This window comes from Hippopotamus amphibius, chromosome 11 (assembly GCF_030028045.1).
Source record: "Hippopotamus amphibius kiboko isolate mHipAmp2 chromosome 11, mHipAmp2.hap2, whole genome shotgun sequence".
Taxonomy (NCBI): Eukaryota; Metazoa; Chordata; class Mammalia; order Artiodactyla; family Hippopotamidae; genus Hippopotamus; species Hippopotamus amphibius.
In genome coordinates, this window is record NC_080196.1 from 43,551,629 (window position 1) to 43,610,138 (window position 58,510).

At 42.7% G+C, this 58,510-nt stretch overlaps 1 protein-coding gene and 1 long non-coding RNA gene across 2 annotated transcripts in view; one reads left to right on the plus strand and one right to left on the minus strand.

The window, feature by feature from the left end:
* LOC130831836 (uncharacterized) overlaps positions 1 to 1,235 on the plus strand; it is a 3,180-nt gene extending 1,945 nt beyond the window's left edge. The window contains exon 3 of the long non-coding RNA XR_009048125.1: positions 891 to 1,235. This is a non-coding gene — a long non-coding RNA (uncharacterized LOC130831836). The remainder of the gene's footprint in view (positions 1 to 890) is intronic.
* Positions 1,236 to 23,786: 22,551 nt separating this feature from the next.
* KLHL31 (kelch like family member 31) lies at positions 23,787 to 37,431 on the minus strand. The gene is made up of 3 exons (XM_057698030.1): positions 37,280 to 37,431; positions 26,428 to 27,632; positions 23,787 to 24,703 (listed from the first exon to the last, which is right to left on the minus strand). Exons 2-3 carry the CDS (start codon positions 27,597 to 27,599, stop codon positions 23,971 to 23,973), a joined length of 1,905 nt encoding a protein of 634 aa, XP_057554013.1. The 5' UTR covers positions 27,600 to 27,632; positions 37,280 to 37,431; the 3' UTR covers positions 23,787 to 23,970.
* Positions 37,432 to 58,510: the final 21,079 nt, after the last annotated feature.

Below are 58,510 nucleotides of genomic sequence, written 5' to 3' on the forward strand. Positions count from 1 at the left end.
CAGAGATATTTTCTTCTCTCCTAGAAAAGGGTGATGCAATAGATGAGAACAAGCATTTGGGTGAATCCCTCCATCTAGGCTTGGATGGTGTCCATGCTGCCTGGCAGGAGGGTGGGAAGAGTTTCGTTAGCCCCAAGTGTTTTTCCAGGGTCCCACATCCAGACAGAGCCTTTAAGACAAGCGTGGGACCAACATTCCCAGTCCATTTGTGAATGACCCAGAGAATGAGGTAGCGGAGAGGAAGATGCCACTTTTAATCCACCCTGGAGGAGTCCCTAAAGCCCCGTTAGTCTCCCAACTGCTTGGTCTAATTGAGGGGTATATGGTGCAGTGTTCTTTTTCAAGAAATTAATTGATTGGTTAGTGAGTTGGCTGATGGATGGGCACTGGGGAGCTAAACATGAAAATTATATGAACATACCCCTTAAGAAGCTCAGAGTGTAGCAGAGAATGTAGATAAATATTTCTGATATTGTGTGATGGGACAACAAAAAATCTTGTCCAAGATAGAAGGAATCTTCTGGGCTTTGTGTTAGACAGAACATCTCTGAGAGGCTCTCTTACCCACAGGCTAGTATGGGCTCAGCTCCAGCTCCAGCCTTTCTAAATGAGCCCTGAGTCTAAAGATCACAGATTATCTCATATCTGGAGCCATGCCCGCTGCCTGAAATTTCCCTGTGGTTACTAAGTTACTGGTCTGGTCCCTACAGGCCCATTAATTATTATCCATCCCCTGTTGTTACTTCTGGAGCAGACACTGGACAGGTAGTGCTGGGAACAGTGCAGCGTGCGTTTGTCCCAAATAATCTTTGAAACAGGCCCATGTCAGGTTTGGCTTCTGCTGGGGAACCAGCACCTCTGCTTCCTGATTTCTTCATCTCTTCCTGCAGCCCTGTCTGCCAGCGCTGGCTGCTCAAAGAGTTAAAAGGGCAAGACACCAACATGGGAGAGACCTGAAGCTCAAGAAATGAGCAGTAAATACTCAGCACATCATAACTGTGGACAATGTAGCAGCACGTGAAAATAGATGACCCTGGAGGGCTGCAATTATGTTGGATAAATATGCTATGTCTGACTCTGAGTAGTTCTTTCTGTGCTAGCATTTGGGGAAAAACAATCCTTGCTATATGGAAAAGTGTAAGAAGATGAAAAACATGCTTCTGTTTTAGACAAAGCTTGTGAAGTTTCAAGGATTGCTTATGTATTGGCCCAATTGAGCTTCAGTGGCTTAAAAATAAAGTAAGAAAAGTAAATACAGATATTCTTGCCTTTTCATTCTTCTTAAAGGCACATTTCCCAAGCTTTTCTACTCCATCTGGAAACAGGAGTTGAGAAGTAGTCAAAAGAGATACTAGATAAGACTAGAATTTCAGTAACCTCAAGACAAATCCTGTTCTTAGAAGTAAACGCTTGGTTCCAGGAGCTCTCTGAATACTGTCTAGCAACTGAAGAAACCACAGTCACCGCAGTCGCTGGTTCAGATAACATAATCACATAATAACTAACATGTATTTGGTGCTTATTATAGTCAGGCCTGCTTCTAAATGACATATATACATATAAATAAATTTGTTTATTCTCTTAGGACATAAAAGATTAGCAACCCCTTCAGGTTCTGGTATGTTCTAAATTGGGTTAACCCAGAAATTGTCATGGAAAGACAGATTCAGCAAAAAGGCAACAGCCAATATATTATATTGAAGTCCCTGTGGCTTAGTGGTAGAGATTGGACACTGTGCCCTTAGGGGAAAAATAATGAGGTCAGAGCAGACAGGGCTGGATCAGGTCTGGTACTTCTGCCGCAAAGCCTGGATTCAAAGATGATCTGATGGGAAGCCAGGCAGACAGTTCAACGGAGGCATTCATCCACAGGGCCTGGCCAGAAAGGCATAGTTTGAGTTGAGAATACGGGCACACCCGATCCAAGCCAGAGGCCAGGGAGAGGGGTGGGGAGCCAGGAGAGGAGTCTCAGCCCCTGGGACAAAATGGCGGGTGCTTTCTATAGAGCACTGGGTCTGGGGTGCTCTGGGGGGACTTCATGAAGGACTCAGGGGTCTCCAGCACGGTTTGGGGATAACCTCCTGTGGTTGGGTGACCCAAGCAAAGGAGGGAACAAAGTACACGAATGACAGTAGCAGGGAGAAGTTGTGCCAGATTTCATCCCAACAGCAAAAAGTGGTTACCAACAAGCGTAAGAGGATTTTATCCCCTTGTCGACTGAAAAAAAGTGCACAACCTAAAAGCTGAGCATCATGTTTTATTTGGTGGACTTGCTGAGGACTTAAGCCCGGGAGGCAGCCTCTCAGATTGCTCTGAGGGACTGCTCCAAAGAGTAAGGGAGGAGCCAGGATATATAGTGTTTGCAACAAAACCCAGGTTGTCAGGATCAAAAGGTTTCTGTTAGTGAAAGAAAAACAGACATCTCAAGTTGATGAATGTAGCGCTTTTCTATGTATGGGAAGATGCAAGAGTGTGGGCTCACTGAAATCATTCCTTTAATATGCATCTTAGCTATCTAGGGCCAGTATCCTGCTTTTCTCCATCCTGAATCCGTTGGGGGTGGCTGCAGTGGCTGGTGGCTCACTGGCTTGTTGGCTTGGTTTACTGATACAGCAGGCAACATTCTTCGTCCACACCCTGCTTCAAGCCTTAGAAGACTATCCTAGGCTGTGATTCAGTCTTCTTTTCTACCCGTTTGGGGATTCTGATTCTTAATCATACTTGCAGCCCTATTCTCATGATTGCTAGGGGTTTTCGGTTATTTAAACCTTACCTGGCTTGTACCAATAGGCACTATTGCCAAGCGTTTACCACTAAGCTCATAGGCTTGTTAAATGAATGGCAGTGCCAAGAAGTTGCAAGTTACTAGTGGTAATCCACGTATAGGAGGTTTGTTGCCTTGTGATCTCCTTTAGTTCCTAAGACCCCAAATCTAAATAAAGGGTTGGACAACTTCTTCTGTTAAGGGCCAGATGGTAAATATTTTCGGCTTTGCTGGCATTACCCAGTTCTGCCACGCAGTGGGAAGCAGTGGTAGACAATGAAACAAACAGGTGTGGCTGTGTTCCAATAAAACTTTATTCACAAAGCAGGCAGCCATCCGATTGGAACATGGGCCACCATTGCTGACCCGTGATATAAAGAAAAAAACAGGCAAAACAAACAATGTTCATACTTACCACAAGCAAGTTTTCATTTGTTATTGTCTTTTCCTAAAGGACGGGAAAGGAGGAACCATTTTGCCCGCATGGAAAGATGTCACTGTCATTTCCCTTCTATCTTACGTTTGTAACTTTGGAAGCTAAATAGGCTTAAACCAAACGTCATGCCTGCTTTTAAGATACAGAAGGGGGATGATTGAACTTGGTGTACCCCCCAAAAAATAAATAAATAAATAAATAAATAAAATTAAAAAAAAAAAGATACAGAAGGGGCTGGAATGTGTTAACCCAGGCTTTCATTAAAGAGAGGGACCCCGTTTGCTATTTTCCCTCCCATCTGGTGAAGGTCTTTGCACACAGATGGCCTCTGGCAAGAGTCGAGGATCTTCTCTGAGGTGGCCTCTATTTTCTTTCTCCCATGACATCATCAGTAATGACCAACTGAACACCCTTTGTAATTTTACCTTGTGGGGTGACTTATCCACAAAAAGAGTTAACAATAGATCTAAAGACTGATCTCAGAGAGGTGGCAGTGAGTGGTGGCATGAAGTGAGATCTTAGTTCCCTGCCCAGGAACTGAACCTGGGTAGCCTGGATGAAAACCAGGAATCCTAGCCACCAGACCAGCAAGGGCGAGAGGCTAGAGGCTGTTTTTCCCTGGCTCTTGCCCCCAGTGAAAACTGCATTTCCTGTGGAGGCAAAAACCTGTAAATGCAAGTACAAAGTTTATTATTAGAGACATAGCACAACAACAAGTGGGAGAGTACACAGAGAAGCATTTTGTTTAGTTAAGATAGAAGCGAGGCAGAGATGCACACCTGGAGAGAAAGGGTGTGGGCGTCCCCCCTAATGAGGAGGAGCACAGAAAAGAGGTGGTTAAGTCATTTATATAGAGCAGTTCTTCCGGGTCTTTGCTTACCTTTGGCCAATGATCTGGTTTCTTTCTCCACACCTGACCTGCCCCAGGACCCTCCCCATCATGCACGTGCAACTTTTTTCCAAGATGCATTTCAGCCCAGAGGCCTATGGGAAGGCCTTAGCATCACATATTGTGGGGTGGTGCCTCCTCCTCTTTGACCCCCAAGGAGCCTTTCTGCGCATGGGCAAAGTCTCCCTTGCCCCAAGGATGGGGAGGGTATGACCTTTTGATCTCTTCACAGGGTTTAGCCCCTCTCTGTCCCTGCCATAAAAGTGTCCAGTGTCCGGTTTTCTACTCTATTTCTGTTGCTCTTTCTTATATCAAAGAGCAGATATCGAAATATAGACAGGAGTCCGGTCATAAATATGCAGTCCTGGAGCTCATTTGTCTCTTGCCTCAGGAAATGTAAACAGGGAGCTGATAGTGAATGTCGGGCCTGAAGCTCATCTTCTTCTCACCCCAGGAGGTGTGAACAGGAGGCCAGTTGTAAATGCCTAGCCTGGAGCCCATCTATCTCCTGCCTCAAGACAAGACTAATACCATTTCTTCTAAAACTGAAAAAAATATCAAAACAGAACTCAAGTGAAAGACTAGAAGAGAGTTATCCCAACCCAAATCAGGTCTAAAGGTTAGATACGTTTGCCCTCCTCTCATATAAGGGATGAAGATACTGAGACCAATGGGCAGACCTTGACTGACTCTGAATTCTCTTCAGCAAGGAGCACATTCACCCCCCTGCTATTGTTTGCACTGTGTCCTCCCCAAAGAGGTTTTGAAATCCTAACCCCTGGTACTGGGAAATGTGACCTTATTTGGAAAAAAGGTCTTTGGCGATGTAATCAAGGTAAGTTGAAGTCATGAAGGTGTCTCCAATCCAACACCCTAAGGGGAGTGTGGACACAGACACCAGAGGAGAATGCCACGTGCAGCACAGGGACACTCAAGGAGGAAACGACCATGTGACAACAGAAGCAGAGCTTGGAGTCGTGTATCTATAAGCCAAGAAATGCCAAGGATGGCTGGTAACTTCCAGAAGCTGGGAGAGAAGCACGGAATAGACGCTCCCTCAGAGCCCTCCAGAAGGCACCGACCTTGGGGGCATCTTGATTTTGGACTTCTTGCCTCTACAACTGTGAAAGAATAAATTTCTATTGTTGTAAGCCACCCAGTTCATGGTCATGTGTTATGACAGCCCTAGAAAACTAGTCCACCCCCCATGGGCTGATGTAAAATAAGTCCGATCAGTTCTGTGCAGTGCCCCCCTCTGCTCGTGTTTGCTAAACGCCCTCCTTCTGCCTATTTAGATACCTCAGGGATGTAATAAACTGAATAATCCTGACATCAAATGCAAAGGGCTACATTCTGGTTTTGTTTTTGATTTCTCTTTCAGATAAGCTGGGACTTTTAAAGCCAAATGGAAGTGAGCATTTTAAAACTGGTCCTCTTTGTGCTATGTGAATTCAGGGCTGCGCCGAAGGCAGTTTGGCAAACAGTCAGCCACTGGTAGTACGACTCCAAAACCTGATATGTCAGCTATTGTCCTCTTGTATTAGCAGCGTCTTTGGGTGCTATGAACTCATGAAGTATAACAAAGCAGTGTATTGTCTAAACTCTTCTAAATATATGGCTAGTGTTCACATAACTCCTTTTGTCTTGGTCTGCGCCTGTCAAAGGGGAATTCTCTGGTGTCTTTGTTTTCCTGTAGAGCTTTCCCCTCTAATTTGATCTGTGTTTGGTGACATGGATACAAACAGCACCGTGCACCTGGCAGAGCAGGATTGCAGCAAGCGCTGCTGAGTTGCCCTGCAGTGCTCCCCGCTTCCGGGGGCCCGCCGGAGTCAAGGGAAGGAACTTTCCCAGGAAGAAGAATCCTAATAGCGAACACTTGCAGAGTGATTCCTATGTGCCAAACACTCCTCTAGGTGGAAAGAAAACTCTTTTCATCCTCGTAGGCACAGTTGGGAGGCAGGTGCCATTACAGCCCTCACTCGACAGCCCAGGAATCTGAATGACAGGGGTGATAAGTCAAAGTCACTGGGCACAAGGCTGGTGAGGGCCAGAGCTGAACTGAGGAACCCATGGCATCTGGCTGCAAAGTCTCAGCTTTCACCATTACTCTGTTGGCTTTCCACCTAGGAAATACTCCCATCCTGGATCTGAATGTTGTAATGTTTTCCTCACTGAAAATTAGTGTCTTTATGTCCTTTTCAGCTAATGCAAAAGGTGGGTCTGTGTCCTTGCCGAGGTTGCGGGACCATCTTTGCAGGAAGGGGACAGAACGAGACGGCCTCTGGAGTTCAGCTCGAGGGAGTTGTGACTGGGTGATGTTACAGAGGTCTCGCCATCTTGGAATGACGAAGGCCACGGGAACACCATTTTTAAGCACTTACATTTTCTCCACTCATCAGAAATACCACAACTTTCTAAAAATTAAATGTTTTATTTTTAAAAATCATGTTATTATACGATAAAACTAGTGACAGTGACTGTTTGCAGGCCTACTTACTTCCTTACAGAAACACATTGAGGGGCCGGGGGGTGGCGGGCGTCAGAGGTCCAGGAAAGAGAGAGCTAGGTCCAGTGCCTTTTGGGGGAGTTCCTGCAGGCCAGCAGCTCCTACTGAAGTGGGCAAGAGGGAAGAGAACTAAGGGAAAGCATGGTCAGAAATGACCATCTAGGGCAGAAACCCCTTCTAAGAGTTCAATCCCATCCTCCCCAGTACACCCCCGTCAATTAAAAAAAAACAAAACTCCTTTATCCTAGTATAACTTTCAGAGATAATATCATCTACTTATACAATCAGTATAATGCCTCACCTGAAAAAATAAAGAAAAAATAAAAAGAATGTAAGTGGAAATTAAATAGTTTGATATTTATCGCTCGGGACCAGCTGAAGACACAGTGATATAGCCAAATGCTTGCACCCACGTGTGGAGCCTCTGCAAAGCCACATGGGCAAGGATGTGCTGAATCCAGGGTGTGTGTGCGCGACTCGTGCACTGCTGTGGCCTTTACCACAGGAGCTGAGATCTTGCGGTGGCGAGGAAGCCAAGTCATTAGCAAAACAACCTATAATCGTTGTCTGCTTAAAAAAAAAGTTATCAACAAAGCAACATACAATTTTCTTTCTAATTTAGTGGCATTACTGGGATATTCAGCCTATATCAAAACCAAGCGAAAAATACTACGTATGAATATAGAAAATAAAGCCGAGCCCTGGATCTATTACCTTCCTGAGTTAGTTGCACAGTTAAGCAGGATGTGGCGGAAACAAGGTCTTACTGTAGAGCACAGAGAACTGTACTCAATATCCTATGATAAACGGGAATGAAAAAGAATATTTTAAAAAAGAATGTGTATATATATGTATAACTGAATCACTTTGCTATACACCAGTAATTGACACAACATTGTAAATCAATTATACTCAATAAAAAATATAAATAAATAAAATAGAATATATAAACCATCATTATTAAATGGCTTTTAAAACATAAATATTGATAAAATAAAAATTTAAAAAAAGCAGGATGTGGGACTCCTCTTTGAGCTGTGGGGCCAGCCCGCGTAGTCCACGGCATCGGCCGTATGCGACCTGCAAGTGTTAGGACAAACAACCATCCCCTTAGATTTTCCCAGCACCCTCCGGGGCTGTAATACTCTATCCGAGGACCGTCAGGTGAGCGCTTCTGTAGTCATAGAGCCGCTCTGGTTCCCTGGTCCCCTCTGCCTGTGTCCTTCTCTCCCCTGTTCCTCCTCTGCGTCTCCCTCCTCCTCTGTCCCTCTGCCGCCCTCTGCTTCATCTTACTCGTCTCTTATGTTCTCCCCGACTCACTCTCCCTTCCCCATCGCCTTACCCTTCATCAGGAGGAGGTGACGGCCCCCTCCCAGGAGTAGAGTTGAGGGTTGCTTGTCTCCTGTGGGCAATAGATCTCATAAAGCTGCCTCCTGTTCTCCCAGCCCTAAGCCTCCTGACACTGCTCTCTCTCTTTCTCTCTCTCTTGTTTCAATCCTCCAATTTTGATCTGAAATTTCAACTGTAAACGTCAAGAAATATTGTCTGAGGAACACTGTGATATCAGAGCCTTAACCCTTTAATACAGTTTTCATATAGACTCTTGAGCACCAAACAATGGCTAAAATAAATTTGCTTAATTACTTACTTACTGACACTGGGCCATGTGCTTTAAAATACATTATTGGCTTTGATTTCCATGTTAACCCCATTTTGTAGATAAGGACTGAGACTTTAGGAAATTAAATGAGGCCAAGCTCACAGATCTCATAAACAACAGAGCTGGAAAATATGCTTATGTTCTAGGCAAGGGGTGCCAGAGAACCAATTTCCCTCCTCAGGGAGCTGGCTACCTGCATAGGAATAGAAGGGAATTTGACCGCTAATATTTATTGTGTATTCCGTGTGTCATCAAGTGTGTGTCACGTGCCTTATCTTACTAATCCCTTTAATAACCCTGTAATGACCATGCCATTATTAGCATGGCCACCATAGCTTCCGTCTTTCAGATAAGAGACCAGAGGCAGAAAGTTTGCTAGTAAGTAGCAGGACGGAGATTCAGACTCAGGCCGACTTCCTGGGGGGCCTGGGTTCTTACCCACTAGTCTACGCTGAGGAACCTATTTCTGGCATCAGGGATAAGGGAGGAGTGGCATTTGAGCCGAGCTTAGGGAGGAGAGGAATTTCCACAGGTGGAGATGGGGAAGGGTATTCTGTGCCGGCATGGCTGGAGCAGAACAGAGCAGGGAGGTCCCCACAGCTGTGTGGGCCACTGGGAGGAAGGTGGGAGCCCGGGCAGTCAGTCAGGCAGTGCTTTCTCCTTTATATTTTAGAGGCATTTTTTTTTTTCCAGTTGAATATTGAAGAGAATGAACTTTACTGTTGAACATTTGTAATTGGAATAAATATATCCTTATCTGTTCTGAATGGCTGTTAAAATAATCTGTTAGGAAGCGTCACTGTCCTTCCTCCTTGGTGCTCTGGGCACCATGTGTATACAGGGGTGGTCTGAAGGCCAGAGCTGGAGTCCAGGTCTGGATTCCACCCTGTGAGTTCGTCTTCCTCATTCTTCTGCAAGTCTGGGGCAGTAACACGTGCCCCAGTTTATCCTGGAAAGACATTAGGAGGCCAAGGAGAGAACAGATGTGCAGAGCTTCAGGAGAAATGTTTGTGGAACTCTAAGGAGAATCAAATATTTTTATTATTCTCAATAACCTGTTCTTCTAATACACAGCAGTCATTCACACCTGCCACAGGCATCTCAGTATGGAAATGTCACGACCTGAAGTTATCTGTAGAGTGCTCTGGTGTCTTCACATAAGTGATCTAATTTAATCTTTACAATCATCTTACAAGGTAAGCAGGATGGTTATGATTAATTGCCATTTTTACAGAAACTCAGGCCCAAACCATTTGTTTAGTAGATGCTGGATTTAGGTATAAAATGCCAGTTTTCCAACTCTCAGTTTAGATTCCTTTCCAAAGACGATATAAGAGGCCATGAGGGGACAGCCCTTGCTAAATTTCTTGGCAGAATTCAAGAGAGGCGAGAGTATAGACTCTATAATGCTCTTTGAACGTAGTACATGATCCACAGAAACACTGAATTTCTAAATCTTTTTAAAAATTCAGCTGGACGTTTGCCTCTTTTGCTTTGACACCTGCAGATAGAATTTGCCTCTCCCGGCGATCCCACGAGGCTCCGCACACCCTCTGGGGTTACTCATATTGCATCATCCAGCAATCACATGTTTACACAGCTGTCTCCCAGCCTCCCCCCACTCCACTCCTCCACCCATGGGGACAACCAGCCAAGGTCTAGTCATCTCGGACCTCCAGCACCTAGCAGGTTGCTAGACATAACACAGCTCAAGAGGTATCTTTATTTTTCTCACAGAAGGAAAACTTATTTTGACTGCATAACGTTTAGAGACATTTAAACAGTAAAGAATATCCTAAACAAAATAAAGTTTAAAAAAAGAAATGGAAATATAAGAAACAAATGCAAATGTCAAACTCTCTAATCTGTGAATTAGTGATTATCAAAATATTATAGGACTAAATTTAGCTAGGGGTGGTGGTGTCATTCAGGTTTGTGTGTTTGTATGTGGCGTGCATACATGTGTGTGTTGTTTTTAAAAACAATCAAAAAATTTCGAGGTAAGTATTAACCCACTCTTACAGATTTCTAATAACAGCTCATAGGATGTAGAAATGATCTTTATTCTTTTGAATGTTTCCATCTGGTCATGTCGAAGTTCAATGATGGCTTAATTGATAATGGATCTTTTATTTTAAACAAAATACAATATTTATATGACTTATTCCCTTCAGGGTCCAGTGAAGTGGAAGTAATGTATGCATAAGAATTACATAACCACCACCTATGTTTGAAAAACCCTACCTTAGGAATTGTAATTTTATCAGCAGATGTAGCATCAATTAAAAAATAGTAGTAAATTAAAAACAGATACCTTTTATTTATTCATTTGTTTTATATTTATTGTATTTATTTACTTTATTTTTGGCTGTGTTGGCTTTTAGTTGTGGCATGTGGGATCTTCATTGCGGCTCATGGGATCTTTCACTGTGGCGTGCAAGTTTCTCTCCAGTTGTGTCGTGTGGGTTTTCTCTTCTCTAGTTGTGGTGTGTGGGCTCCATGAGCACGTGGGCTCTGTAGTTTGCAGCACAGGGGCTCTCTAGTTGAGGCATGTGGGCCCAGTAGTTGTGGTCCGAGGGCTTAGTTGCCCCTCGGCATGTGGAATCTTAGTTCCCCAACCGGGAATCGAACCTGTGTCCCCTGCATTGCAGGATGGATTGTTTACCACTGGACCACCAGGAAAGTCCCCAAATGACTTTTAAAGAGAGAGAATGAAGGCACATTTCCCATGGCCATGGAAATGCAGAGGTCAAATGCCTTGAAAGCTAAATCAAACCTGCAAGTGACCCTGGATTCCAGAGTCCTTAACCTTCCTCCTGCCCCGCCTCCCCCCTGCGGAACCTGATGGCCCAGGGGATGCACTGATCCTCTCGGACCTGTACCCAGGGCTTCTTGTTGAATAGAAGGACATTAGTTCTCAACTTAGTCCTCAAAACAACACATTGATTCTAGTTCTGCAGGTTAGAGGTGTTGCTTTACTCTGGTTTCTCTGCATCAAAGTGCTGATGGGCTGGGCTCTTATAGAGGGGCACATTCCAGGCTCATTCAGGTTGTTGGCAAAACTCAGTTCCTTGCAGCTGTAGGACTGAGGTCCTCATTTCCTCTCCAGCTGTCAGTCAGGGGGTGGCTGGCTGTAGCTTCTAGAGGCCTCTCTTCAACCTTTGCACATGGACACCAATGCCTCAGTAGTGCAGTGAATCCTTCTCCCACTTGGAAGTTCCCTGACTTCCCCTTCTGGCTATGTCTCTCTGGCTCCAGCTGGAGAAATTTCTCTGGTTTTAGTATCTGAAGTGACTATGTTAGGTCCATCTGGTGAGTCCAGGATAGTCCTCACCTCAAGATGCATAACCTTAATGACCTCTGTGAAGTCCCTTTTGCCACTTAACATATACACAGGATCCAGACAGGAGGGTGTGGCCATTAATCAGCCCACTGTAGGGCCGACTGAGAAAATTGGAAATTTAACTCTGCTTCAGCTGATTTTTGCCTAGTACGGCCATTTCCTTTTCTTAGCTCACTGAGCTTTCTTTCAGTTGAAAAAGCTGCCAACCAGCCCTCTTGAGCTTTTTTCTCATGGGAGATAATCCCTCTAGCTTTCGAAGAAGGAAGTTGTTCAGTGTAATTCTTTCTCCAGATCTTCAAGCCATCTTCCGGTTGGAATTGTGTCTCCAATTCATGCTGCTGGTGCTTTCCCACATTTTCGGAAGATTTTCCTCTAAGAGGTAAATTATTTCCTTGATTGGTTTTCTGCAAAGTTTCATTGCATGTTCTTGACAGTTCAGGCAGTATTTGAAGTTTCAGTTGAAGTACTTGACTCAACTTTAGGCTGTGAGTTTTTATACGTTATTTGCTTGGTTTGGAAACTTTTCATTTGATCTGTAAGCTCTTCATCCATTTGATTTTATTCAAATAATTTAAAATAATTTCTGGTTTTCTCTTTTAAACCCTTTTAAGGAAACATTTAAGTTAGCAGCATCAATGAGTTTCTTCAAAGTGACTTCTGACCGACAGTTTAGGCAGTAACATCCGGTTCCCTATTTTTGTCTCATTCAAAGTTGCCATTATCCACGTAATCTCTTCTAAACAGAGCAGACAAATGTATCATCTTCAGTGTAGTTTCAGTCAGAGATTTTAACTGGCTCCTTTATCATTCACAACCTGTTTCATTCATATGGTTTGAGTTTTCATGTATCTTTTTTCCTGTTCTTTAATTCCCACACTTTCTTCCATCTCGTAACTTCTCGATTAAGCAATTTTAGGCTTTCCTGAAGATGGGTGTCTTCATCCAAACCATCCATCTTTCTCTCTGAAGTTGTTCTACATTCTTCTGAGATGCCTTTAAGATGTTTTTGGTGTGAGTTACTAGGCATCAGAGGATTTTGATGCCTCTCCAAGAGACTGTGCTTCTGTCCTTGAAGGCGAGCAACATCACTCCATGAAATGAAAGGTTAGGAGTCTCGCTTTTCTATGCTTTTCTATCATTTTTCAGGAAGGTCTCCTTATCCTCAAATGAAGAGATGGACATGTTCAGATTTTTGTCGAGTGCTTGTAACTTCAGAGGACCGACCTCCACTAGAGGCAACCCAGGCTTTCTTAGTCTTGTAAGCAGTCTGATCTTCTCTCTGGCTTTACCATAGTCTTAATCCTGGACACAAAATCTTTTGGCTCACTCTTTTTCCCTCCTTGAAGTACATGGGCTCTTTAGTATAAAGAGCAGATACCAGAATCACTAGGAAACCCAAAGAGAATTGGGCATGGTCCCCAGCATCCTGACAACACAGGCAGAGCACCACACAGCTGTTCCAGGCTGCTGGAAAGACATTTTTGTGGCAGTCAGCAGGCCCTCTATGGCTCCAAAGAACACTGCAGCTCTGTCTCTGGTTGCCAGTGTCCTGTGAGTCACAATTGATGGCATGGAATCCTGCAGAGTTCTGACCCAAACAAGTGCCCGACATCCAGGGCAGACCATCACTGGGGCTGGGAGATGGGGAGGCCAGGTTCTGTAAAACAGGGCTCTCTAACTTTGTTCTGCATGAGCAAAGAGAAAATGCACAAAGAGAAAGTGGAATTAATTGTGTGGTACATTGGGGGAAAATGGGAAAGGCTGACTGCAGCCAGAGAATCACTGGCCTCTGTAGACTCTGCCTGGCAAACCTACAGCAAAATCCCTACCGCTCAATCCTACTGGCAAACCTGGAAGGCATCAAAGCAGGGCTGGTTTCTGCACAGCAAAGGAAACTATAAACAAGATGAAAAGACAACCCTCAGAATGGGAGAAAATATTTGCAAATGAATCAATAGACAAAGGATTAATCTCAATATCAAAAAACCAAACAACCCAATCAAAAAATGGGCAGAAGACCTAAATAGGCATTTCCCCAAAGAAGACATACAGATGGCCAAGAGGCACATGAAAAGCTGCTCAACATCACTAATCATTAGAGAAATGCAAATCAAAACTACAGTGAGGTATCACCTCACACCAGTTAGAATGGGCATCATCAGAAAATCTATAAACAGTAAATGCTGGAGAGGGTGTGGAGAAAGGTGACTCTCCTGCACTGTTGGTGGGAATGTAAGTTGATACAGCCACTATGGAGAACAGTATGGAGTTTCCTTAAACTAAAAATGAAATTACCATATGACCCAGCAATCCCACTACTGGGCATATACCCAGAGAAAACCATAATTCAAAAAGACACATGCACCCCAATGTTCATTGAAGCACTATTTACAATAGCCAGGACACAGAAGCAATCTAAGTGTCCATCAACAGATGAATGGATAAAGATGTGGTACATATATACAATGGAATATTAGTCAACTGTGAAAAGAACCAAACTGGGACATTTGTAGTGAGGTGGATGGACCTAGAGACTGTCATACAGAGTGAAGTACGTCAGAAAGAGAAAAACAAATATTGTATAGTAACGCATGTATGCGGAATCTAGAAAAATGGTACAGATCAACCGATTTGCAAGGCAGAAATAGAGACACAGATGTAAAAAATAAATATATGGGCACCAAGGAGGGAAAGCAGCATGGGGTGGGGTTGGGGGGATGAATTGGGAGATTGGGATTGCCATATATACATTACAAATAAGAAAAAAATATCAAATTGTACACTTTAAATATATGCAGTTTATTGTATGTCAATTATCTTTCAATAAAAGTTCTTTAAAAAACAAACAAAGCAGGGCTGGGTCATAACCCATTCTCTGCACAGGAGTGTGGCAGGGCCTGTGGTGGCACGTGCTGCAGCAAGGGACTCGTGCTCCATCCCTGGTGAGGCTCACGCTTCTGATTTAAAGTCTCCTCCTGCAGCTTGGAACCTTTGTCCGCCTCTGCACGTCACAGGGACTCCTGAGGACTCCCTCTCTCTCTGTGTTTGGTCAGTGCAGGCAGGGACAGGTGATTGAAGGGCTTCACCAAAGGCACTGACTTACAGAGCTGGATTTCAGCTGGAAGAATTCAGGAGAAATTGAGGTGTTTAATATTTCATGGATTTTCCATGGAGCCAGTTTTCCCTGTTTCACCCAGGCATTCCTGGCTGGTGAGGCTCTCCTTCAGTGGCCCTACCACCTTCAGCTCATGGCTCCCCCATTTGCCTGGGGGTGGTCTCCAGTCCACGGCACCCCCTTCAGAAGTGCGCCTCCGTGGGGAGCCTCTGAAGAGAGGCAGGTCCTTCTTCCAGCTGAATTTGCCACCTTCTATTTTTTTTTTATACATGTCATGTTCCTAGTATCTCTGGAAGATATCCTAGTATCTCAAGCCCAGAGCTTTACTGTCCATCACAGAGGATTGTGCCCTGAGTCTTGACTGGTCCTCAGTGTCTTCATCCACAAGGGAGACAAGACAACCATCCATGGAGGCCTGTCTGGGGGGATCTGAAGGGCCCCAGGATTCAGGCTGCAGGTGCCCTGCTCCCTGGAGTCCCTGTCTATGACTCATTCCTGAACCAGAAAAAGTCATCTGGGAGTCAGGGGGTGGGCTCCAACCTTCTCAGGCTTCTCCATGCGGCCAGGAACGTGGCTGCCTTCAAGACATATTTCAAGAAATGAACTTTACCTATTAACTTGTTCAGCTCTCATGCAAGTCGAGGGGATGGAATCAGAACGGCTCAATCTCAGAACGCAAGCACGTAGCAACATGATGAGACATATCTCTATAATCTTCATCTCCACCTCCATCTCTTAGTCTGCTCCGGCTGGGGCTGCTGTAGACCAGGTGGCTTAAATATTAACAAACATTTATTTCTCATGGTTCTGGAGGCTGGGAAGTCCGGGATCAGCATGCCAGTGTGGTTCTGGGTGCAGGCCCTCTTCCTGGTCTACAGATGGCATCTTCTCATTTGTGTCCTCACATGGCGGAGAGGGAAGTCTAACTCTTCCTCTTCCCACAAGGGTGCTAATCCCATCATGGGGCTCCACCCTGATGACCTAATGACCTCCCAAAGGCTCCACTTCCAAATACCATCACATTAGGGCTTCAACATATGAATTTTGAGGGGACACATTCAGTCTATAACAATATAATAATACTTAAATAAATAACTATATATAGGACTAGTTTGGTATTTATTTAGGGATGAACATATGTAGATCTAGCTATAAAATTTAATAGAATGTATATTTATATTTATATATGTACACATCATTTGATAGAATATATATAAATATATAAACATAAATATAGTCTATCAAATTATATATAATTATATATTATTATACTATATTATATTACATATAGTAAGCACTAAATAAACACTTACCAGCTAACTGCTGAAACTAGTCCTAACCTCTTTTAAAGATTTGGCAATTATAGAGAGAAAGTATGTGATTTTAAAAGAATTAATGGAGAAATAACTATAAACATGTTATAAATCTTCCGAGAAATTTAAAAATAAATAGGTACATGTGGAGTAAGGCTTGGTTGGATAATTCCTTTAACTTGTGATGTTTCTCAGCAATGGAAACCTTGGCTTCCAGCTAGTCTGGAGGAGTCCTCATGGTCATAGTTGTGTGCTTTATTGTGCTTGGGGCAAGGGCAAGTGCTTTGAATATAGTGGATGTGCAATAACTGTTGATTAAATAAATGAATGACATTAGCATAGGAATCTAGCAAGCAGTAAGTCATGATGGTTTTTTATTTCATTCATTCATGAAACAAAATGTTTCATTCATTTCATTTCATTCATTCACTCATTTATCTACGGAACAAGAAGTACTAATCCCTTGCTGCACACCAGGCATTGTTCTTGGCACTGGACATTCACAGCAGTGCATAAGACAGACAAGCTCCTCGCTCTGAAGGAACATGTTCTGAAAGGGGTGGCAGAACATCAACAAACCAGTGAGAAAATATCCAGAAGTGGTAGCTGGGGTGTGGTGGTGTGAGCCCAGTGAGGGCTGGAGTCCGGGGAGAGGCTGCCTGGCAGGAGCTGCAGGCACAGAACTACAGCCTCAGCCAGGACAGAACAGGAGAGAAATACCCCAGCCACCCCCTTCTGCCCTCTGACCTCTCGGAGGTCTCCTGTTGGATAAATACAACTTCTCAGCCGAAGAGTCTGCGTGGAGATGATGTGGTCCCTGGGGGTCAGTCTCCCGGAGCACAGAGCAGGGCAGAGAAAGACGGAGCGTGATCAGGAGCCAAATGTACTCAATTAGAAAGGTTTTACCACATCTGAGCCACCTTGAGGGCAAGCTCTAAGTTGGGTTTACTTTTCTGTTCCCTATTGGACCCAAGGAACACAAAACTTGGCAAGAAGCACATGCTTATTAACTTAATTGTGCTTTGCAGGGTTGCTCTGCCTGATCTAAATGTGTGCTCCAGCATCAGTCACCCCATGGGGGTTCTGGTTCTTAACTATCCCTGGGGAATCACAGCATCTTGTTCACGATGTATTACGGCCGTGTGCCTGGTGCGTGGTTATGCCAGCAAACGTTTGCTAAACGAGGATTCTTTCTGCAAACAGAATTTTCTCTGTTACCCATATGCAGAATTGCAATAAAACAAAACATTTCTCAACTTGAAGCCTGCAATAAATGGAAAAATTTCATAAAGGTTATGCAGGAAGACTTGGGGGACACACTATAATCATCTCAGTTTCCTTCTCTCTCTCTCCCTGAGGAATCCTCTTTTGCTGTGGTGATTAAGAATCGATGCATGGAAGGGAGAGAGATAAATTAGCAGTTTAGGATTAGCAGATACAAACTACTATATATAAAACAGGTAAACAGCAAGAACCTACTTATAGCACAGGGAACTACATTTGATATCTTATAATAACCTATGATGGAAAAGAATCTGAAAAAGAATATATATATGTTCTTTCATATATATGCATATATATATGTATAAGTGAATCACTTTGTTGTACACCTGAAACTAACACAAAAAGAAAGAAAAAAAGAATGGATGCATGTATTTCCTCTCTTAGACTCTACAAAATGTGTTCTGTTTTTCCAAAACCAGCATGCATTGGGAACATTTTTGTATCCCTGGAATGAGAGGAATTTAGTCACAGACGTGGATTTTATGGTCCATGTTGTCTTAGAAGAGGTAAAAATCTAGAGCATTCTAGAAGTAGAGGGACAGGGAGACCCAGGAAGGGAGAGGTGTATGGGGGAGGCAATTCTGATATTAGCTGGGTTTCCTTGAGTTCATTAGAACCAGATTTATGCAAATACCCAAGGCTTACAGGACCTGTTTAATGTATGCTGTAGACCTGTAAGGGCCCTGAATTGAGAAAAGGCTGTAAGAGTTGTCTGGGCTTGCCCTTCAGAAGGGAAAAGGCAAGATACAACAGGGGAGCTGAGTGCAAGACTTAAGACCCAGGAAAGGGGTTGAGGGCGGGGAGCAGAGAACTGCTGCCCTGTGAGCAGATCCAGAGGGGTGTGGTGGAGGGGAGGCAGTTTGCCTGGCAAGCTCCTTGCTCCAGGGACAGCCAGGGAAGGAGATGAGATCTACGGCTTCCAAAATGTAATCATTCATTGTGCAGAGACAATCCTCTAAGAAAAGTTTTTCTTTTTCCTCCTAGGCTAATGAAGACTTCTTTCCCCAGCTCCCCTGCCTCTAGGTAGGGCCATACGCCTACTTCTGGCCAAAGCGATTGTAGATGCAATTGATGTAAATCACTTTCATACCTGGCCCACCAAAAAATACATCCTGCTCAGTTTCCCCTTCTAATTGAGGGGGAAAGAAACCCCCAGAGGGAATGATAATTTCTGAATGTGGAGCCTGTGATGATAACCTAAACGTGAGCACAAAGCAAAGACAGGCAGATAAAGGGCCTAAGTCCTCCCTTCATCTCACTGGATGTTTCCCTCCTTTTGGGTACATATTGCAATGGTTGGGATGGGGGTGCGGTGGGAGAAATGTTTGTTACCATAATCAAGGTCTTGCTTCTTCCATTTTGGTATATCACCCCTTCTGGGCTAAATAATGGTAATTTACAAGGGTCTTCTTGTGGAAGATTGCAATCACTTCTATAGCCATAATTGAATATCAAGGCAAAGTCTGAATGGGAGGTCGGTATGAGTCAGCCTGACTTTATAAGGCGTTTCTCTGAAAGGGATAAGGAAAGAAGCCGCTTAGGATCCTTAGGCTAATCTGAGGCTACTGTGTCTGCTCAAAGGTTCAGGAAAAGTACCTTCTTTTCTGCACCACTCCCTAAAGAGCAGGTCTGGTCTGAAACTGGGTGGAAGGTTGGTGCTGGCACAAGGAGTAATGCGTCTTATATCCAGGTGCATAGACCAGCCTGGGAACGTGGTTAGAAAGGAAAGCAAAGAGGCTGAGCAGGGTGTTTCCAGGGGCCATGGGTTGGATCTCTCTCTCTCTCTCTCTCTCTCAAGGCCTGTTCCCTTCCCTGAAATGGACCTGCACTGCATCTCCATACCGCCTTGATGGAGGAAAGCCAAGAGGAGGGTTTGAATGTCTTTTTGCCTCTAGTCTTTCTACCAAGCTTGCCAAGTACAGTATGTGCAAAATGGTTGTTCCTTTGACACACAAAGGAATTATTTCAGTGTGATGAGATAACGTCCCGTGTGTTATGAGTTGGCTAGACGGATGTGAATGAGGGGGCAGGGGTGGTGGTGCTAACCTATAGGGAAGCTTGGAGTTCTGTGGGAGTTCAAAGAAAACCTGAAGAAATCCTGGGGCCCCTGACTGGGATACTCAAAACTGGAACAGGCTGGCTTCTGCTTCTCTTTGGAGGCCAATCCACTCTCTTTATATGGTCACAAGGCTTGCAGAAGCTTAAGAAAAAGTATTTCTGCTGTTTAGAATTTTCTAGAAATTACCAAGATGGTCTCAACTGAGTTTTAATACTTTACTACTAACTCAGATCAAAGGTTGAGCATCTCACGTTGGTTACAAGTCATTTGCTTATTTGGAGGGTGAGGTGGAAGAGAAAGGCTGTGAGGGGTGGTCTTCATGGCAACACAATTTCATTTCCTAAAAAGTGGTTTTGTTGCAGATAACAAACTGGAGTCTGTGCCAGGCTGGCTGTGGTCAGGGTGGAACCGAGATGAGAAATTACAATCTATGACTTCACGCGTAGTCAGGACTGAGAGACAGATCTAGGCTTCTGTCTGACTTACAAAGCAAGTCCTCGCCAGTGATGCTTTATCCCTTTTTATTTTTCACTAGTCTTCAAGTTATTGGAACAGTGTTTCAGTTAGTTGTCATTTCCTTTTTTGTTGTGTTTTGTTGAGGTGAGTCATCATGAAAACTAAATAGAGAAAAAAAAGAAACCAGCACCCCAACCATCACAGAAAGAACACTTCAAAACTGCGCATATCTGACCACTGACAAAGTGCTTATTGAATGCAGCTTTATTGACGGTGAGGAGGTTACAAACATGACATACCTTTTAGTTTGCTGTTCCTTACCTCGTACAAGAATGTCTTTGGCAAACAAAGAAATTTATGGCCAAAATTTGCTAAATAAATACAAAGATTTTTAGGAGTATTCAAGACAAGTATTTCATTTCAAGTTCCCTGAGAGGGACATTTAAATGGTCTTTACACTCTGAATGTGCTGGAGGGTAAACTGTTAATATTTTAGAATCTTTAGTTCTTGTAATTACCATGGAGGAGTGTTTAGGAAACTAGTCTATAGTTTTAAAAGTATGAAAAGAAATACTGAAAAATAATTCCTTTGAATGCTGCCTTGTGCTAGAGAATATATCCTTCAGTGGCTGGGGTGGGAATCTAGCTCATTCAGAGAAGACTCCTTCAGAGTGGATGACATAAATTCACTTCTTTGTAACGTAGGGAAAAAATTAATTAAATGAAGTGATTTTAGTTTCTTTTATCCAGTAACTTGGATGAATTTGGATGCTGTCTGGCCAGGGTAACCAGCAAAAGGTGGACCTCTTAACACTTACATATTTCCAGGCAAACTTCTATCTACATGTATGTTTGTAAAATACACTTACTATAATTGCTGCTCTGCCTTAAGTCACAGAACCAGTCAGTACATTCTCAGGTCCTTCTTACCTCAACTATACCTCCTCACTCATAACACTCTACTACCATCTAATCCTTGTTTAGAATTCGTTTCATCTGTGCCATCCCCGACTTCTTATGCATAACCATTCTTACAACATAGGAAGTAAAAATAAAACTCATCCAATGCCACTGAAAGCAACTAGTGCAGGAGGGTTAGCAACTCAGCACCAAGAACCTAGCTAAAAACAGATAGGCTACAAGCTGGCTCCCTGGCAACTTTCACGTCAGGTCTCTGGCCCATTCTGAAAAAGAGAGCTTGGGTTTTATTATTTCAGCTGCTGGGTAACCTGCTATTTCTCTGGTACACTGAACCGATGCTTTTATTTCATCACAGGACTACGGTATTACAAAAGGAAAAAAAAAAAAACAAAAAAACAAGTCCTTTGCTTTCAGAAAAATAAAAGGAGGTACTGGGTTGGATTCTAAGACCTGGGAGTGTGATTGAATGTAAGCTTAAAACGTAATGATTATGAAGTAATTTTCCAGTTGGAAAACATGGAGAAATCATCAAGTTTCTAGGGGTGCCTGCCTCAGTATTTGGGTTAAAGAGTGTGTTTCACTGACGCTTGGAAGATGACAGGCATTATTTTGATGCTGTATATTTTCAGGTCTTTCAGTGGTCCACGCGGGATGTTCCAGGATGTAAAACTTTCACCCACCCTTACATTCCATGCTCCGTACCAATTTGTTATGTCACAAATTCTGGAATTCCAAATTCCTATTGGTCTTTGTTTGTTGAAGCGGGAGATACAGCAGCAAGGCACCCAGGAAACTGAGTAGCCCAGATATTTGTATTCTCTGAGTCTTCAGATAACCAATGTAGAAAATATGTTAAATGGTGTTTTCAAATGACTTATCCATTCTAACACATCTCCAGGGTCACCTCTAGAAAGCCACTGCCCAGTTTTTGTGCACCATATTTTATCAAGCTCTGATGGATGAAAAATCCTCTAGTTTCAGAGCATCTTTCCACATTCTTCCTTGATAATATATTACAATTGATTGATTCTTATTTCATTCCAGCCTTAGGGCCCCCACTTCACAATACTTCTAGAATCTCAATGGGAGACACATCTCTTGGTGAGTATCAAGAAATTATGTCTATTTGCCCACTTATGACTGGTAATCCATAATACATCACCTTTTCTTTTTCTCTCAAAATGAACAGTATGCTATAGGCTTCTCAATTGTATGAAAATACATATTTAAACCAAACTAAAAGATGTTACAGTCACCCCCACATAGGCTTTGGAAGTTGTGGCCTACATAACTTATTAAAAATGAAAAGTTGATTTTACCAGTGGTGCTGCAAGGACAAAAGTCTATCTGTAGGTTGTACATTGTGACTTAAGAGCTCAGTGATGTAACCTGCTCCATACACTGGTTTCTCACACAGCTTTATTTTTCAGCCTGGGCCAAAAAAGAATCAAGGAGCAGATCTGCTCTGTACTTGGAGAGGCTCCTCCTGCCCTGCGTGGGGTGAGGAAACAGCCCAGTGTTTTTATATTAATAATGTCTTGTTCTCAAACCTGCAGTGTTCTAGCCTTTACCCAAGTGTTACCATTAAATACCCAGAGATTGAACTTTCCATAAGGGGCAATGATATAAAATTGTTCCACAAAGTGTACTATATGAACCACTTTTCACAGTTCGAATACAATATTTTCAATATAAATATTGTAACTCTAGCCATAACCTATCTACACACAGTGGGAGAGGATGGGGTTCATGAAAACCCAGATACACTGTCATAGATCTCACGTTTCACCATTTAAATAGTTTGTCTTATTTTTCAAAATCTACTTGCGCACAACCCATAATTCATAGGCCCTTCCTCTCCAAAATAAATGAACTATCAAAAAATAAAAGGATAAATTATAAGAAAGGAAAATATGTATCATTTACTACCATCATTCTCTTGCTCCCAAACTTGGCAAACATATAAGAAAAGTGATATAGACTGGATATAGTTTAATTTGCAAAGCTAATTTGGAACAGGTGAAATTTTAAAAATATATAATCAAATAGGCCTACATTATCTTAACATTTCTGTGCGAAACGAATGTGTTAGAGTTTTAATGAAGAAATCGGGATTGATATGAGATGGTAAACAACAGAATTTACCGACACAACCCATTCATCCCATTATTGCCAAATCCAGGAATTTCAAATGCTTCCTTCATTCTCACTCATCTAAAAGAGTGGAAGAAATCAAATTATTGTTATTGGTTGCATAACTGTTAATGCTATATATGCTATATGTTAATGATCCTTAAGGACAGAGTTTTCTTTGGTGTTCTTCTGGGGGCTTACATGAAAGTCAAGGTTGCCTTTAACTATCTTGGTGTAGTTTTTAGGGTGAGGGTAATACTTGCAATTCTTTTAATAGGAGACCAAAGTAAAGTGCGAATACTTATAGGAGAAACAACAAAAGGTTTACATTTACACTATAAATTAGATGACTGATGTCAGTTCCTTCTTTGAGAGTAGGATTTTATGATAGGAAATACTTTTGGGGACCTGAGGCACAGAGGAGGGAATCACCGCGAAACCAAAGGCATCAACCCATCAGCCCCTAGGTGGAAACCCTGTTACTTTCCCGTCAATATCTGTCTTAAGTTTTATGATTTTTCTCCTGGGATGCCTTTCAAAATCCTTTACTCAGGCATGTATAGGGAAAGAAACTGAACGAAAACATAGAATTAAATCTTACGTCCTTACGGATGTAGACGGATTTCCATTTTAAAATAAAGCCTATAAAGGAATATTTTAAACTTCCTAAAGAAAAAAAAGAGGAAAATAAACTTTTGTACGAGAAATCGCTTACTCACATAAGCTTCGTGTGTACTGAAGTGCAGAAACACCATCTCAAATGTGGGTGTGACCGCTCTACGTTTAGAAAGGATGCGCGATGGAAGTGCCCACCGCGAGTTCTGTCTGCCACCCAGTGGCCACTGAAATAAATGGCTTCTTTCCCTTGTTGGCTCTGGCCCTGTATTTTGCTAAAAAAAAAAAAAAAAAAAAAAAAAATCTACAGAGAGGTAGATGATGCCACACCAGCAACTGAAAGCCACCAAGACAGATGCCCCGATGGATCTGAAAAGACTCCCCTGTAGTAAATGTTAGATATTTTCCTTTCCGCTAGCTCGCGGCTTAACCGCGATGCCCGTTTGCTCTCCCCGCGAGCCCGCGGCTCCCCGGGTTCAGATGCTGACGGGCACGGAGGACACCGAGCTGGCGCGGGACTCCCGGGTCACGTGGTTGGGCATGGCCAGGGTGCAGCACGACACGCCCACGGTGGCCTCGGGCAGCTCGTCGTCCTCCGTCCACTCGTTGAGCTCGGGGCTGAAGCTCTGGATGCACTTCTTGTACTTCCTCTCGCCCTCGTTCCAGCCGCCCAGCAGGTAGGCGCGGCCGTGCAGCGCGGAGGCGCCCGCCGTGCTCACGCCCACGGGCAGCGGGGCCGCGTAGCTCCACTGGCCGGCGGCGGGGCTGAAGCTCTCCACGGTCAGCACATCCACGCGCTCGCCGCGCGGCCCCAGCTGGCTGCCGCCCATCACGTACACGCGCTCGGTCAGCGCCACCGCGCAGTGCCAGCCCCGCGGCGTGCTGAGCGCCGGCAGCTCCTGCCACGCGTCGCGGGCCGGGTCGTAGGCGCACACGGAGCGCGAGTAGGCGCCCCCGAGGTAGCCGCCGGTCACCAGCACGCGGCCGTCGGCCACCGCGCTGGCGTGGCAGCAGCGCGCCACCTCCAGGGGCGCCTTGGGCTGCCACTGGTTGGCGGAGGGCACGTAGCACTCGAGCGAGGCCAGGCTGCCCTCGGCGTTGCGGCCGCCCACGGCGTACAGGAGCCCGTTGAACACGCTCAGGCTGAAGTGCGTGCGCTTCTGGTTCATGCTGGCCAGGTGGATCCAGGTGTTGAAGCGGGGATCGTATCTGGAAGTGGCAGAGCAAGCGTGACAGCCTGGTGGGCGGCAGCGGGCGAACCCAGGTGACGCCGCCAACCAGGCCCGGGGAGTCTCGACACTCTCCCGGCGAGGAGGCTGGGGACCCACCGCAGCTCCTCGCCTGGAGGCTGCTGATGTCTCTCAACCGATAAAAAGAAGTGTGACCCTTGGGAAAGGCAGGGCTGGAATGGGTGACTCCCCCTCCTCCCGTTTATAAAACCAGCCACTCGGAGACCACCCCGCTGAGACCGACCTCCAGCCCCCTTTCCTCTATTCAAGTATCCATCATCCCGTAGGATTTAGGGGATGCGCACGTGAAGGAGGGGTGGAAGCTGGGTATTTGTGGAATCGGAGAAGGGAACATGACCACGTTAAAGTCAATTCCACATATCTTCAGACACCAGCCACCCCTAGCTCATTCTCATGGCTTCATCAAGATAGGACTTGACTGATTGGGTTTCTACAATCTCACAGACCCCTTCTTGTTTACACACAGCCATTGCAGCCGTAAAGCTAAGTCACTAAGTCTTCTATCATCTGTTTAGAATGAGCACAATAGAACTCATGTCCCAGCGCATCAACAAAGCCTAAACTTTTGATGCTTCTCTATTTTCTAGCACTTATTAGTAGGTCCGATTTTTTAGCGTATGGATATATTTTTTTCAGTGTTCAACATTACAGCTTATACCATAAGCACTGAAGTCAATACCGCAAAAACAGTGACTTGAGTACAAATAGTTATCAGCAGGAGGAAAATAAGCCCCCATAATAAAGTAACACTTTCCTGTTTCCATAGTTCCAAGTATTATAAACACAGAACTGACTCTGCTTGATGTTCATTCATGTTTGTCTCATTTCACCTCCAAAGCAAAACTTAACCATTGCTATCAATTAAAGGCTAAAAGTCAATTGTTTGGATTCATTTAAATGACACACACACATATATAATGAAACAATAAAGAATATTTTTTATGATTTACTAGATGAATTTTCAGATCTTGCTCATTAGTTATGTTTCGCTTTGAACCACTACCATGATAGAAGCATGACTTTCTGAACATTTCATGTATATGGAGGTTTAATTTTTTATTATAAATATACAAAAATAACATGCATTTGAATTCCACTCTCTGCAGGATTTATCATGCTTTTACTCTTTTTACATGCATCAAAAATATTGATAGTATTGTCTTTAAAGAAATATTTAAAATGAATTAGTTGCCACATTTTTAATGATTCATTCCAGTTGCCAGTTATGAATCTGAAGTCATCATAACAGTTCACTTAAATGAAATTTTGTATCATTTTAATCTTTCTTACCACTTAGTGTTAAAAATTAAATTTGCACCCAGTTTCTTTCAAAAAGACAGGGTATTGTGAAGAGCACCCTGACCAGAAATGAAAAAGATATGAATTCCACTTATTAGTGAAATTAATTTCTCTGGGTGTCAGATTTCTCACATGTAAAATCAGAATCATCATACCCTCCCTGCTTGATACACTGGCTTATTCAGAAACTTATAATGCGTAATATATGTGAGTGCACTTTATATAATGTGAAGTGTTACATATATGTAATGTGGCATTATTATTATTATTATTGACTTACTGAGCCAATGAACTAAGCTAATAAGCACGATTAATTTCCTTCTATGTAAGGGCAATTTCCTCATAGTATTGAACCATTTCTATTCCTAATAAAAGAGCCAGTACCTGCAGAAATTGCTGACTGCGTGCTTGGCTTGATTTCTTGCATCGTTCTGGTCTTCACCACCGGCCACATAAAGAAATCCATCCATCACAGCCACACACTGATTAAAACTCTTGGCTGGCATCTCTGTAAGCTTGCTCCATCCATTTTCAGGGTCTCTATACAAGACGTCTCTACTAAGGGACTTCTCAGCAAGGCCTGGACGGCCCCCCACAGTGACAAGCACACGACAGCCCCCTCGGATTCTCGTGCGTCTAGACTGCAACGTGTTCTGATGATAGGGAAGTAAGTGGTAGTTCATAGCATCTACAAGAAGCTTGTGACAATCAGCATCTTGCATCATTCTTGGTACGGACTGAACATAATTGACCAGGTCTTGCGCAGAGATGGTACCAAAGCGAATATTGCTCAAAAGATCGGCAGCATATTTCACTCTCTTTTGGTCAAATTCTAACCATTTCATTGCAATCTGGAATGCTACTATTTCAGAAGGCAACTGTAAGTCATCATCTATAAGAAGTTCGTTAATTTGCTCAAATGTAAGTTTCATAAACTGATCTGATTCTGCAAATTCAAGGAAGTTATCCCGGATAAATTTTTGGGCTGCTGCCTTTGCATTTCTCAGGGAGTATGTTTCGGCAATGTTAGCAATGTACATGCAGTTCTCAACAGTCATCTCTTGTATCAGAAAATCACTGCACATCTTGACAAGGGTATGGATCTGAAGATAAACAGCAGCAGAAATAATGCTCCCTATGGTATACAAGGAGAGCGTGAGCTTTCCACTGTAGGCATATGCGATGACCGTGGCCAGGCCCAGCGGTGCGATATCATTGAGATCCACCCTTTGGGTAGAGGGGTCTTTTTTCAGGATGTTGTAAAAGTACTCACTGCATGAAGCCATCACTGACTTGTGAACGTCAAAGGATTTGGTTTTGGTGCCGATGACTAAGTCGCAAAGGAAGTTCTCCTGCCTCATTTTACTTAAACCTTCCAAGAAGTTGGGGCCATAAGAAGCATCTGTTAATTCAGAAGAAATGCAGCTAAGGCCATTGCCTCCCTCCAGGAGCCCATTCAGAGCATTGAGTTTGCTGAGGGGGCTGTCTTCTACAATGATGGTCATCTCATTGATGTCGCCTTTGTTCTTTCTGACAGTCTTCTTTTTGGGGGCCATGGTGGCAAACACACTGTCGCAGGCAAGAACTTGCTAAAAAAAAAAAAAAGACATGGTTTTATTTTCATTGTGCTTTAAACTTTGAAATGTTACATTGAGAAATTTTCCTTTTTTTTAATGAGTAGTTTTTTAATGGCATAACATAGATTGAGTCTCAAAACTAGATTTAAAGACTTACATTAAACTAGATGCATGTCTTATTGACAGTTTACTTCAGCATTGATCATTGTAGACAATTCTAGAAAAATTTATTATTAAATGAGACCTCTCAATAGCTATATGGCCAAGTAATTTTATGTAGCAGAAATGACCACATAGTCTCTGATCTAGCTGTACAGTAATTATGGAATAGTAGTTAAGCATCGTTTTAAGGGTTTAGTTTACGTTCTGGAAAAAGTGAGTTACACCTACTCTGAAGTTTTTCTCAATAAAATACTATAACAATAAAATTCAGGAATTTGTGTTAAATATAGAATATATATTAGAATAAATGTGTCTAGCAATCAATGGATAAGGAATTGTAATGATATTCAAGTGTTGTCTACTCTACATAGTCACTAAAATAATTTCCAGTTGAATTAAGTATCTAAATGACTCACACACACAAACTTACACAAAAACTAGAAAAAAGTAGTTTTAAAAAAATCTTGAGTAGGAAAGACCCTCTTAAGCATGACATAAAATCCACAAGCATAAATGGAAAGACTGAAATATCTGAATATTAAAATAATGAAAACATATCTATAAAACAACAGCAACCATTTAAAAGGCAAGCAACAGACTGGAAGAGAAATATATGTAACATTTTTGGCGGATAAAAGATTAATGTGAAGTTAACACAATATTTTTTTTTTTTAATTTTTTGCCACACCACAAGGCTTGTCAGATCCTAGTTCCCCTACCAGGGACCCAACCTGGACCCAAGCAGTGAAAGCACCGAGTCCTAACCACTGGACCACCAGGAAATTCCCTAACACGATATTTAAAGAGCTCCTAAAGTTAAAAAGTCAAAGGTAATTCAAGTAGAAAGCAGACAAAGACTATGTCAGGTAACTCGCTAGTAGGTTGTTCACAGAAAATAAAATACAAACAGTTAATATTTTTTAAAAGCTAAACTAACAATAATCAGAGAACTGTCAACTTTTTATTTTTGTGGTCAAATTTCACTTATCAAATGGTTAAAATATTTAAAAATATTCAGAATATCAGATGTTGGTGTGGTACTCTCCATACACTGCTGATGGGAGTATAACCGACAGTCTTTTGAATAATAATTTAGCAGCCTATCAAAAATAAAAACTATTTTTATGCTTTGACACTAAAGTTCTAAATCTACTAATGTGCCTCTTAGAAATATATTTATATAGATTCTGACATATTAAGGACAGTAACCATTTCCTATTTTCAATATTATAAATATTTGAGCCAGTTTTTAAACCTATAGGAAGTATAGATTTAGCTCTATAATGTAGCTCTGAACAGCTCTAATATTAAATGTAGACTTGAAATATATTAAGTTTACCAAATAAATATATAAGCCTTAAAGTATCACAGATTAAATTATTTTAGCCCTTCTCAAATTATTGGGCATAGTCATCAGAAGATGCTACACTTAGACCTTTAAATAGATTTTACCTACAGCATTCACTTTCTTGTGAAACTACTGGTGTTACTTTTCTTTTCATTTTTATTTTTTATTAAAGAATAGTTGATTTACAATGTTGTGTTAGTTTCAGGTGTACGGCACAGTGATTCAGAATATATATTCTTTTTCTAATTCTTTTCACTTATAAGTTATTACAAAATTTTGAGTATAGTTCCCTGTGCTATATAGTATGTCTTTGTTGGTTATCTATTTTATATACAGTAGTGTGTATATTTTAATCCCAACCTCCTAATTTATCCCTCCCTCCCTTTTCCTCCTTTGGGAACCATAAGTTTGTTTTCTATGTTTGTGGATCTATTTTTGTTTTGTAAATAAGTTCATTTGTATTTTTTTTTTTTTAGATTCCACATATAAGCAATATCATACAATATTTGTCTTTCTGTGTCTGGTTTACTTCACTTAGTATGATAATCTCTAGGTCCATCCATTTTGTTTTTCATTTAAAAAATAAAATCAGTATGTGCAGTTCAACCATTCACAAGTTTGTTTTCTATCATTCCAGATAATTGTACACCCTTATGCAAACTTATATCTGCCTAGTTTGAGCAGTGGTGTGATGGTAAATCAACTCTCTAGGGGGGGAAAAGCTCCTTATTTGTAAGGTGCTAATTTCTTTGGTACAAATACACTCGTCGTGGTTGGTTTTAAGCTATCAACAACCAGTTTGCTGAATTCCTGAAAATATAAATTTGTTCTCATGAGCTCCAGCATACCACACTGTAAGAGAACTTATATCAAAACAAGTTTATGCTATATTATTCGGCAGTTTGCTTTTTTCACTTGGACGTACTCATGTCCATCTTTCCATATCAGCACACACATACATTTCTGTCATTCTCCCTAACAGCTGCACAGATTCCCATAGTAAGGATATATAAAACTTGTTCAATTTTTCTCTTGTTAATGGACATTTACATGTTTAGGTGTTTTTTAGGTTTTGTAGGGTGTGTGTGTGTGTGTGTGTGTGTGTGCGCGTGCGCGCGCACGCGCCTGTTTTAAGTCTCACTGTTGAGTTCATCCTGAGGGGTAAAACAGCTTTGATCCTCTTTGAAAGTCTTCCATTTAATTACTGGAATACATGTCAAAAACAATTCCAAAACCTTTCTATTGTGTTTGTTCCTGTTCTTTTCCATGTGGAAGGAGAGTAGCAAGTAGGTAGGAAACAGAGAAGGTCTATTGCTTTGCCAGGGCTTTTTTCTTCCTTGTTAAGCTCTAATTGTCATATTCACATTTATATTTGTTTACAAGACTGTAGCACATTGTTCTTCCTCATTCTTCCTTGCAAAGCCATATGCACCCTTACCTTGTGAAATAGATTTTCAACCCACCATCATTTTAGTCTTCAAATGCATTTGATTTATGTGATGAGTGTCCCCTTGCTGGATTTTTCTGGGAAAAAGTTTAAGAATGTTGTTCAGCAAGCAGTTATCAGACACCTACTGCTGTGTGGGTGGCACTGTGCTGAGAATGATGGAGCAATACAATATGCAATTTATGTTAAACAGATAAACAATAAGTACAAAATGACAGCAAGAAAGTAGGGAAGCACAGCAGAGTGACTTATAAAAACAAAACAAAACAAAAAACAGCACAGCAGTTTCCACCAGTAGGAGCACAAATATTTTTTTGGAAGTAGCGCTGTTTTCCTAGAGGAACCCCTATGGGCAATTTTTTACTCATTTATATGTAGGGTTTATAACCACTCACTGTTTTGAAGGAAATCCTGGAAATTAACCAATGTGCTTATAAATAATCCATGAGTCAAAGAAGAAATTAGATACTGTTTCAAACTGAATGGGAATGAAAATGAAAATACAATGTAAATACCAGCTCCACTACTTATCCAAGGTGTGACTTTCCGTGGATTACTAACCTCTTAGAGTCTCCACTGACTTACCTCTAAAGTAAAGATAATAATGGTGCCTGCCTGTAGGGTGGTCCATGAAAGCTTAGTGAGAAATGCCGGTACGGTATTTAATAGGGTGTCTTGCAAAAACTGAATGTTCAAAGAATTTGAATTGTTTTCATTAAAATCAATAACTTTCTCAGCTGTGTTTTGGGGAATGAGGGAAGTAACCTGTTTAAGCTTTGGGGTGAAGCCAATCAGAGAAAGTGGCCGCGTGATGGAGATGCAGTCCTGGGGATTAGGAGGAGATTTCTGGAGCAGGTAAACATTTCTAAGGGATTTTTGAAAATGCCTGGGAGAGAAAGGGAATTCATGCAATGACATAGGCTGAAGAACGGATTATTTTTACTTTGCTGTGAATGAGAAGGGTAACCTTGGAAGTTTAGGAAACTTGGGCCCTAGGTTATGTAAAGAAAAGAACAGATTATATGGAATAGATTGAATCTATGGGCCTGGACTTCAGAATTCAAATGAAAGGAACTGTTTTGTTGGGGTGGAGTTAGGATGGGAAGATTTGCAGATAACAGGAATCTTGCCAGTTCCAGGAATGAAAGGTTGTTAAGAGGAGTAGGCATAGGAGGGAAAGGCCTTTAAAGAAGAGGAAACGCCCATTGCGGAAGCAAGGAGGGGTGACTCAGCACAGGATGTGCAGACAAAGATGGCTGCAGTGAGGAAGACAGGTGGGCAGGTGACACGAGGCCAGTAACAGAAAGGATGCTGGATGCCAGGAAGGATTTGAACTTGATGAGTTGCTATGCAATTGAGAAGGATTAAGAAACCTCCAGGAAGAAGAGGGCATACTGAGGCCCTAGTGAAATCAGTCAGATCTCCTCCATGGCTTTCTTCTCTTACTTCCTGTTGCCACCTTCTCTTTCCTCCATGGTCTGACCTTCCTGCTGCCTCTGGTGTTCCCATGGAAACCGTCACGATCCTTTATCTGAATTCTCTTGCCCTTGTCCCATTTCTCCAGGGCACTACTGGGTGACACATTAGCTAGTCTGACAGATGATCCAAGATAATCCATCAGTGGGCAAATCTACTCTTTCTCCCAGATATGCATTTTTTTTTTCTTTATTTAATCAGTGTCCTCCTATGACTCACATACAGCTTTCTAACAGAGCTACCACTGTGGAACATATATGCATATTCTTTAAATTATATTATTATTAGAATAATATTTTAACATTAATCAAATCAAATTAATTTATTTAATCTTAATGTTATCAATTAATATTTTAAATATATATATTTTTTCTTAGCAAGAGAGGGTTTTTAGAGTCCTTGAAATTACTTTGTAAAGGTAACTGGCTTCTTCAGCTCTTAGATGCAGGAGACCATTTAAGAGAGTTTTGAAATCAGAACCTGCAGACCACTTCCTGGTAGCCATTTTCCCCCAGATACGCTCATAAATTCAGTCTTTCTCTACTAGAGCTGCCATTACATCTTGTTCCTAGGTCTGCACCTCAGAGGTGGGGCTCTCCATCCACCTGCTCAGATGTTTGCAGTCTGGGCCTGTTCCTCCAATAACATGCTGCAGACCCCTCAGAGGAGCCTGGGGACCAGGCTCACCGCTTGGAAGCTGGGCCAGGCTCTGATGTTGTTCTCTAGGCTGCAGAGGCATTCACTGTTCCTACATCCTGAGAAATGCTCTTCCTCTGGCCCTGCTCCTCCATCTCACAGGGAGATGGGGCTCCGGTCATGGCTTTTCTCAATTTAAGGCAAGAATGGTAGAGCAGCTGCAGGGTGTGCTCCGGGCCCTACTGCAGAGAGAACCAACTCCCTCCTCATGGGTGATGAAAACCCAGAGGCTATGTTTCCATAGGTAGACTGGGAAGCCTTTGATGACTCTCTAGGACCCTCACACTGTGGCCTTTCTGACATGTCACGCTGGGTACACACACACACACACACACACATACACCCCATGCCAATTGGTCAACCAACCAGCATTTTTCTACAATCACTCTTGAATGAAAAGCAAAGGCAGCCTTAAAGGAAAGAAGTTGTAAAAGGGCAGCCTACGGAGTCACGAATGAAAGGAAAGGGGAACAGTTTAATTCACTTCCATTTACTTATCTGGTCACGGCGCTGGGCTGCCAGGCTGATGGTTTGGGCTTGAAGAGAGTGATTAGAAAAAAAAATGGAATATTCACAGAAATGTACTACTCAGCACAGAGGTCATATGTGAACAAGTAGCCAAAGCAATTAGCACAGAACACTCCGTGTCTTTTCAATTATAATATATACAGTTTTTACAATTATACAAATGTTCACTATTCACCCCTGGGTCATTTTGTAAATGATCACAAATGATGGTCACAGTGATACCAAAACAAGGCTGCGAGGAAGAGGCAGAGGTTACAATAATGAGTGGCCTGTAGGTGTTCTCATACAATCCAGAGTGTAACCTAGGTGGTGAGTAATCAGTTTCAAAAGCATTCCATTCTTACTGGTTCAGTTATATCAACCTAAAGTTGGATGGGGTTTTACTTACTCTTGTTGTTTTCAAAGCTTTTTTTCTTTCTCTTTTCTTTTTTAATGAGTGAGTGCCTTGTGGCCAGTGGCTCAGGGACCCCCCTCCCCACCCAGCCGGGCAGTCGCAGGATTTTCACACCCCCGGAAGGGCTTTGCCTGGGGTCACGGTCAGTCTGCATGGGGTCTGCATGGTGAGGGGACTAGCCTATCTGAGCTGCCTGCAATGGGGACAGTTTCAAGATGGTTTCTCCATTTTTCCTGAAGCATGAAGGGCTTAATTCTCCCTCCCCACCCAGGGAGCTGTAATGAGTTGCCCCCTTGGGATCAAAAAAGAACTTTACAGGTGTCCCGGGACCATGACTGGCCCTGCTATAGCAGGACACACTGGACAGAGCAGGTCTAGCCCTGGCAGCTGAGGTTGTATAATGGGATGAGCAGCTATTTGGAGGCACTGCCAGTCCCCTCCTGTCCCTTCCCTTTTTGAGTAAAAGAGGAGACTACACAGAGTGCAGAAGGTTGTGGAAGGCTCCCCAGGCTACCGGAGCTATGCCTTCATTCTGTGGAGGGAGCCCAGAGAATTCTCCTTCTCTGGTCATGGACCCCACAGCCTCCTTCCCTCCCTGTTCCAACCACTGGCGCCCAGAGCAGCCTCCCGGGTCCCCTGGAAAAGCTGCTCATTAGAAACTGGGCGGGGGCTGGGCAACAGAGGCGCAATTCCACGCCCTCCTCCTACTGCCCACCCATCTTGGCTCTCGTGTCATTTCTATGATCACAGTGTTGTGTATTCAACATGTGATCAATAGCTTGGCAGTTATGTGAGCCTTCAAATTTGCCATGATCTTTTGTATTTGCCAAATTTAAGTATGTGAATAATTAATTCCTAAATATAAATCACCAAGCATGAATCTAGACTATGCATTCAGTGTAAACTGTTACCTCCATTTCTACCTAAAATAATAATTATAGAGCTAGCACATATTAATTGAGGACTTACTCTGTGCTGAGCCTGGGTAAATACTTTATATGATTTTAGTTTTTTTAATTTAAGCATCACGAAAATTCTAAAAGGCAGGCAATATTATGTTCATTGAACAAATGAAGAAATTAAGGTTCAGAGCGAGTTTTAAAAACGTATCCAAGGTCACACAATGGGTATATAACGTGTAGTACAGCAAAGATTCAAACCCAGATTAAACCCTGACTGCCTATATTGCCTTTAAATCCAGGGCAGGTTAAATTTGTCACAGGTTATAAAGTTAACTCCTTCCAACATGAGAAGATAGAGACTGAGTGAGGTGGAACTCAAGTTTATAAAATCAAAGCTTGGATGTGGAGAACATGAAATGGTTCTTTATAGCTCCAAACACTGAAATAAAAGAGCTGCCCTTTTAACTGTAAGACAGATTTGTCTGGGGACAATCAGAGCCTGTGGGTTTCTTTATCCTGTTAGGGGTTGTAAGGCTATGAAACCCTAGTAGTTCGGGTAAGCCAAAAATAGAAGCAGATTCAAGGAGATTTTGCATGAATTTGTTGATCAGAGAATCAGACACCTCCTTTTCAGTGTTAGGTTGAATATGAAATTATCAATTGTTGTTTAAAGACAAATATTATCAATATCTGATGGCTCAACTTAGCTAGAAGCCTGTTATCTATAATGTACACAAACTCTGTACATAAAGTGAACTTCTGTTCTCCAAACAGGATGTAAGGACCCTGTGCTAAGATTTTTGGTTCTGGTTTTGTTGAAAATTTTAGTAAAGCAGCTCTTTCTTTTTCCTAACCTTTTGTGTGTGTATGTTAAGGTTGCAGGAAGCGGGGCTGGAAATCTAGTTTGTAAGACTAATGTCTCTTTGGTTGTCAAAGAGCTGAGAGTTTGGGTCTTGGTGTTAATTTTGCTCTACCCATATGAGTGACCTGTGGCCAAGCATTCAACTTTTTAGGGTTTCAGTTTAATCATCTGTCAGATGAGGAGATGTGTACCTTTCAGTTCTAAAATTTTACAGAGAGTTGAAAATAAACAGCTGGCTTTTGCTGTCAGAATTGTCAAAGTCTGGTTTGTATCACTTCGCCCCCCCACCCCCATGGTCTTTTAGAATCCTAGCATCAACTTATGATCAGATATGGACAAACCAACAGAGACAGGGGTTTCTCCATCTGGAAGTCATGCATTTGGGTCTGAGTTGCCAAATTTAGTAAGTAAAAATATAGGATCTCCAGATAAATTTGAATTTCAGAAAAACCATCAATCATATCTTAGTCTTTAAGTATATCCCAGGCAACATTTGGGACATATTTATAATAAAAACTGGTTTGTGGTTTATCTGAAATTCAGCGTACTCGGGTGTCCAAAATTTAGCAGGCAATGCTTTTCAGGGTTGGGTTTCAGGTGAGTCCAGGAATTCCATAAAACTTTCTGGAATATTATGAAAACATGTTGTGTTTATGTGTATTTTTCTATAAAGTGGGCCCAGAGCTTTCAGAGGTTCACAGAAAAGTCCATAACCCCCAGTAGATCCAGAACCATTGGACTGAAATAAGGCTGCCAAGAAATGGTAACATAATTCTACCCTCTTCTAAGAGGGGGCAAGTCCATGTGACAGGATCACACCTGTCCCTCCTGTTTCATCTGAAACAGATTTCAGATGAAAACTCCTAGAACCAATTACAGAAAAGAACTGTCACTTTATAAGTAAGAACATTCCCTTTCCTGCTGCCTTCCACCCCGGCCTCCTGGGAGAGACTGTACCCAGGGCAAGCTGGGAAGCCATGTGTGCCAAAGTGTCACTGTCACTCTCACGCCAGAATGAGCTGGGATCCCAGAAGTTCTTCCTGCCAAGGGGACATCAGCTGTGCCTGCTCCCCGTCCCCACCACATTCCAGCCATCGCATGTGTCCGGCCGGCAGCCTGACTCCGGGAATAGAAACACCCAGCCTCTGCCTCTTGCCATTTTAAGTGAAGTCCAACTTTAGGGAGGGGGTTTCCACTCTACTTTTTCATTTCCAGAATGATTTCTAGCATAAAACATATGTCAGCATCGCCACAGGTGCACATTTGGAACAAAACTTGTTTTACAGTTAAATTAAAAGCTGTTCTTTTTTGCAGGAGGGGTTTTGTCAATAGGTTCTATTTCTGGGTATTCAAATCATTGTCGGATTTGTTTGCTACCCATGTCAATAAAACTGATTACATTTTATCTAAGCTTATCAGATACTAAATGTTCCTGATGGTCCCTGATTTAAAAAAATGCAGATGAAACTCTAAACTTTATGAACAAACCTTAAGAATCTTATTCTTTTCCCTCCCCTGCCTATGAAAGAGAGGAAGAAGAACCTGCATGAGGCTTTAGAGACTTAACATTATTGTTCGAAATGACAAGGCACTTTCCTTTCATAAGGCATCCCACGCACGCCTTTCTATTACTATGATGTCCTCCTTATCCATCACATCCCTCAGATTTCAAGAAAATGTTATCTGGCTCCCAACTGGAGAACAGGAGGACCTGACCCAGCTGTGGACCGCTGTCCGTGGAATCACTACCACCGCGCACTCGCAGACCTCCCCCTCGCACCCCTCCACCATTCACACCGTAGCATCAGAAGACCAGAACTGGAGACTGAGGCCCAACGCCTTACCCTCCTGCGTGCGGGGCGTCCCCGACTTGTGACGGTGAAGTTTCACCAGCAGATTCCTTCTGAGAAGCAATCTGTGGAGAGAGAAAGAGAGGGAGAAGGAAAATCCGTGGGCAGCCACCAGCAGCCACCTGACACGTCCCGGCAGCGGCGGTTTTTAGAGTGACCCCTCGGCGTCCCGCGGGCGGCAGCGCCGAGCCTGCGCTCTGAGCCCTCCTCCCTGTCTTGGGCTTCAATTTCAGGCCACCCCAGGGCAGAGGGCGGAGCCCTGGTTGGTCGAGAGGGCTTGGGTTTCTTGACCTGCCCAGTTATTCAGAAACAAAAAAGTCAAGAGCTCAGTCACCCTGGGAGCGAGGAAAGAAAATTAATTAGGTGGGTATTTAATTGTTGGAAGCAGATGAGAGTGTGGGTACTTGGTAAGAGAAAGGGAAGGCTGTGGATAAAAATGAGCTTCCAGGAAGGTAAATAGCCTGATCACCTCAGGTCCTTTGAGAAGACTGGGTTTATAAATAGACTGTTCTTTAGAAAAGGGACTCCAGGTAGCTCACATAGGGCACCAGCATCACTGGAGTCATCCTACAGTTCAACAGAGCAAGGTTCACGACCAGTCCCTCTTATCCAGTGACCCACAGTGAGGCCTGAGATGAACACACACTCCAGCACACATGCAGCTTGGGGAAATACTTTGGCAACGCTTCTCCTGGAAAAAAAAATGTAGAGGGTTATAACTGATCACAAGCTTTAAATAGGCACCAAGAGTGTGAAATGGCTGCTAAAAAAGTTACCCTGATATTAGGCTGCAATAATAGAAAAATAGATCATGGAAAATAAATGTTCTAATTATTCTTCATTAGTCAGATCGCGCATTCAGCATTGCTTTGCTGCCGCGGCACACTAAGAAGTTACTTTGTATCCTAAAGGGGGAGGCTGGAAGGAAGCTGGGCATATTGGGACCATCTGCAGAAAAGTAGAACTAAGGACTTAGGAGAAGTAAGACTCCTAAGTGCCAGAGTTTTGGGGGCTGCGGGGCAGCAAGGGGATTCAATTAAAATTTTTGTAGCTTAAGATGTCAAGAATTAGGCTCAATGGGTAGAAATTCCAGGGACAAAATAAGGAAGGACTCTGATAACAAATGGATTCTAGTGATGAAAAGGAACAAGTTCCCTATGATTAGAAGAGCAGACTAAAAAAAGCTATAGCGCTGTCATGACACTTATTCACATAGGATCATTTCTGGTGTATTTCCAACTCTAAGACTCTATGATTCTATATGTATTTGCCTCTAGTTCCCCCGACCCCTCTCAATTCATTGGCTAGCACCTTAGTTACCACTTCTGTTTGAATTCCAGCCAGCTTTTTAAATAAATTTTTTATTTTATATTGGAGAATAGTTGATTAACAATGTTGTGTTCATTTCAGGTGTACAGCAACCAGCCAGTTTTTTTTTTTTGTAGGAAAAATTCTTTCAATTTTTTAAAAATTTACCTCCACCCATAGATCTCCAACCCAGAATGTGTCAGAAGTAAATCAAAGAAAGCTCTTTATTCTGTGGTTTACATATGATCCTTCTTGTTTCCACCTTCTTGACTCCAGCAAAGGACTGGAGCACTCAACTCTATTCTTACTGTGATAAAAAGTCAGCCTTATATCAGTATTTATGATAATGGTGATATGATGATGGAAAGGGCCGTCAAGAGGTAGGTGTGGGAACCAACACTATTGTCTTCAAGGGTTCAAGACTGTTAATTTCAGTTCAGGTTGTTCACGGGAACAACCCTGAGATAATTCTTTCAACAGAATATTATTTGAGGTAGAGGTATGAACTCAAGTGGAAGAATAAATGGGCAGACATGGAAAATCCAAGAGACACTTCAATTGAAAAACATTTACAGAGTAGCTACACATGACAGGATTCAACTACGGCTGTGGTTGGTATGCTGGAAATAGGTGACATGAAACGCCGGTGGAAAAGGAGCCTGGACAGGCAGCTGTAGTGTATATTAAGATGTTCAATCCTTTTTCTTATTGAAGTATAGTTGACTTACAGTGTTGTGCCAATCTCGGCTGAAGAGCAAAGTGACTCAGTTTTGCACATATATATGTTCTTTTAAAATATCTTTTCCATTATGGTTTATCCCAGGAGATTGAATGTAGTTCCCTGTGCTCTACAGTAGTACCTTGTTGTTTACCCATTCTATATGTAATAGTTTGCATCTACCCACCCCAAATTCCCAGTCCATCCCTCTCCCTCCCTCTTCCTCTTGGCAACCACAAGTCTGATCTCTATGTCTGTGAGTCTGAAGAAATTTGATCTTTTCTCTTAAAGCAGTGGGGGCCTATGTACTGAAATTTATTTTAACAAAAAGATGGCCATGATGAGATTGGTATTTTGGAAAGAATGCGCTGGCATTTGGGGAGTATGACTTTTGTAGAATATAGAAATTTAGAAAGAGATTGAAAATATTAGGTGAGTTATCAGAAAAGAGTAGGGTAGAGTAGATGGTATTGATGATGGAGAACATGGGCTAGGAGTGCCTGGCAGGACAGAAGGCCCAGTCGAGGTCAGTGGCCGTGCTGTTGGTCTGAGACCTGTCAGCCTGCTTGTGTGTTTTTCTTAAGCCACGTTCAACTGCAGAGAAACCAAAGAGCTGGATGTAACTGGAGAAGGGGTTTTGCAGGGTGGGCAATTTGTCTTCATTGCTAGTGCCCACCTCTCCTTCACCAACCTCCCCCAACCCTCTGCCACAGAGCGACTCAAATATGAGCTCTGTGAGGGCAGGCATCTTTATCTGTGCTGTTCACTGATGAGTCCCAAGTGCCTAAAACAGTGCCTGGCACGTAGTGGATGATGAGTCGTTGTTTCTTAACTGACTAGGTGAATATATGAATGAATAAATAAATATTGAATGAGTAAGAAGAAGTTAGAGGACAAGAGAATTGAGAGCGTGTGCCAAGAAGCATTATAATGGCAGACCACAAAACTGAGCTGAATAAGGATGGATATGCAGTCCCGAGGGCAGGGAATTCCTCTTGTTAATTGCTGCAACCCCAGAACCGTGACATACCTAGCACGTAATAGGTACTCAATAAACATTTGTTGAATAAAAGTATAATATTGAGTACACAATAAAATACAAAGATGAAAAGTATTGTGATATTTTGCTTTTTACTTATCCTAGTTGTCCCTTACAGCTATTCACAGGGATTCTCTAACTAAAACAAGTGTCTTTTAAAAAAGCTTTTATAGCTGAAAGAACCGTTGGACAATAACCCATGGTTCTCAAAGTACATGTATCTGCTGTAGATTATAGCTCTGATCATTTAGCCAGTTCTCAATTCCTACTATCAGTAGGAAGTCATTTAGAATCCTGCTTCTCAAACTTTAACGGATACAGGAATTATCTGGGAACCTTGTTAGATAGTGATTCTGATCAGGTACGTCTAGAATGGGGCCCAAGATTCTGCTTTGTAACTAGCTCACGGGTAACGCTCATGTTGCTGCCCAAGGACCAAACTTTGAGTAGCAAGGATCTGGAATGCTTGCTTACTCAACATCTAAAGGGAAAGGGTTTGTTAAAAGGCAATAGAAGCCATTTCATTAGAACTCACTCAGTATTCCATTATCACATCTTCAGATTTATTGGAAGAAGTCCCCAACCTTTCCTTCTTTGCCTCATTACAATGGAACAGCCCTCCTTCTACACCCAGCTTTGGACCACGTACACAACCACCTGTTTGAGAACCTTGCTATCTCAGTTCTCCCCACTCTGTACTCACTGCTCCGTATCTGCCAACTAATTTCCACCACCGTTGAATGGTACACAGACTCTCCTATTTAAAAAAACAACAACAAACAAAACTTTCAATTTAGTATATTTTCCTCTGCAGTTAATGTCATTTCTCTCCGCTTCTTCATAACAGACCTCTCAGATATGTTGTATATCTTCACCTGCTGCCTCTATCTTGTTGCTTCCCATTTTCCCCTCGACTAAATCCAACCAGGCTTCCCTGTTTGCCCTTCTACCGAAGTGTTTTGCCAAGGTCACAAATAATCCCATGTCACTGATTTTTGGACATTTGCCAATGCTTGACCTTTCAGAATTATTCCACATGGTTGACCAATTGCTCCTACTAAAAAAATGCCCTTTTCCCATTGGTTTTTCTTTTTCTCCAGTTGCTCTCTGTTTCTTCTCATTCTCCTTTCCTCACAGAAGGTCTTATGCCCAACTCTTTTTTTTTTTAATGTTCAAGATGTTTATTAGGCAAGTCACCAATGAGAGAAAAGGGGAAAGAAGCCAGGAAAGGCTGGGAGGATTATCAGACTGCAGTGCAAGTCTGACTCCAGGTGAAGGACATAGGGAGGTAGCATCCTAGACCACCATGCGGTCCAAGGAAGATGTGCTAAGCTGTTGGAAAGTCCTCAAACTCAAATCAGTCATCAAGGGATTCTGGTTTTCCAGGAATGGACCTGCCTTGGTATCCCTAACACACTTGTTCCTGGCTCGGAGCAGCTCATGAAAAGGTCTGTCACTGTTTTCCAAGCTGAGTCACATCCTAAGGTAACTGTGTTACGAAGGATTTCACTGTGAGATTAATTGGGGGCAGTTCCCAAACTAGCATCTTTTACTAGGTTCCTCAAAGACACCCTTTTCTCAATCTGTGTCATGGGTGAAAAAGCATGCGTTATCTCTGTTTTAAAATCTGAAGTTCTCTTTCAATGTGTGCTTTGAAGCTATGCTCTGGTAAACTTGAATCTGTAACTGAAAGCTCTCTGGCTAGAAAAAAAATTGGTAACAACTTCAAAAGTAGCTGTCAGAAAATGTGGTAATTGGAGAAAAAATGAGTTTGAGACAGCCTTGCAATCACACCATTACATAAACTCTTTCTTTCTCCTTCTGCTTCACCCAGAGGTGGGAAAGGACCTTCCAGGGAAAGGACCTTGGCAGAGACTTCTCTGGCCAAACAATAATTCAAAGAAGGAGAACAGAGGCTGCTCCACTAATGACCACAAAGCAGAAGAGGGATATGAACCAGAGAAGCCAGTGGGGATTTGAGAAGTCTCTAGAAGGATGTTTAATGTCAACTGCCTTTGAAGACTGTCCAGCATGGAGAAGCTGTAGAAAGATTTAATGCTAGGAGAGATTCAGAGTGTTGCGAAAATATGTCTACCCAGAAGCCAAATCAATTCTCGATTCTGACCCTTCCTCACTTGTCCCACCTGACAGCAACTCTTTTTCTTTTCCTTTCATTTTTTTCATCTTTATTGGAGTATAAATGCTTTACAATGTTGTGTTAGTTTCTGCTGTACAACAAAGTGAATCAGCCATATGTATACATATATCCCCATATCCTCTTCCTCTTGAGCCTCCTTCCCACCCCCTAGGTCTTCACAAAGCACTGAGCTGATCTCCCTGTGCTATGCAGCAGCTTCCCATTAGCTATCTATTTTACATATGGTAGTGTGTATATGTCAATGCTACTCTCTCACTTTGTTCCAGCCTCCCCTTCCTCCACGGTGTCCTCAAGTCTGTTCTCTACGTCTGTGTCTCTATTCCTGCCCTGCCGCTAGGTTCATTAGTACTATTTTTCTAGATTCCATGCATATGCGTTAGCATACAGTATTTGCTTTTCTCTTTCTGACTTACTTCACTCTGTACGACAGACTCTAGGTCCATCCACCTCACTACAAATAACCCAATTTCGTTTTTGTTTATGGCTGAGTAATATTCTATTGTATATTTGTGCCACATCTTCTTTATCCATTCATCTGTCGATGGACATTTAGGTTGCTTCCATGTCCTGGCTATTGTAAATAGTGCTGCAGTGAACACTGTGGTACATGTATCTTTTTGAATTATGGTTTTCTCAGGGTATATGCCCAGTAGTGGGATTGCTGGGTCATATGGTAGTTCTATTTCTAGTTTTTTAAGGAACCTCCATACCGTTCTCCATAGTGGCTGTATCAGTTTACATTCCATCAACACCCTCTCCAACATTTATTGTTTGTAGATATTTTGATGATGGCCATTCTGACCGGTGTGAGATGATATCTCATTATGGTTTTGATTTGCATTTCTCTAATGATTAGTGATGAGCATCGTTTCATGTGTTTGTTGGCCATCTTTGGAGAAACATCTATTTAAGTCTCCCACCCATTTTTGGATTGGGTTGTTTGTTTTTTTGGTATTAAGCTGCATGAGCTGCTTGTATATTTTGGAGATTAATCCTTTGTCAGTTGTTTCATTGGCAAATATTTTCTCCAGTCCTGAGGGTTGTCTTTTCATCTTGTTTATGGTTCCCTTTGCTGTGCAAAAGCTTTTAAGTTTCATTAGGTCCTAGTTTTTTTTTTTTTTTTTTTTTATTTCCATTACTCTGGGAGGTGGGTCAAAAAAGGATCTTGATGTGATTTATGTCATAGAGTGCTCTGCCTGTTTTCCTCTAAGAATTTCATAATGTCTGCCCTTATATTTAGGTTTTTAATCCATTTTGAGTTTATTTTTGTGTATGGTGTTAGGGAGTGTTCTAATTTCATTCTTTTACATGTAGCTGTCCAGTTTTCCCAGCACCACTTATTGAAGAGACTGTTTTTTCTCCATTGTATGTTCTTGGCTTCTTTGTCATAAATTAGGTGACCATATATGCATGGATATATCTCTGGGCTTTCTATCCTGTACCATTGATCTATATTTCTCTTTTTGTGTAGTACTGTACTGTCTTGATTACTGCAGCTTTGTAGTATAGTCTGAAGTCAGGGATCCTGATTCCTCCAGCTCTGTTTTTCTTTCTCAAGATTGCTTTGGCTATTCGGGTCTTTTGTATTTCCGTACAAACTGTAAAATTTTTTGTTCTAATTCTGTGAAGAATGCCATTGGTAATTTAATAGGGATTGCATTGAATCTGTAGATTGCTTTGGGTAGTATAGTCATTTTACAATATTGATTCTTCAAATCCAAGAACATGGTATAGCTCTCCATCTGTTTATGTCATCTTTGATTTCTTTCATTAGTGTTTTATAGTTTTCTGAGTACAAGTCTTTTGCCTCCTTAGGTAGGTTTATATCTAGATATTTTATTCTTTTTGTTGCGATGGTAAATGGAATTGTTTCCTTAACTTCTCTTTCTGATCTTTCACTGTTAGTGTATAGGAATGTAAGAGATTCTGTGCATTAGTTTTGTTTCCTGCAACCTTACCAAATTGATTGATTAGTTCTAGTAGTTTTCTGGTGGCATCTTTAGGATTTTATATGTATAGTATCATGTCATCTGCAAACAGTGACAATTTTACTTCTTTTCCAATTTGGATTCCTTTTATTTCTTTTTCTTCTCGCTGCCCTGACTAGGACTTCCAAAAACTATATTGAATAAGAGTGGAGAGAGTGGACATCCTTGTCTTGTTCCTGATCTTCAAGGAAATGCTTTCAGTTTTTCACCATTGAGAATAATATTTGCTGTGGATTTGTCATATATAGTCTTTACTATGTTGAGGTATGTTCCCTCTATGCCCATTTTCTGGAGAGTTTTTTTTTTTTTATCATAAATGGGTGTTGAATTTTGTCAAAAGCTTTTTCTGCATCTATTGAGATGACCATATGGTTTTTATACCTTAATTTGTTAATATGGTGTATCACATTGGTTGATTTGCATATATTGAAGCATCCTTGCATTCCTGGGATAAATCATGGTGTATGATCCTTTTAATGTATTGTTGGATTCTGTTTGCTAATATCTTGTTGAGGATTTTTGCATCTATGTTTATCAGTGATATTGGTCTGTAATTTTCTTTTTTTGTGATATCTTTATCTGGTTTTGGTATCAGGGTGATGGTGGCATCGTAGAATGAATTTGGGAGTGTTTTTCCCTCTGCAATTTTTCGGAAGAGTTTAGAAGGATAGGTGTTAGCTCTTCTTTAAATGTTTGATAGAATTCACTTGTGAAGCCTTCTGGTCCTGGACTTTTGTTCGTTGGAAGATTTTTAATTACAGTCTCAACTTCAATACTTGTGATATGTCTGTTTATATTTTCTAATTCTTCCCGGTTCAGTCTTGGAAAATTGTACCCTTCCAAGAATTTGTCCATTTCTTTGAGGTTGTCCATTTTATTGGCATATAGTTGTTTGTAGTAGTCTCATGATCCTTTGTATTTCTGAGGTGTCAGTTGTGATTTCTCCTTTTTCATTTCTAATTTTATTGATTTGCATCCTCTCCTCTTTTTTCTTGATGAGTCTGGCTAAAGGTTTATCATTTGTTTATTTTCTCAAAGAACCAACTTTTAGTTTTACTGATCTTTGCTATTGTTTTCTTTGTTTCTATTAATTAATTAATTAAGTAATTAATTTTTGGCTGTTTTGGGTCTTCCTTGCTACAAGCAGGCTTTCTCTAGTTGTGGCAAGTGGGGGCTACTCTTCGCTGTGGTGCACGGGCTTCTCAACATGGTGGCTTCTTCTGTTGCAGAGCATGGGCTCTAGGTGCATGGGCTTCAGTAGTTGTGGCATGCAGGCTCAGTTGTTGTGGCTTGTGGGCTCTAGAGTGCAGGCTCAGTAGTGGCACACAGGCTTAGTTGCTCTGCGGCATGTGGGATCTTCCCAGACCAGGGCTTGAACCCCTGCATTGGCAGGGAGATTCTTAACAACTGTGCCACCAGGGAAGTCCTGTTTTCTTTGTTTTTATTTCATTTATTTCTGCTCTGATCTCTATGATTTCTTTCCTTCTACTGACTTTGGGTTTTCTTTGTTCTTTCTCTAGTTGCTTTAGGTGTAAGTTTAGATTGTTTATTTGAGATTTTTCTTGTTTCTTAAGGTGAGATTGAATTGCTATAAACTTCCCTCTAAGAACTACTTTCACTGTGTCCCATATGTTTGGGTCATTGTGTTTTCATTATCATTTGATTTTATGTATTTTTTTTTAATTTCTTCTTTGATTTCTTCAGAGATCTCTTGGTTATTTAGTAACACACTATTTAGCCTCCATGTGTTTGTGTTTTTTACAGTTTTTTTTCATGTAATTGATTTCTAATCTCATAGTGTTGTGGTTGGAAAAGATGCTTGAAACAATTTCAATTTTCTTAAATTTTCTGAGGCTTGATTTGTGACCCAAGATGTGATCTATCCTGGAGAATGTTCTGTGTGCACTTGAGAAGAAAGTGTATCCTGCCTCTTTCTGGTGGAATGTCCTATAAATATCAATTAAATCTATTTGGTCTATTGTATCATTTAAAGCTTGTGTTTTCTTATTTATTTCCTGTTTGGATGATCTGTCCATTGGTGTAAGTGGGGTGTTAAAGTCCCCTACTATTATTGTGTTACTGTTGATTTCCACTTTTACTGTTGCTAGCATTTGTCTTATGTATTGAGATGTTCCTATGTTGGGTGCATAAATATTTATAATTCTTATCTCTTCTTCTTGGATTGATCCCTTGATCTTTATGTAGTGTCCTTCCTTATCTCTTGTAACAGTCTTTATTTTAAAGTCTATTTTATCTGATATGAGTATTGCTACTCCAGCTTTCTTTTGTTTTCCATTTGCATGGAATACCTTTGTCCATCCCTTTACTTTCAGTCTATATGTGTCCACTGGTCTGAAATGGATCTCTTGTAGACAGCATATATATGGGTCTTGTTTTTGTATCCATTCAGCCAGTCTGTGTCTTTTGGTTGGAGCATTTAATCCATTTACATTCAAGGTTATTATTGATATGTATGTTCCTATTACCATTTTTTAAATTGTTTTGGGTTTGTTTTTGTGGGTCTTTTTCTCCTCTTTTTTTTTCCCTCCTAGAGAAGTTCCTTTAGCATTTGTTGTAAAGCTGGTTTTGTAGTGCTGAATTCTCTCAGCTTTTGCTCATCGGTAAAGCTTTTGATTTCTCCATCAAATCTGAATGAGATCCTTCCTGGGTAACCTTGTTTGTAGGTTTTTCTCTTTCACCACTTTTTCTCTTTCATCACTTTCCTCACTTTAAGTATATCCTGCTACTCCCTTCTGGCCTGCAGAGTTTCTGCAGAAAAATCAGCTGATAACCTTATGGGGATTCCTTTGTATGTTATTTTTTGCTTTTCCCTTACTGCTTTTAATACTTTTTCTTTGAATTCAATTTTTGTTAGTTTGATTAATATGTGTCTTAGTGTGTTTCTCCTAGGATTTATCCTGTATGGGACTCTGTGCTTCCTGGACTTGGGTGACTATTTTCTTTCCTATGCTAGGGAAGTTTTCCACTATAATCTCTTCCAATGTTTTCTCAGTCCCTTTCTTCTTCTCTTCTTCTTCTGGGACCCCTATAATTTGAATGTTGGTACATTTAGTGTTGTCCAAGAGGTCTCTGAGATTGTCTTCAATTTTTTCATTCTTTTTTCTTTATTCTACTCCTCAGCAGTTATTTCCACCATTCTGTCTTCCATCTTACTTATTCCTTCTTCTGCCTAAGTTATTCTGTTATTGATTCCTTCTAGTGTATTTTTCATTTCAGTTATTGTGTTGTGTCATCTCCGTTTGTTCTTTAGTTCTTCTAGATCTTTGTTAAACATTTCTTATATTTTCTCAATCCATGCCTCCATTCTATTTCTGAGATTCTGGATTATCTTTGCTATTATTACTCTGAATTCTTTTTCAGGTAGGTTGCCTCTTTCCTCTTCATTTATTTGGTCTTGTAGGTTTTTACCTTGTTCCTTCATCTGTGACATATTTTTTTGTCATCTCATTTTTTCTTATTTCTTTTGATGGGTGGGATTGTGTTCCTGTCTTACTGGTTGTTTGGCCTGAGGCTCCAAGCACTGGAGTTTGTAGGCTGTTGGGTAGAGCTGGGTCTTGGTGCTGAGATGAGGACCTCCAGGAGATCTCACTCTGATGAATATTCCCTGGGGTCTGAGGTTCTCTGTTAGTCCAGTGGTTCAGACTCAGAGCTCCCACTGCAGGAGCTCAGGCCTGACACCTGGCTTGTGAACCAAGATCCCGCAAGCCAAGCAGGGTGGCAAAAAAAAAAAAAAAAAGAAAAGAAAAGAAAAAAAGGAGCAGAACAAAAACAAAGAGTAAAAACACAATAAGATTAGAAAACTAACAGATATGTTAGAAAAAATTAAAAAATAGATGAAACAACAACTGGAAGGTGAAACAGACCACAATAGCAAAAAAGAGGAGGGAAAAGGAAAAAAAAAAGCTGGAAAAGGCCTTGGCTGTGGGGCGTGGGGCTTAGGCAGTGGTGGGGTTTATTAGCCGGTGGATGGGGCCTATACTTAGGACCCATAGGGCAGGGAAAAGGTCAGGGTTGGGGGGGAGGGTGTGGGGGGGCGGTGCTTAGGCTCCTTGAGACAGAAGGGGCCCAGGAGTGCCTCTGTCCTTTGGAGTGGAGGACCATGTCTGGGACCCCAGCAGCCTCACTGGGCCCAAGTGGGTGGGGGAAATGCTAGGCAAGTTTCCCCCATCCTCTGATCCAGGAGGGTTCCTCCCTGTCAGCCTCTATTCTTCTTTCCCTACTCCCTCCCTCCTATGCCCTTAGGACCCACGTGGCAGGAGGGGGCTCTGGAAGGCAGGGCATCAAACACAGAAGCCCAAGAGGTTTCTGGGCTGACACTTCCCCTGATCCCCCAGTCTGGGAGGGTCCCCTGTCTGCCTTTCCTCCTCTTTCCCCTTCCTCCCTCCCTCCTGTGCCCCTAGGACCAGCACAACCTGGAGGGGAGCTCAGAGAACAAAGGACGAGGCCTGGGAGCTCAGTAGGCTTCCCAGGGCAGAATGGCAGGGGAAATGTTTGCAGCTTCTCCCCTGATCTTCTGGTCCTGGAGGGTAACCCCCTGCCACTGTCTGCCTCTCTGCCTCCTACCCCCTCCTGCCTCCCTCCCACACCCCTATGACCTGCGCAGCCAGAGGGTCCCTGGAGAATGAAGGACCAGGCCCGGGAGACCAGCAGGCTTCCCAGGGCCGAGTGGGCAGGGGAAACACCTTCCCAGCCTCCCCTAGTCCTCTTATCCTGGAAGGTCTCTCCATCCATCTGCCTCTCCTCCTCTCCCCCACTCCTCCCTTTCTCCTATGCCCCTAGGACCCACACAGCCTGGAGGGGGTCCTGGAGGGCAGAGGACCTGGTCTGGGAGCCCAGCAGGCTTCTCAGACCAATTGGGCGAGGGAAATGCTGGGTGCACTCCCCCCATCTTCTGAGCCCCCAAGTGTTCCTCCAGGCATGGGAACCCCTCCCCTCTCCCAGCCACCCCTCAGGGGTGCTGGTCCCATCCAGCCTCCAATTCTTCCCCCTCACTCCCTGCCACTTCCTATCCAGTTGCTCTGGGTTTCCTCCCTGTCTCCTTGGGCATTGAGGTCCCCCACCAGTGTAGGGCATGTGCTCTAGTTGTGGGGAGAGGTGAACTCTGCGTCCTCCCACACTGCCATCTTGACTCCACCCTCTTCCCAATTCTTGAACATTCAGAGCTGTCCTAGACTCCCTTCCATCCTCAAAACTGCGTCTGGAAGATGAGCTCATGCATCTCACAGGCTCCTTAAACTCATTATTTCCAAGATTGAAGTCATCCTTTCCCTCCAAATATGTTCCTCTTACAATTTTCTTTTTGGTAGTGAATAAGCCACCTATCATCCGGCTCCTTAAATGGTAAAGCTGGGGTCATCCTTTACCTCTTCCTCACCACACTGCACCCCCATCTCCACATCTGATGGATCACCATGTCCTCGTATTGCATATCTATAATTTCTCTCCCACTGCTGCCATTCTGGTCCAAGCCATCATCACCTCTCACCTGGACCATCATGAAATCCCCTAAACGGCCTTCCTGTGTCCACTGTTTCTTCCCTCCAATCCATCCTCTACACAGCGTAGTCAATATGATCTTTCCAAATCTGATCATGTAACTCCCCTGCAGAAAATTCCACAGCTTTCCATTTCCTCAGGATAAAGTCCCAAATCCTTCTCTGGTTTGTAGTGCCTTTCAGGCACCTGGTCCTTGTCTATCTCCCTGACCTCTTCATGTAAAACCAGCCCTCGCCCTCTCCAAGTGCCTCAGATATTCTACACTCACCCTCTGCCTTGGCTTTTCATACTTGATGTTCCAACTGCCTGAGTGGTCTCTTCCCTCGTTTTTGCCATATGATTCCTAACTCATGCTTTGCATCATGGCTTAAATATCACTTCCTCAAGAAATCCTGGCTTGAACCTTCAGCTCAGCTTCTGTACTCCCACAGTGCCTTCAGTGTCCCTCCCAGAGCACGTGGCTGGTAAGGGGTGGAGCCATGAGGTGGAGCCACGTCGTCAGGCTCCAGAGTCTGTGCTGCTGACCCTTGGCGTTGCTGGAGGCCGCAGCTGTGTCCGATCTGTTCACAGCTGTAGCCCCAGTCACAGCACAGTGTCAGGCACGTAAATGTGTTGGTGAATTAATTGATTACTCAATTTAGAAAATCGCTAAGTGAACAGATTTTTGTTGCTGTTCGTGCTGGGAAACTTTATAAGTGTACTCTTAGGCAGCAGAATGTCTATTTGGTCTCAGGGGCATCTTCTCATTTTGTGGGTTGTCTAAGTGTGGGGTGAGCTGTGTACTAACTGACTGAAAATTGTAGATGCATTTCAGTGTACAGAGCAGCAAAATATAAGCCTTATGTGAGTCACCTATGTAACTTTACATTTTCTGGGAGTTGCATGAAACAGTAAAAAGGAACAGGTGAAATTAATTTTAACAATACATTTTATTGAACTGAGTATATGTATAATATTGATAATCAATATAAAGTTACTTACGTTCTAAGTAAGTCTTAAGGCTTCAAAATCTGGTCTTTTATACTTTTAGCACATTTCAAGGGCTGAAATGAGGATTTGCCCCACGTTAAGTGCCCAATAGCCAGTAACAGACACTGAAGGTGCATGGAAGGTGCAGGCGTGTGGATAGTGCACGTGTAAAGAAAATTTGGAAAAAAGACTTGGCCAGTGAGAGTCTGCAGAGCGTCTGTTATTCTCATCACTACTTCTGTTATGATCCCCAGATACACTGGACACTGTTTAAAATAAAAACTGAAGTTTAAGGACAGAAGTTGTCTTAAAGTTGCTCTTTAAATGGAAACTGGAAAATATATCCCGACTTATCTTGAACAGTAGCCTGGGAAAGGGGTTGGAGCTTGTACCTTTGTGTTTCTGACATTTGGGTTCCCTGAAATATGCAGTTTCATTTCAGGCTGGAGACAGGAAAGGTTAAGAGAACAAAGCTGGCAGTTTTTGTGCTCTTAGAAGGCAAGACTGGAGAAGATAGGCTTTGTTGAGCAAAGGCTATAGCGAGTCTTTGGCTGCGCAAAGTCATCAAGGAGCCAGAAAGGCCAGGAGACCAATAGGCAGTGGAAAGGTAAAGAACATTTTACTTCTGGCCCCAGGACCCCCAAATCCCTTTCCAATGGTTGTTTGCTTTCCCATTCTATGAGGTTGGGTGTGAAGCGGAGTCTGTCTCCCACCCTAGAAGCCAAAAAGCCAGGTGCTTGATTTGCCAACCTTCTTCGCAGCGATGGGCACAAGACAAGGGCTTGTCTGATCAGATGCCTGCGTCCCCAACTGGAAATTGGGAACTGATGGTGCCAAAGAAGCAGGAATGGGAGGAAGCCCTGCTGGCACCGGTTTGCAGGAGTGGCCTCCGGGTCCAGAGCTGGAGGCTTTGGGACATCCAGCTGTGGCTTCCACGGTTCTGTGGGGGCAGCTGTGGGGACTGAACCTCTTCTTGGCTGGGGCTCTGGCTGCAGAGCCCCCATTTGCTCCTTTCCTTTCTCTGGCCTGTTTCTCTGGTTGTCCAGCAGTGATTCCCTGAGCTGCATGGGATCCTTTTTTTTTTTTTTTTTAAATGTTTTCTTTCTTTTTTATTGAAGTACAGCTGATTTACAATGTTGTGTTAGTGTCAGGTGTACAGCACAATGATTCAGTTAAATATATATATGTATATATATATCTTCTTTTTTAGATTCTTTTCCCTTATAGATTATTACACGATCTTGAATATAGTTCCCTGTGCTATATAGTAGGTCCTTGTTGGTTATCTATTTTATATATAGGAGTGTGTCTCTGTTAACTCCAAACTCCTAATTTATCCCTCCCCTCCCTGCCTTTCAGTGGACTCCCTTCCTCTTTAGTTACACAGTTTACTAGCCCAGGAACTTGTGAAATGAGGGGAAGCGAGAAGCTGGGAGCAGGCAGCTTGGAAGATGGGGAGGCAGGGACATGGGGGCTGAGCTGCAAATTGTGACCTGGAGTCTGTGGGGAAAAAGGAGCCTGGGAGGACTTTCTGATGGCCGGTGGCTGAAGGACCTGGAACAGTAAAGGCACTGCATGATCTGTTTCAGTGGTTCGCATCTTGAGGGGTGAGGACTCTGCATGGCACGGAAGTTTCGGTAAAGCCTGCTCTCCATAAATGCTGGGTGGTTGTTTTGTAAATCAGTGGTCACCCAGGTGGGCAGAGGTGACAGGGGAACAGTGGAGATGGGCTGCGATGGAGAGTCCAACAGAGAGGTCACTTGGGGTTGGAGGTGACAGACATAAGCCCGGGCCAGTCCCTGAAGTGCATGTGAGGACACGGAACTTCCCAATGGCTGTGACTTTGAGAGATCAAGCCAATTTTATTTAAATATCAAAAAGGCTTGGAGACCTCAGCTGACATCTGCGTCACACCAGAGTTAATCCACTTGTCTTCACTGAGAAGGACGTGCTTAGGGACGGGTCACAGGGAACAGCAATGCTGTTTCCGTCTTTATTGTGGGAGATGGAACCTGCCTGCAAGAGGAGCTGTTAGTGACTCTGCAGACAAATGGGACATGCACAGTGAGCAGAGGCCACACGCCAAGAATTTCCAGATAATAGACTCGAAGCATTGCCTTTTCAAGGGGAAACAAAGGGAGATGTTTTATTATTCGAACACGAAACACATTTGAAACAGGAAGCCCTGACTGACATAACTTCAGCCCAACAGCACAGGTGTGTTCAGAGTTCCCGTCAAACTCTGACTTCTGGAAAATAAACATGAGATCCGTCAATGAAGTAAAAACTTCCATGGACACTGCAGCTAACTCAGTGAATTCCCACTGCTCATCCCAATAGCTTCTAGAAATGCCAGCTGTGTTGGGGCTGCGCCCAGTATAGTTAAGAGCTTCTTGACGCAAGTGGACACTTGCGAGCCACATGCTCTGTTGTGACATTTTAAAGGTGGCAGCACTGTTTTGGCTGAGACATCCGTGGAAAGAAGAAAACATATTCATTGCAAGCAAGTCTGAAAGTATGACGCAGTTTGCAAAACACAGAGCACAATTTCTCCGACTGTAAGTGTATAGTCCTCGAGGGCTGCTTTTCGGTGTCAAATAAGGAAAACAATATACACATGAAAGCCATGGACCAGCTCTCATTTGGGGCGGCACCATTGAAGAGTCCACCTTCTAAAATGTCGATGCCTGTTAATCAGAGAACTTGCCTTCCTGGCAGCGTTTGTCTTGATAAAAGTTAGATGCTGACTCCTGTGCCCACACAGGGTTAAAATGATATAACTTTCTTACCAACAAGTTTTGATAGTGTATCTTCTCTATCCATGACCTTCTTCTCGTGCACTTCTTCCCTGATCTGCCTGCATCCCTCTTTCCCACCCATCTCCCAGACTGTTCTACGTGCCTTCTTCCACGTTCCTACAATGCCATGGGTGTAGCTGCCTCTTGTGACACCTGCCACATTACACTAATGTGGTTTTTTCCTCCCTGGCCTATGTGTGACCCTGGAGGACAAGATCCTTGTAGTATCCTTTCTTTCTTTCTTTTTTTTTTTTTAAATCTCTGTCCCGGCATGGTGCCTGGTACCTAATCAATGCTCAAGAAAGCTTGTCATTCTAGGGAGGACCCATTTGCTTGCATTAATAACCCGTTAGCTCTGGAATGAAACAAGACTGAAACGAGATTAAACAAGACCCCAAAGATTAGTGTCTCATCTTTCCCATGAGCAGTATTGTCCAAAACAAACAAACAAACAAACGAACACCCACAACTGTTTCTTTAACCCAGGGAAGTAATTTAAGATGGAGTTAGGAGGCTGAGAAGAAGAGAAAAAAGAGCAAAGAGAGAATATTCCTCCAAAGGGAGTTCTTGGGGGAGCGGAGGCATGTTCCCTTTTGGGGGGAGGGGGAGAAGTATGCGTCCTCCCTTCTCAATCCAAGTGAGAAAGGCTTTGAGTGAGTCACTTGAGCAGCTTGATCTGTGTCCTCTGGAGTTCAGTGGACTAGTGTCTGAACTCTGAGGACGCCTGTTTAGGTTGCTCACTGTACAAGTAGGTCCCATTCACAGAGATGACAGTGTTCACAACCTGTACAACTGTGCTTGAACTCCCTGGGTGTCTGACTCTCCACGAGACCAGCTATTGTGGCCGGAGCTGCAGTTAAGTGATAGCACCGGGAGCAAGCAAGCTGTACTTTTTCTGACAATGGGACAAGGAGGGGAACGCTTTTCCGATTGTGTGGGTTCCTGGAAGGGAGCTGGCCTGGAGCCTTCTTAAGAAACACTGCCCGAAAAAGGCTTTCAAGAGGGTTCCTTAAAATAGAAGCCTGAGGGCTTCCCTGGTGGCACAGTGGTTAAGAATCCGCCTGCCAAAGCAGGGGACATGGGTTCAAGCCCTGGTCCGGGAAGATCCCACATGCCGCGGAGCAACTAAGCCCATGCGCCACAACTACTGAGCCTGCGCTCTAGACCCTCAAACCACAGCTACTGAGCTCACATGCTGCAACTACTGAAGCCCGCTTGTGCCTACAGCCTGTGCTCCACAACAAGAGAAGCCACTGCAATAGGAAGCCCACGTACTGCAATGAAGAGTAGCCCCCGCTCTCCACAGCTACAAAAAGCCCACATGTAGCAACAAAGACCCAATGCAGCCAGTTTAAAAAAAAAACAACAGAAGGCTGAGGCTTGAGCGCTGATGAGGAAGTGGGCAGGCAGAGGAGTTACGCTGTCATCATGGAGTTCACAGTGGGGATTCTCCGGGGGAAGCGCCTCATGACAGAGTCAGCCCTGAACGCCAAGTCCAACGAGCAGCAGCTCCAGACCAGAGGAGCTGCCCTTCATCCTAACCATCTTGCCCTAGGCCCAACCTGGAGGGGTGGAAAAGACAGCTAGTGAGGGAAGGCAGTGGAAGAGGAAAGATGCCCTCCTGCCCTGATGGCCCCCGTGCCCCTGACCCCCAAAACTCGCACAGCAGGCTTCTTGGCCTAAATCAGGCCTCAGCTCAGGGAGCAGAAAAATTTTGGAATTTGATTACTCTACTAAACTGAACATTTTAATTACTAAAACAAGACTTTCCTAAAGACTGAAGGTGACCTCAGGACAATTAACACCCACCCAAGGGTGACTGCTTAAGACGTCACACAAGGACAGGGAAGGAATCAGCCCATGCAGCCAGTGCAAAGCAGGAGAGGCTGGGGAGGAGACCACAAAGTTTCTCTTTGTACCCTATTGAGCACCAAGCCTTCCTAACCAACCACATGCGAAACCCTTCAAGCGCTGCCTATCCATTCCTGAAGCATCTTATTTACACATGAAACATAAAAAGGTACACTCACTCCCAGTTTTTCAATGTAGAGCCAAGGCCTTTCGTGTGAGCGCATGTGAACAGATCTTTCTTTAACCCGCCCACAAAATATCAACTGGGAGTTCCAATTTTGATTTCCTTATATTGGATTGAAAATTTTAAGAAACTTGCAAGATAACCTAAATATAGTTATAAATGTATATGATTTCTTTTCTCTTGTCTTATATGGTTGTCTCACCCATACCTGCTTTTAGAAGCTTACATTTAACTGGTCTTTTGAAAGCATTCAATTTAGCATTTCATAGAAACAACAACTTTCTTTTTGTACGCACATTTTATTGGTTCACATAATATTTAATTAAATTATGTAATTCCATTACAGGTAGTACGGGCATGAACAGGTTTGGGGACACACCCAGCTGCCTCTTGGTAAACACGTGGTTGAACCCGTGAGAGCAGAAGCCAGAGTGTGCTGGCGGGCAGCCCCTCCTGGGAGCTCCCATGCATCCTGAGCATGGCCTGCATGTCTCAGGGACTGGAGAGCATGGGTGCTCTGCTGAGTTGGCAGGTGGAGGTCACGTGAGCGAGCCCCCACTTTCAGGTGCAAAGTTTGAAGTAGCCAGCCTAAGAAACCCACATTTCCTGAGTATCTACTATGTGCCTGGGTGGACACCAGGCGTGTGACACACATCAGCTCTTTAGCTTTCACAGATATGATTTTCCCCCATTTTACAGTTGAGGAAGGTCTAGGCCAATAAGTGGAACAGTCAGTGCTTCTCAAACTCTAATATGCCCAGGAATCTCCCGGGGAGTAGAATGTGAAATGCATATTATCTTTTAATAAATTTTCTTTAAATTGAAATGTCATTGATTTACAGCATTGCATTAATTTCTGCTGTACAAAAAAAATTTCTGCTGTACAACAAAGTGATTCAGTTATACATATATCGACATTCCTTTTTAAATGTTCTTTTCCAAGATGCTCAACATCACTAATCATCAGAGAAATACAAGTCAAAGCCACAATGAGGTATCACTTCACACTGGTCAGAATGGCCATCATCAAAACATCTAGAAACAACAAATGTTGGAGAGGGTGTGGAGAAAAGGGAACTCTCCTGCACTGTTGGTGGGAATGTAAGTTGGTACAGCCACTATGGAAAACAGTTTGGAGGTTCCTTAAAAAACTAAAAATAGAACTGCCATATGATCCAGTAATCCCACTCCTGGGCATATACCCAAAGAAAACCATCATCCAAAAAGAAACATGTACCATAATGTTCATTGCAGCACTATTTACAATAGCCAGAACATGGAAGCAACCTAAATGCCCATCAACAGATGAATGGATAAAGAAGATGTGGCATATATATACAATGGAATATTACTCAGTTATAAAAAGGAATGAAATGGAGCTATATGTAATGAGGTGGATAGACCTAGAGTCTGTCATACAGAGTGAAGTAAGCCAGAAAGAGAAAAACAAATATTGTATTTTAACTCATATATACAGAATCTAAAAGAAAAAAAAAATGGTACTGATGAACCCAGTGACAAGACAAGAATAAGGATGCAGATGCAGTGAATGGACTGGAGGACACAAGGTTGGGGGGGCGGGGTCGAAGGGGAAGCCTGGCGGAAGTGAGAGAGTAGCATGGACATATATATACTACCAACTGTAAAACAGAGAGTCAGTGGGAAGTTGCCGTATAACAAAGGGAGATCAACTCGATGATGGGTGATGCCTTAGAGGGCCGGGACGGGGAGGGTGGGGGGGAGTCGCAGGAGGGAGGGGATATGGGGGTATGTGTATAAATACAGCTGATTCACTTTGGTGTACCTCAAAAACTGGTACAAGAGTGTAAAGCAATTATATTCCAATAAAGACCTTAAAAAAATAAATAAATGTTCTTTTCCATTGTGGTTTATCACAGGATATTGAGTATAGTTCTCTCTCTCTTTTTTTTTTTTTTTTTTTTTTTTTAGTTCTCTTTTTTGAAATGTGTGTTTTGCTGGGGAAGACCTGTGGTGGGCCCGAGATTCTGCATGACTAACAGGCTCTCAGAGACTGGTGATGTTGCTGGGCTGCAGACCGTGCTTTGAGATGCCTCAGTTCTATTCCTGAGAGTTTGACTTACTTGCTCTGAGATGGAGTCCAGGCAGTTGCTACTTTCTAAAAGCTTTCCAGGGCTCTTTTGTGAACAGAGTAGAAGTGATGAGCAGCCTGGGCTCCCGGCGACGGCAGAAATATTGAGAAGTGGAGTGCTCTAGAGATGTTTAGTTTTGAATACTTCAGTTAAGAAAGTGTTGTAAGAAGATAAGAGTAATATAACTTGAAACTGTGAAAGTTTATGAAATCAAAGAATCCTCCATTGTTCACATAGTATAAAGAATCTAAAAAAATCAAGCTATCCTTGCACACACACGTGTGCAACAACTTTCTAACGACGTGTCATGAGCCTCTTCCATCATCAGCACCTGCAGACCTAACGTGGTCCTTATCATCACGGCGTTGTATTCCACAGCACCGTTAAGCCATAATTCATCTCACCAATCCCTCACAGGGGGACATTCAGTTGACTCTAATTTTTGCATTCTGCAGATAATTCTCTGTGCACGTATCCGTGGGCATGTATACACGATGTTCTATAGGACAGACTTCTAGACGTGGAATTGCTGGGCTATTTAAATAGCTCTTCTCAAATTGCCCTCCAGATTACATCTTCTTGAA

Bases quoted from the DNA above. Each gene is read 5' to 3' on its own strand.
- KLHL31 (XM_057698030.1), bottom strand. From the start codon at position 27,599: ATGGCCCCCAAAAAGAAGACTGTCAGAAAGAACAAAGGCGACATCAAT. The intron at 24,704-26,427 runs GTACTGGCTCTT...TGCCACTTCCAG, and splicing joins GCAGTCAGCAATTTCTGCAG to ATACGATCCCCGCTTCAACA.